General features: G+C 46.4%; 2 protein-coding genes and 1 pseudogene across 2 annotated transcripts; 1 reads left to right on the top strand and 2 right to left on the bottom strand.

The window, feature by feature from the left end:
* Positions 1-37,771: 37,771 nt before the first annotated feature.
* On the bottom strand, positions 37,772-39,173 carry LOC123448057 (non-specific lipid transfer protein-like 1). Its single transcript, XM_045124828.1, has 3 exons — positions 38,282-39,173; positions 38,108-38,173; positions 37,772-37,991 (listed from the first exon to the last, which is right to left on the bottom strand). Exons 1-3 carry the CDS (start codon positions 38,943-38,945, stop codon positions 37,978-37,980), a joined length of 744 nt encoding a protein of 247 aa, XP_044980763.1. The 5' UTR covers positions 38,946-39,173; the 3' UTR covers positions 37,772-37,977.
* A 3,814-nt stretch (positions 39,174-42,987) lies between these two features.
* On the top strand, positions 42,988-44,060 carry LOC123450337 (annotated as a pseudogene).
* A 1,515-nt stretch (positions 44,061-45,575) lies between these two features.
* On the bottom strand, positions 45,576-52,006 carry LOC123448056. Its single transcript, XM_045124827.1, has 13 exons — positions 51,785-52,006; positions 51,530-51,694; positions 51,008-51,103; positions 50,779-50,865; positions 50,626-50,694; positions 50,439-50,535; positions 50,245-50,347; positions 49,698-49,905; positions 49,447-49,560; positions 48,503-48,634; positions 47,779-47,859; positions 47,000-47,116; positions 45,576-46,247 (listed from the first exon to the last, which is right to left on the bottom strand). Exons 1-13 carry the CDS (start codon positions 51,989-51,991, stop codon positions 46,158-46,160), a joined length of 1,566 nt encoding a protein of 521 aa, XP_044980762.1. The 5' UTR covers positions 51,992-52,006; the 3' UTR covers positions 45,576-46,157.
* Between the last annotated feature and the right edge of the window lie 20,083 nt (positions 52,007-72,089).

Below are 72,089 nucleotides of genomic sequence, written 5' to 3'. Positions count from 1 at the left end.
GGCGTAGGCGTTCTGGATCTCATGTTGTCCGCGGTGCTGGCCACCGAGGTCGAGGACACACGTGCCTTGGCCGGTTGCGTCTCCGTCGTGGCCGTCTTCATCGCCGGGCTCGTGGCCTTCTGGGTGTCGCTTGCTCGCACGTACGCCGCGTTGGAGCCGTGTACGGTACCAGCAGCAGGGCAGCACCCTCCACCAAGCGAACAGTTAAACGAGATGGTTTAGTGTTTTGCATGGGGTTAATATCCACTTGACGTATTAGTATATATAGATGATCATGATACAATTACATACGTATGTATGTATCCCTATACGTAAAAGTATACAATATGTAAACTAGACCCTATTTTACATGCGCCCTCAATCTGAACTACATACAAGATTTAGATTGGTCTTGAAGCGGTCTAGCATCTGTCGTGCAGCGGGTTTAGTAAATACATCCGTTAGCTGATCATCTGTTGAAATGAACCTGACATCCAATGCACCTGCAGCTTACTCGTTCTCTCACAAAATGAAAATCAATCTCAATGTGTTTGGTCCAAACATGAAATATTGGATTCGCTGTCAGGTAAGTTGCCCCTAAATTATCGCACCACAAAATGGGCGTGCGCTGCCGTGCAACTCCAAGTTCTTTGAAAACCGAGTCTATCCAAATGGCTTCTGCCGCACCATTTGCCAACGCCTTATACTCTGCCTCGATGCTAGATCTCGAGACTGTAGACTGCTTCTTTGAACTCCAGGATATAAGATTGGGTCCAACAAATATAGCAAAGCCACATGTAGAATGCATGTCATCGACACAGCCTGCCGAGTCTGCATCGGTGAATATACTGACTCCAATAAATCGGGACTTACGAATCCGGAGCCCCGTGTCTAGCGTACCTTTCACATACCTCAGAATATACTTAACTGCGTCCCAATGAACCTATGTAGGGTGAGGCAAGAACTAACACACTTTGTTCACAGCGAAGGAGATATCGGGACGAGCGAGTGTTAAATATTGAAGTGCTCCAACCACACTGCGATACCTGAAAGAATCACCAGTACCCAGTAGTGCACCACTGTGACGTGAGAGGCTCTCGGACGTAGCAAGCAGAGTGGAAGTGGGCTTGCAGTTCTCCATGTTGACGCGATAGAGAAGATCAAGCGCATACTTTCTCTGCGTCAATGTCATGCCCCGAGAATGAAAGGACGCTTCCAATCCAAGGAAGTACTCCAGCCGGCTCATGTCTTTGATGGGAAAAGTAGCGGATAGTGACTGCACAAGGCGATCCACCACAAAGGGTGTAGAGCCAGCAATCACAATATCGTCAACATACAAGCATGTATATCTGAATGGCCCCATGTGAAAATATGAAGAAGGACATGTCTACTCTGGAGGCAACAGAACCAAGCTGGGAAAGGCGCTTACTCAACCGAGCGTACCAAGCACATGGTGATTGTTTGAGCCCATAGATTGACCTGTGAAGTTTGCAAACATGAGAAGGATAGGTGGCATCCTCAAACCCGGAAGGCTTCTGCATATAGACATCTTCGGTCAAATAACCATGGAGAAAAGCATTACTCACATCCATCTGCCGAAGACTCCACCCATGAGAGACCGCGAGTGAGAGAACCAAGCGAACCGTGGCAGGCTTTACCACTGGGCTAAAAGTATCTCCATAGTCAATCCCTTGCTGTTGAGTAAAACCACGAGCAACAAGACGAGCTTTGTGCTTGTCAACAGATCCATCCGGCCGATGCTTGGTCTTGAAGATCCACTTGCAGCCTACGACGTTAACACCGGGTGGCCGAGGCACCAACACCCATGTATTAGTGTGACGAAGGGCAGAAAATTCATCACACATGGCGGCACGCCAGGCAGGAGCACCGAGAGCCTCATGATGAGAGACCGGGGCGGCGAAGAACGCACGCCGACTGGAATCATACCGAACGGTACCATCGGTGTAAATCTTCTCCTTACGCGTATGGTCACGTTGCCGTGTGACCATGGCATGCGCGGGTACTGCATCGCCGGGAGGATATGGCGTCGGAGGTGAGGACCCGGCCAGAGGTGTCGCGGCTGAGTTCTCCTCGGCAACAGGCAACACGGGCTGGATCAAATCAGTGGGCTGGACTGGTGCAGGCGAACCGGGAGAACCAGACGATGGTGGCCGCACAGGAGACGCGACCGGCGACCCAGCGAGCACCGCGAACTTGCCAATGGGCGAAGCCGGCGGTCCAGCAGGAGATGTAGACAGGGCTGCCTGGGGAGGTGTGGCATGCACATCGATCACCTGAGGCGCAGGAGCAGCGCCAGCCACATGGGAAGGAAAAACAACACTACGTGCAGGAAGCGGGTTAGGTGATAAATAGGACATGCCATATTTGCGCATATGGACATCCGAAACCGGTTCATTAAGGGGAAAAGTTATGGCATGTTCAAGGGAAGCAATATCAACCGAAACTCCGGAGTTGGAATAAGGAAAAATGGTCGCGTTGAAGACAACATCACCAGATATGTATATCCTACCGGAGGTGCAATCAAGACACTTATATCCATTATGCATAGGGCTATAGCCAAGAAAAACACATATCTTGGAACAAAACTCAAGTTTGTGAGCATTGTACTTGCGAAGACTAGGCCAGCAAGCACACCCAAAAACCCGAAGATAGGAGTAGTTGAGCTGAACAAGAAACAAACGGAACAAAGGTGTATCCTTGTTGAGAACCAGAGTGGGCATACAGTTGATGAGGTAACATGCCATAAGAAATGCCTCATCCCAAAACCGAAGTGGGAGAGAGAAGTGCGCAAGCAAAGCAAGGCATGTCTCCACCAAATGACGGTGTTTGCACTCAGCAATACCGTTCTGCTGTGATGTATGTGGACACGACACATGGTGAGACACGCCCCTGCGTTGAAAGTAGCGGTGAAGTTTGTGGTATTCACCACCCCAATCGGACTGAACGGCCTTGATTTTACAATCCAAAAGGCGTTCGACATGAGCCTGATAGTTATAGAAGACTTGCTAAACATCAGACTTGTGTTTAAGCAAATAAATCCAAGTGTAATGTGTGTAGTCATCAACAAAGCTAACATAATACTTGTACCCGCCCGAAGAGGCAATAGCGGGACCCCACACATTTGAATGTATTAATTCAAGAGGTACGGTAGTGACATGATAAGACATAGAATAAGGTAGTTGATGACTCTTAGCACGCTGACAGGAATCACACACTAACGGTGAATTATTTAAACTAGAACACGAAAGATCATGATTCCGAACAATGGAAGTGACCACATTATTTGTAGGGTGACCAAGACGCTGATGCCATTGATATGACGAGGCTGTGACACTAGAGGATGCATGTCGAGACGATGATGACGATGCACGAGCAAATGGGATCGGATAGACTCCCCGATAACTTCTACCGTGAAGAAGTATGCGCCTGGTTGCCTTGTCCTTAACAAAGAAAAACGACGGTGAAACTCAATAAACACGTCATTATCACAGACAAGGCGATAAACGGAAAGAAAATGATGGGTGATGTCTGGAACACGAAGGTTGTTGCACAGTTTTAGAGATGAACCGGGTAAACGGGAATGACCAATGTGCGAAATAGACAAACCTGCACCATTAGCCACCTGAACCTGATCCTTGCCGTCATAGCGCTCGTGAACCTGGAGACGCTCAAGATCACTAGTTAGGTGATTGGTAGCCTCGGTATCGAGCACCCAAGGGAAGTTGACGGTGCCAGTGGAGGCCGGGTTAGCAGAGCGAGGGTGATGGTCGGAGTCGTAGTGCTTGCGACAATGACCGGCCTCATGGCCCCAGTTCCGACAGAGTTGGCACCTGGGGCACCAGCGGTTGTTGCGGCGACCACCACCGCAGTTGTTGTCAGCATTGCCTCCACCACCTTGTCGACCATTGCCGATGGAGCCAGGGTTGCGATAGTGGCCTCCGTTGGGGCCTCTGAGACCGCCTTGGCGGCCTTGCCCCGGCTGGCCGTTCCCATCAGCTGGTCGACCCCCACCGTGCAAGGGGTAGGGCTCCGAGTAGGGTGCACGTCCACCATCACCTTATGGACCCGAGCGAGTCACGGCGTTGGCCAAGGGAGACCACCCCTCAGCCTCACTTTGATGGGCCTGCAGCGCTTCGAACGACAAAACGAGCGAGTAGAAGCTGGAGTAGGGCACATGTGCAACACTCACACCCAGGGAAGCGACGATGGAGTTGTAGGCGGAGCCAAGTCCGATCAGGATGTGATCGATGAGCTCATCATCACGGATCGGTGAGCCAATGGCTGCCATGGTGTCGGCCAAGGACTTCATCTTGTGCATGTATTCAGCCACGGACAGCTCCACCTTCCTCAGCGTCTGGAGCCGACGTTGGATGTGATGGACGTTGGCGCGGCTGTGGGAGCCGAACATGGCACTGACGGACGTACACACCGCCTGCGCCATCTCGCAGCCGATAAGCTGGCACACGATATCCCCCTCCATGGAGGTGAGGACAAAACCCTTGACCTTTTGGCCTTGAGTCCACCACTGGTGATACGCTGGGTTGGCGGTGGTGGCTACGTTCTCGCCGGTGCCCACATCAAGGATCTTCTCCGGAGCCACTTCGGTGCCATCAAGGTAGCCATGGAGGTTGGCGCTAGCGAGGACGGCGCTGGTGATGCCCTTCCACAACATGAAGTTGGTGCGGCTGAGGCAGACGGAGATCCCCGGAACGAAGAACGCGGCAGGGACCGAGGCGGCCGCAGGTGAGGTGAGGGCACCGACGAAAGTGGAGAGCGACGGGGCGGCGGACGACGTCACAATGGCACGGAGAGTGCGACGTGCAGCGGCGGACAGGAGATATCGCGGCGGTGACGCGAGAGAAGGCTACGCGCGGTGGCGGCGGATGGATCGGGGCGGCGGCGCGAAGGGAACGCGCAGCGGCCAGCGTGGCTATCTGATACCAAGTTAAACGAGATGATTTAGGGTTTTGCGTGGGGGTTAACATCCACCTCACGTCTTAGTATATATAGATGATCATGATACAATTACATACATATCCTTATACGTGAAAATATACAATATGAAAACTAGACCCTATTTTACACGAGCAAAGGCAACCCCGGCGAGATGAGGGAAAGAAAGATCACAGGAAGAAGCCGAGTATGTTGCCTATCTAAAAGACTTGTGATAAATATATTTCCATATTTCTTTGATTTTGCTCTTTCTCTTCCTTTTTAACCCCCCCCCCCTCGAAACAGGCTTTCGCCCCGCTTTATATAAAGCATACGAACCAACATCCAACAATCCTGCCCAACACATAAGTAGACCAAAAAAAGGCTCGGGCAACAGCACAATCACGCCCAAGGAAAGAAGAAAGAAAACAGAAAATGGGAAAAGCCATCATAGGGCAGGCTAAGCAGCAGGGGGCGAAGGGAGAGCCGTCGGGCGGACATCAGCAGCGCGTCCAGGAAGCCCTGAAGTCGATCGCGGTCTCGGGGCCTAACGAGCGGATGCCAATGCTGCAACAAGGCAAGGAATTTGAAGAACGAGTCAGATGCAAGCCGCTGAAACACCCGCTCAATCACCATCTTATTGCGAGTCGTCCAAAGAGTCCAAGTTAGTGCTGCGAAAATCAGCCAGAACAGACGGCGCTTACGACCAGCCTGGTTGGCCCTAATTTGCAGAAATTCTGCGAGGTTGTGGGCCTCCCACTCCGGACCCAGAGTCTCATGCACAAAACCCCAAAGGGCTTGAGCCGCAACGCAGGAGAAAATAATATGGGTTCCAGTCTCCGGGACGTGACATAGGGGGCACAGGCCGTTACCCGGACCGTGGTGTTTCAGTACCTCAGTCCCTAAAGGCAGGCGGTCACGGAGAAGCTGCCAGACGAAAATCTTAATCTTCACGGGCAGCGGAGCCTCCCAGAGTGGGGATAACCACGGAAGGACCGACACCCTACACAGAGCCAAATATGCCGAGCTAACGGAGAATTCTCCCGAAGGAGAAAGGCTCCAAGCCACAGAGTCTCTATCCGACGAGGTAGGGAAAGGCACCGATACCTGCAAAGCTTCCCACTCGTGGACCTCGGCTGGACCGAGTGAGAGGCGGAACGCCACATGCCATCCATCCTCCCGAGTAGTCGCGGAGACAAGAGCGGCAGGGTCCCCGCAAATAGCAAAAAGTCTAGGAAAACGCAAGCGAAGCGGTTCCCCATCCAGCCATGGGTCTAACCAAAACTGGGTCCCAGCCCCATTACCCACCGAGAACTGAATACCCAGCCTAATCTCATCCTTGATGCCTTGAATAGATTTCCAGAACTGCGACCCAGTCGCGAGAGAACAGGCCAATAGGGGTCTACCCTAAAGGTATTTGGCCTCGATCAATTGTAGCCACAGACCCCCATCCCCCTGCAGAATCCGCCACACCAAGCGCAACATCAAAGCAACATTCATGCGGCGGGATGCGGTAATGCCCAAGCCCCCACGGTCCTTCGGCAAGCCGATATCGGCCCACTTCACCATGTGGTATTTGGACCTACTGTCGCCTACGTGCCAAAAGAACCTCGCGAGCTCCTTGTCGAAGGAGCTATACACACCCTCTGGCAAGATATACATCCCCATCATATACATGAGGAGACTCGCAAGGTTAGCGGAAATGAGGACGGTCTTGCTTCCTTTAGACGTAAACCTGCCGCACCAGGGCTCCGCACAGGACGCTACTCGTCCTACCAGCGGATCAAAACCACTCACCATGATCCTGGACTCAGTCAGTGGCATCCCCAAATAGGAGATGGGGAAGACAACCAGCTTACAGTTTAGTTGGTCCGCAATCCTGCGCTGCTCCTCATTGGAGTAGCCGAGGACCACGACCTCGCTCTTACCAAAGTTAATGTTAAGTCCAGACATTTCCTCGAAGCAGAGCAGTAGGAACTTAAGGTTAGCAATGTCCGAGTCAGAGCCAGCGACCATGATCATGGTGTCATCCGCATATTGCAGATGGGATACCCCACCTCCCGAAATGAGGTGCCCAACCACCCCCTGGATATGGCCGGCTAGCTTGGCCTTATCCAAGATGTCAGCTAGGGCATCAACGGCGAGGTTGAAAAGCAGGGGGAAATAGGGTCCCCTTGCTTTACCCCTCTAGAGGCCTGGAAGAAGGGGGCCACTTCACCGTTTATATTGATCGCCGTGTTACCAGATCTGACAAGCTGCATGATCCAGGAACACCACCTATCACCAAAGCCCCGACGTTCCATACCCAATCTCAAAAAGGACCAATCGAGGCGGTCATACGCCTTCTGGAAGTCCGGTTTAAGGAAGACCCCCTTGAGCCCCTTGGACGCCACCTCATGGACAATCTCGTGAAGAGCAAGGATCCCATCATGAATCCGCTTGCCCTTCAGGAATGCAGACTGGAGGGGTGAGCAATCCTTTCAGCCACAGGGGACAGGCGAGTAGCACAGACCTTAGCAAAGATTCGCGCCAGCACGTTAATCACTGTGATGGGGCGGAATTGCCGGATGTCCGAAGCGCCAACTACTTTGGGGATGAGGGCAACGACGCCAAAGTTAATCCTGCCCATGTCCAGGGTGCCGATATAGAATTCCTGGAACATGTGCATTATAACCGGGCGCATGGTCTCCCAGAATAGCTGGAAGAAAATAACCGGGAGGCCATCCGGCCCCGGGGCCGAGCACGCCTTCATAGAGGCGATCGCCTGCCGCACCTCCTCCGAGGAGAACGGGAGAGTAAGCTCCGCATTCTCCGCGTCGGATACCTGGTCAGCACGCGGCCAGAAGTCCTCACACAGGGAGGCGCCTCCATGCATCGCAGCTGAGAACAACTCCTTATAGTAGGAGTAAATATGGGATGAGATGTCCTCTTGGCTTTCCAGGAGCACATCCCCATCCCAGAGGAAAGGAATAACGCATTTCCTCCTACGGCCATTAACTATGGCCTGGAAGTAGGCGGTGTTTGCATCACCCTTCAGGAGCCAATTCTAACCCCCTCGACGCTGCCAGAACAGTTCCTCGCTCTTGAAGATGTCCATGAGCGAAGTATCGAGGGAGTTCCTCCGGAGCCAGTCGTCCGGGGACAGCCCCAGCCCATCGGCCAGGCCGTCTAATGCCTTAAGCTGACCAAGCAGGGCCCCTTTACGGGCCCGTAGGTCAGCGCCCAGGTTTGCACCCCAGCCCTTCATAGACTGGCGAGCCAACTTAGCACAATGGTGCCACACATCTACCGCACAGAAGACGCGTGGCGTGGAAGAGGCCGAAAGACACCAGCGGTCTCGAACCCGTTCGCAGAAACCACGTTGATCAAGCAATAAAGACTCAAAACGGAAGTGACGGACTCTCGGAGGGGACCCATCCCCCGTCGGGAAAATGAGGGGGGTATGGTCGGAGCCAATCCGCATGACCGCCTTAAGCCCACAAAGAGGGAACATCACTTCCCATTGGGCTGACACAAAGACCCGATCCAAGACACTTCGGATGGGGTCGACCTGCTTATTAGACCACGTGAACCTCGCCCCTACGCGGGCTATCTCACGAAGCGCCAGATCCGCGATGCAATCATTAAATAGACGCATACGGGGCGGTCCACATTTAGTGAGCTTTTATCAGAAGCCCTCCTAATGAGGTTAAAATCACCAGCCACCACCACCGGGGTGGTGCACCGCTCCACCTTATTCCTCAACTCGGTGAGGAAGGCTGCCGATCGGCTATGGTCCGCCGGACCATAGACGATAATCACCTCCCAGCTGAGGTGAACTCGTCTGTCAGTGACGGCCATGCTAATAAAAAAATTCCCCGCGGTCTATGTCCTCCACCGTGAATGCATCCTCCCTAACACCGAGAAGGATGCCCCCGGAGTGGCCCGTAGCACGGAGCCGATACGTCTCAAACGTATCTATAATTTTTGATGATTTCACGCTATTATCTTGCCTTCTTTGTATGTTTTATGTACCTTTTTATATCTTTTTGGGACTAACTTATTAATTCAGTGCCAAGTGCCAGTTCCTGTTTTTTCCGTGTTTTTGACTCTTTTCAGATCTGATTTTGGAACGGAGTCCAAACGGAAGAAAAACCCCGAAATGATTTTTTTCCCGAAGGGAAGAAGTCGAGGGGGCTTTTGGGCCAAGCCAGGTGGGCTCCAGGGAGCCCACAAGCCCCCACTCTGTCACCAGGGAGGAGGCGGCTGTGGGCAGACTTGTGGCCTCCCTGGCCGCCCCCTGACCTGCGTCTTTGGCCTATAAATTCCCAAATATTCCGCAAAAAATCAGGGGAGCCTCGAAAATACTTTTCCGCCGCCGCAAGCTTCCGTTTCCGCGAGATCTCATGTGGAGACCCTTCCCGGCGCCCTATCGGAGGGGACTTTGGAGTTGGAGGGCTTCTTCATCATCATCATCGCCCCAACAATGACTCGTGAGTAGTTCACTTCAGACCTACGGGTCCGTAGTCAGTAGCTAGATGGCTTCTTCTCTCTCTTGGATCTTCAATACAAAGTTCTCCATGATTTTCATGGAGATCTATCCGATGTAATCTTCTTTGGCGGTGTGTTTGTCAAGATCCGATGAATTGTGGACTTGTGATCAGATTATCTATGATATATATTTGAGTCTTTGCTGATTTCTTATATGCATGATTTGATATCCTTGTAAGTCTCTCCGAGTCTTGGGTTTTGTTTGGCCAACTAGATCTATGATTCTTGCAATGGGAGAAGTGCTTGGTTTTGGGTTCTGCCATGTGGTGACCTTTCCCAGTGACAGTAGGGGCAGCAAGGCACACATCAAGCAGTTTCCATCAAGGGTAAAAAGATGGGATTTTTATCATTGGTTTGAGATTATCCCTCTACATCATGTCATCTTGCTTAAGGCGTTACTCTGTTCTTCTGGACTTAATACACTAGATGCATGCTGGATAGCGGTCGACGTGTGGAGTAATAGTAGTAGATGCAAAAAGTATCGGTCTAATTGTTTCGGACGTGATGCCTATAGAAATAATCATTGCATAGATATCGTCACGACTCTGCACAGTTCTATCAATTGCTCGACAGTAATTTGTTCACCCACTGTCTACTTGCTTTCATGAGAGAAGCCACTAGTAAACACTACGGCCCCCGGGTCTATTTACATCCATCGTTTACAACTCCGCTTTTACTTTGCTCTGTTACTTTGTTGCTTTCAGTTCTCACTTGGCAAACAATCTATAAGGGATTGACAACCCCTTCATAGCGTTGGGTGCAAGCTTTTGTGTTTGTGCAGGATCTTGAGATACTCCTCCGCCGGATTGATACCTTGGTTCTCAAACTGAGGGAAATACTTAGCTCCGCTGTGCTACATCATCCTCTCCGCTTCGAGGGAACACCAACGCAGAAGGATTCCTGGTGTCGTCAACGTGCCCATTTCTGGCGCCACTAGAAGGTCTTTTGTGCAGTAGCATAACGGACATCAGAAGCATTTCTGGCGCCGTTGCCGGGGATACACAGCAAACATCAGGAGCCACTGCCACGCAAAATGGTGACGAGACAACCGCTGAAGTTCGAGCATGCTAGAGTCCCAACGAATCGTTTCCTGAAGACCCACAATGTCAATCTCTTCCTGGCGCAAATAATCAATGAGCTGCTGCCTCCGGCCAGTGAGGCCAAACCCCTAATGTTCTAGCATAGGAGCTTCATTTAATAAACTCGTCCAGAGTCCTAGGCCCCGCAAGCGGGGCCGAACTAGCCCGCCCGTCAATTGCAGGGCGGGGGAGATCCTTAGGCGGGCGTCCCCAGCGTCCCTTAATAGAGGGGGCTTCGGAGGTCGCCCGACTGGGGGAAGAAGCTCTAGGAGCCACCTCACGGACCTTGCATTGGGTCTCGGTGGGGTTGAGACGGGTGGGAGGGCGGCCCCTGGGCTCCCAAACAGGGGGGAGCCCATCTCTGGGCACCACGATCCCACCCACTACCGGAGGTGCACCACCATCCCTGGTCTCTCTATGACCAGGTACAGGATGCACCGAGGTGGAGGGTTCCGCCCGTGCAGCAAGAGAACGGGCTTCCGCCAACGCCCCCTCATACCTCTCCTTGGCGCACAAGGCAGAAAACTGCTCTAGAGGGGGCCTTTCTCCCCTCGGAAGACAATACCACTATCTGAAGCCACAACAGCCAAAAGGGGCACCAACTCGCGAGAGAGCACAGAAAAACGAGAACCAGAAGGAGGAGCAGGGAGGGGGGAGGACGTACCCGAGAACAAATCACGGGCCGCCAGCTCGGGTATCGTCGGGACGCGGCCATCCTGCAGAGTCCGCGACTAGCTGATCCGCACACTCAGCCGCGCTGCCACAATGGGGGAGGCGTCCCCCCGAGGCCTGGAGCGGGGCGCAGGGGGGACTCCGAGATCCAGCCGGGGTCGGCCACCGGGGGGCAGGTCCGGGGACCCCAGGACCGGGGAAGGAGGGGACCCCTGTGAGCGAGAGTAGCAGACCACCCCAGGCAATCGAGGGGAGGAGGCGGGGCACACCTCCATGCCCACACTCACCTCCTCCTCGACGACGGCCACCGGCCCGTCAGAAGCAGGGGGAGGTAGCCCAGTGTCAACCGCAGACACCGGCACTAGCGCCGCCCCTGGCTTATCGCCAACACGCTCTGAAGGGCCAACGGCCAAAGCGGCAGGGTTCCGCCCAGCATCGGGCGACTCAGGCTGAGCCCCTCCAGCAGTATCATCATCCTCAGAAGTCGAGCCCTCCTCCAAGGAGCCCCCCTTGTCGTCGAGCCCCCCATCGCCATGCTCCGGATCATCCGGGTCAAGACCCAGAGGATCCACCGAAGCTGGGGACTCAAGCTCAAAGGTGAGGCGCCTACCTTTCGAGCCAAAGTAGAAGACCAGGGACAGACCGTCGATCTCAACAGGAGCCGGGCAGAGGATCTCAATGCGTGCAGGGCAATCATCGTCGAAGGAAGCCAAGTCAGCGGTGATCATCCTACCCACCGGCTCGGAGATGGCTTTCAGAATGTGAGTGAGGTTGCCACCCCGAGGAGCCGCACTGCCTCCCCTAGGGAGGCCATAGACAAGGACCCACACCTTCTCTAGAGGCGGAACAGGGTCAGGAGCCGTCGCCGCCGCCTTGACGGAAATCATGATCTTGTTGATGGGACAGCGGATGGCATCGTGAGAACAGACCCGGAGGAGCTCAGCCGAGGGGAAGGGGAAAGAGAAGACGAGGGGGCCGTCTCCGTCACCTTCCATGCGAACTCGGAGTCCCGAAAGTCACCAATGTAGGCCGCCAACTACGCCCGGATGAGATCAGCAGAGATCACTGATACGTCCATTTTGCATCATCCTTTCATGTTGATATTTATTGCTTTATGGACTGTTATATTACTTTGTGGTACCATATTTATGCCTTTTCTCTCTTATTTTGCAAGGTTTATTTGAAGAGGGAGAATTCAGGCAGCTGGAATTCAGGACTGGAAAAGGAGCAAATCTTAGTCCACTATTCTGCATATCTCCAAATGCCCTGAAAAGTTACGTGGAATTTTTTGGGATTATATAAAAAATACTGGGCGAAAGAAGTACCGGAGGGGGGGCACCAGGGCGCCACAAGCCCTGCCACCGCCACCCCCCTAGTGGCGGAGGGCAAGCTTGTGGGCTCCCTGACGGCCCACTAGCCCCCCTCTTTTGCTATATGAAGGGTTTCGTTCCAGAAAAACTCATTCGGGAGCTTTTTCGTAGTTTCACCACCGCCGCGAGGCGGAACTTGAGCAGATCCAATCTAGAGCTCCGGCACGATGATCCTGCCGGGGAAACTTCCCTCCCGGAGGGGGAAACCATCGCCATCGTCATCACCAACAGTCCTCTCGTCGGAGGGGAGGCATCTTGATCAACATCTTCATCAACACCATCTCCTCTCCAATCCCTAGTTCATCTCTTGTAACCAATCTTCGTCTCGCGACTCCGATTGGTACTTGTAAGGTTGCTAGTAGTGTTGATTACTCTTTGTAGTTGATGCTAGTTGGATTACTTGGTGGAAGAGTTTATGTTCAGATCCTTGATGCTATTCATTACACCTCTGATCATGATTATGATTATGCTTTGTGAGTAGTTACTTTTGTTCCTGAGGACATGGCATAAGTCATGCTGATAATAGTCATGTGAATTTGATATTCGTTCGGTATTTTGATATGTTGTATGTTGTCTTTTCCTCTAGTGGTGTTATGTGAACGTCGACTACATAACACTTCACCATATTTAGGCCTAGAGGAAGGCATTGGGGAGTAGTAAGTAGATGATGGGTTGCTGGAGTGACAGAAGCTTAAACCCCAGTCTATGCGTTGCTTCGTAAGGGGCTGATTTGGTCCACTAGTTTAATGCTACGGTTAGACGTTGTCTTAATTCTTCTTTTGTAGTTGCGGATGCTTGCAAGAGAGGTTAATCATAAGTGGGATGCTTGTCCAAGTAAGGGCAGTACCCAAGCGCTGGTCCACCCACATATCAAACTATCAAAGTAACGAACGCGAATCATATGAACATGATGAAACTAGCATGACAGAAATTCCCGTGTGTCCTCAGGAGCGTTTTTCCTCCTATAAGACTTTGTTCAGGCTTGTCCCTTGCTACAAAAGGGATTGGGCCACTTGCTGCACCGTTGCTACTTCTTTATACTTGTTACTTTTTGCTTGCTACTTTTCACCTTGCTAAACCATCACTTGTTACCGCTACTTTCAGTGCTTGCAGTTATTACCTTGTTGAAAACCGTTTATCAGAGCCTTCTGCTCCTCGTTGGGTTCAACACTCTTACTTATCGAAAGGACGATAATTGATCCCCTATACTTGTGGGTCATCAAGACTCTTTTCTGGCGCCGTTGCCGGGGAGTGAAGCGCCTTTGGTAAGTGGAAATTGGTAAGGAAACATTTATATACTATGCTCAAATTTATTGTCACTTGTCACTATGGAAACTGTTCCTTTGAGGAGTTTGTTCGGGGTATTTTCACCACGAACGGAAGCACGAGGAGTTGTTCCTCAACCTGAGGTACCTACTGAAAGTATCTTTTATGAAATTCCTTCGGGTATGCTTGAGAAACTGCTGGCTAATCCTTTTACAGGAGATGGATCTTCACATCCAGACTTGCATCTAATCTACGTAGATGAAGTTTGTGGTTTATTTAAGCTTGCAGGTTTGCCCGAGGATGAGGTAAAGAAGACAGTATTTCCTTTATCTCTGAAGGATAAGGCGTTGACATGGTATAGGCTATGTGATGATACTGGATCATGGGACTACAATCGGTTGAAATTGGAATTTCATCAAAAGTTCTATCCTATGCATTTAGTACATCGTGATCGGAACTTTATTTATAACTTTTGGCCTCGTGACAGGGAAAGCATAGCTCAAGCTTGGGGGAGGCTTAAATCAATGCTATATTCATTCCCCAATCATGATCTCTCGAGAGAAATCATCACTCAAAACTTTTATGCTCGGCTTTCTCATGAAGATCGTACCATGCTTGACACTTCTTGTACCGGTTCTTTTATGAAGAAGGATATTGATCACAAGTGGAATTTATTGGAGAGAATCAAACGTAACTCTGAAGATTGGGAGCTGGAGGAAGGTAAGGAGTCAGGTATGAATTTCCAGTTTGATTGCGTTAAATCTTTTGTTGAGACAAACACTTTTAGAGATTTTAGCGCTAAGTATGGACTTGACTCTGAGATAGTAGCTTCTCTATGTGAATCTTTTGTTGCTCATGTTGATCTTCCCAAAGAGAAGTGGTTTAAGTATCATCCTCCTGTAGAAAGAAACATAGTCAAAACCAATCTAGTTGAGGAGAATGTCATTGCTTTTAGTGAACCTGTTGTTCCTTGTGCTTACACTGAAAAACCACCATACCCTGCTAGGATAAACGATTATTCTAAAGCTCCAACTATGATACGTAGGGGTTACATTAGACCACTTGCACCCCGTGAGGAGATAAGAGTTGAACCTAGTGTTGCTATTATCAAAGATCTCTTAGCCGAAGACATAGATGGGCATGTTATCAAATTCTATGAGGACTCCGCTAGAATTGCTAAACCTCACGCGAAAGACAAATACAGACCTGTAGTTGGCCTGCCCGTTGTTTCTGTCAAGATAGGAGATCACTATTACCATGGTTTATGTGATATGGGAGCTAGTGTTAGTGCAATACCCCGTTCTCTATATGATGAAATCAAAGACGAGATTGCACCTGCTGAGTTAGAACCCATTGATGTCGCTATTACGCTAGCTAATAGAGACACTATCTGCCCTCTGGGAATTGTGAGAGATGTAGAAGTCTTGTGTGGTAAGACGAAGTATCCTACTGATTTCCTCGTCCTTGGTACTGCACAAGATAACTTTTGTCCCATCATATTTGGTAGACCCTTTCTCAAAACTGTCAATGCTCACATTGTTTGCATTAAGTAGACCGTCACTGTTAGTTTCGAGGGTGTGTCTCGTGAATTTAACTTCTCCAAGTTTGGAAGACAACCCCATGAAAAAGAGTCGTCTGGTAGGGATGAAATCATTGCTCTTGCCTCTATTGCCGTACCTCCTACGGATCCTTTAGAGCAATATCTTATTGAGCATGAAAATGATATGCATATGGAGGAGAGAGATGAGATAGATAAAATTCTCTTAGAACAATATCCTATCCTCAAGAATAATCTGCATGTTGAACTACTTGGGGATCCTCCCCACCAAAGGGTGATCCTGTGTTCGAGCTTAAACAGTTGCCTGATACTCTTAAGTATGTCTATCTTGATGAGAAGGAGATATATCATGTTATTATTAGTGCTCTCCTCTCAGAGCATGAAGAGAAAAAGTTACTAAAAACTCTGAGGAAGCACCGTGCTGCTATTGGATATACTCTTGATGATCTTAAGGGTATCAGTCCCACTCTATGTCAGCACAAGATTAAAACTGATCCTGACTTCAAACCAGTTGTTGATCATCAAAGGAGATTGAATCCTAAGATGAAAGAGGTCGTTAGAAAAGAAATATTAAAGCTTCTGGAAGCAGGAATCATTTATCATGTTGCCCATAGCGATTGGGTATGTCCAGTACATTGCGTACCTAAGAAGGGAGGTATCACCGTCGTTCCTAATGATAAGGATGAACTGATCCCACAAAGGATTATCACTGGCTGTAGGATGGTGATAGACTTCCGGAAACAGAACAAGGCAACCAGGAAAGATCATTATCCTTTGTCGTTTATCGACCAAATGCTAGAAAGGCTATCCAAACACACACACTTCTGCTTTCTAGACGGTTATTCAGGTTTCTCGCAAATACCTGTTGCACAATCTGATCAAGAGAAAACCACTTTCACCTGCCCCTTCGGTACCTTTGCCTATAGACGTATGCCTTTTGGCTTATGCAATGCACCTGCCACCTTCCAAAGATGTAGGATGGCTATATTCTCTGACTTCTCTGAAAAGATTGTCGAGGTTTTCATGGATGACTTCTCCGTTTATGGTTCTTCCTTTGATGATTGCCTCAGCAACCTTGATCGAGTCTTACAGAGATGCGAAAATACCAACCTCGTCTTGAATTGGGAGAAGTGACACTTTATGGTTAATGAAGGTATCGTCTTAGGACATAAAATCTCTGAAAGAGGCATTGAAGTTGATAAGGCTAAGGTTGATGCAATTTAGAAAATGCCTTGCCCCACAGAAATCAGAGGTATATGAAGTATCCTAGGTCATGCTGGTTTCTATAGAAGGTTCATTAAAGACTTCTCTAAGATTTCTAAGCCTCTTACCAACCTCTTGCAGAAGGATGTTCCTTTTGTTTTTGATGAGGATTGTGAGGAAGCTTTCGAAATACTTAAGAAGGCTTTGATAACCGCACCTATTGTTCAACCACCTGACTGGAACTTACCCTTTGAAATCATGTGCGATGCTAGTGATTATGATGTTGGTGTTGTTCTAGGACAAAGAGTTGACAAGAAGTTGAATGTTATTCACTACGCTAGTAAAACTCTAGTGTCACAGCCCTAGCTTTCATTTGTTTGCCAAGCATTCATGCATGCATTATAAAAACTTTGATGTTTAAATAGGAAGTGATCAAAACATCAAATGTTTTGATGAATTGACAAGAAGGCAATAAAAATTAATATCTTAAAAGGAACCAGGAAAATGTTCCAAATACTTGGCAAAATAGTGACATAAAGTAAATTTGTCAAACCAAAATTCTAGGTCACACGAACTTTTTGAAAAGGATTTTTGAGTTGACTAAATAGCTATTTGGAATGGAATTATTTTGATTCCTTCTATTTTAAAGTTTCAAAAATGTTGAAACCTTTATGTGGCATTGGATATTATTGTCTTTGTCACATAATAACCTTTTTGGGTTTTATATTTGGTCAAATAATTTATTTTAAATCCTAAAAGTAAATGCGAGAAAGAAATAAAAGAGAAATGAAAAAAAAAACAGAAAGAACTTACCTGTCGCCACCTCCTGGCCCAGCCCACCAGGGGGGTCTCCCGTGTCATCTTCCTCCCCATGCCAGAAGGCAGAGGAGAAGGAAGACACGGCGCCCCTCGCCACCTCCTGCTCGCGTGGAGCCCCCTCCTGCCTCCACCGCGCCAGCGCACGAGGTCGTCCCTCCCTTATCCTCTCCTCCCCTTGGACCATTCTCTCCCTCTCTCCCTGTTTCCTCTCTTCTCTCACCGCCGTTGCCGAGCATTGCTCAAGTTCGTCGCCGTCGACCCCGGCCACCCCTGGCCTCCCTGAAGAGCTCTACACCTCCGGCTCGACGAGCTGCATCTCTCCATCAACTCCTCCGAGCACTCGAGCCCCCGTAGCGTCGCCATCGTCGTCGTTTCTTCCTCCGGCCACCAGATCTCGCCGCCGTTGATTCGTTGGCCAGAGAGCGCCTCCAACCTCGCCGATGCCAGGAATGGAACCCCCGTGAGCCACTGACTCTTTCCCCTCTCCTCCCATGCTCTATCGTGCCCCGTAGTCGTTTCCCCACCGTGGCCGAACTCCGGCGACCGCTTCGCTCATCGCCGGCACCTCTCCCGGCCACCCTAGCCCCAGCCGTTGCCCCCGCTAGATCGGGTGCTTCGCCAGCTCTCTGTAGTCGTCAACCGTAGCGAGCCCTCCACCGCGGCTCAGTCGCCGGCGACCACTCTCTGGTAGCCGTCGACGTGGCCGACCATTAGCGTGTAATTAACCTCCCCCCAATCACTCCCAGAGGGCCCCACGCCTGGTCAAACCCCAATTAGGGGCTGGTCAGCGCGGGGTTAGCCCCTGGGTCACTGACCAGTGGACCCCACTGGTCAGGTTTGACCTGGACCCGGCTGGTTGACCTGCTGACGCAGGGATGACATCAGCCTGACGCAGTAATAGTTTTCTGATTTAATTTAATTCCAAAAAATTGCTAAAACTTGTAAAAATCATAGAAATTAAAATATAACTCTCATGAAAATAATTTATATATGAAGAAGTATGAGAAAAATGCAAGGAATCCATTGGTGGCATTTATACACATGTTTGGACATTTTAACCTTGCTGAATATGACAAATTCACAATAGGCTTATAAAGGATATAATTGGATTTTGAAAATGATTTATATAGATCAAATAAACTTCTTTCAACCTGTGATCACTTGCATTAGATGAAATCAGCATCATGATAACTTGCCATGCTCATGCATCATTGTGAAGCATTTGCCGTGATTAATTTCTTTTGTTTGATCTGTCAATAGACCTTGCGAGATGTAGTTATCACCGGCATCGAAGAATAGCTGAGTTCTTCCGATCAACAGGCAAGCAAAACCCCTTTGAACATTCCGACAAAATCCTATTCTCTCGCTCCTGCTCTCATTCCTATGCATTAGGACAAAATGATTCAATTGATAGTTGTATTACGATAGCTGCACCTATTCCTTTGCATGACCTGATTTTGATCACAATAAATAACTAAACCAATGCAACCTAGCATATCTGGTAGATGCTTGTGTCATATGTGCTCTGCCCTGTTATGCCTGCTATGCTTAGGTTGAGTTTGGTCCGAGCATCGGAATGATGTATTGGAATGATCATGTCCTATTGATGAGAGTTAAAGATGTGAAACTGTTTTGGTAAAGGTAGCGATGAGAGGCCATGTAGGAGTACATGGTGGGTTGTCTCATTGTCGCCGCATTTAGGACCTGGGATCTTGTGTTGGTGTTCCAAGACTAGCTACTATCGCACATTGGGTTCCGGTAACTCGACCCCTCTCGGCCGATTCACTACTCTGTTCTCAGTCCAGAAATCGCAGTAGTTCGAAACGTTCATAGGTTGTGGCACGGCCTGCTAAGTGGATGAACGGCCCAGTCGGGACCGGCTTGGGGACCTGCTCACATCGTTTGAGGCCATGTTAGAAACCTCGGCCGGACTTCCATTATGGGTTCCAACTCAGATAGGCGACTGTCTTGGGCGTGAGTCTTAGTAGGTTAACGTCCGTGGCCAACCCCTCGCTGGGCTTCCGCTTGAAGGTTGCGGAGGTGCTAGTTTTATGTGCACTTGGCGATAAGTGGCGGAAGCATGTGTGACGAAGTACACCCCTGCAGGGTAACTGTCTATTCGAATAGCCGCGTCCTCGGATATGGACTGCTTCGATACTTACATGGTTCATAGATAACTTTAATGGTTACTCTAAAATGGTTCAGATAAGTGTGAGTGCTATGGATGGCCTTCTCGTAGGATGACGAGAGAGGATCCATGGTGGTGTATTGATGTGATGGTTATGTGGACTCGTGTGCACTCTCTCATAAGGAGACGAGAGAGATATTAAAACTATGTTGTAGAATAGGTTAGCCAAAGGTCAAAGCTGGCTTCTCTGCAATAAACCCCACAATTCCGTTCATTGATACTTGATGCATATGTAGTTAGCACTGATGTAAGACTTGCTGAGTACCTTCGTACTCACTGTTGCTTATTTACAATTTTGCAGAATAGACGCCGCTCTCTCTACGTTATCTCTTGACGTTAACATCGATGGTTTAGCTTGGGAACCCAGACAGTGATCTGGCTCCTATGGTAGGGTCGTCGTAGCTTTTAGGCTCTTCCAGCCGCTTTTAGTAGATGTCTGTACCCAGACATGTAACTTCCGCTTGATGCTTGTATGCTCTGAATGTTGGGTGATGTGACCCCTTCTGTTTGTAACATTAAACTATGCTGGCTCTTCGGAGTCTATTAAATTAATGATGTGTTGTAGAGTTATGTTGTGATGCCATGTTGTATCTACACATATCATGCATATTGTGTGTATGCTTGCAATGCATTGATATGTGTGGGATTCGACACCTTGTTGTGTGCCTTGAGTAGTACTCCATACCGGGAAATGCCTCTTTGTGCTTCCACTGAGCCTTGGTAGCTTGCTACTGCTCCAGACACATTGATTGACCGGCATGTATCCTTCTTGGTTGTTGTGTCTGTCCCCTCGGGGAAATGTCACGCGGTGTAATGGAGTCCCTGTAGCTTGCTAGGACTCGTCTACACTCGCTGATGACCGACACCTGCCTTGTTGGGTTAATTATGCCTGTCCCTGTATGGATGTGCCACTTGGGTTCATAACTAGCCATGTCGACCCAGGTTCTTTCACATATGATTGCTGGCAACATAGTCATATACGTGAGCCAAAAGACGCAAACGGTCTCGGCCAAGGTAAGGTGGCAACCGGGGTGATTACCGTGCGTTTAGCCACAAAGTGATATGATGTGTACATGTTGGAGTTGTATGGCTTAGGATCGGGGTCCCGACAGCGTTGGTATCAGAGCTTGACTGCGTGTAGGATTACCAAGCCAAAATGGTCGATGTTGAGTCTAGAAAATCTATAGTTATATAAGGAATTGATTGTGGAAGCGAACATAAGGCTCTTTTTACTCTTTTCCTTGAGTCACTCTATTCTGAGTCACCTTTTCTTTTCTACGGGGATTAAGGACTAGGTTTTCTTATCTGTCCACTAGGAGGACGAGTTACTGAACCATGGACTTATAGGATGGTTTCTGTGTGTCATTCCTGTTTTCATCAGAATTGTGAGAAGAGATGCCTTTGTTCTTGCTGCACCTCGAATCCATAGTATTGAGTATTTATGTTGCCCAGATCTCTTGAAGGATGCCTCATATTTCATGCCTATACAGCTGTTATGTTGTCTGATTTTCTCTAGGATGGTGGTGTTTAGTGTTCTTTGTCTCTGAACCCTGGATTGTTTCAACAGGATGTCGTGAGTAACCCGGTGTTCTCCTGGCCATGATCAGAACCATGGAGATGGTAGGGATCGAGAAGATTCTCTTAATCCGCCTTTGTTGACAGAGGTTATGCTAGAAATTGAGAGGAATAAGCATGCCACCAACCGTCTGTTGGAGCACATTGAGCGGAATACAGCATATCAGTGCTATGAGCTAGTATCCATCAGAGACTTCATCAAATTGAATCCACCCACTTTCCATCATTCCATTGAGCCACTAGATGCAGATGATTGGCTCTGAAGTATCAATAACAAGTTGCGTTATGCAAACGTGGCTGAAGGAGACAAGGTTACCTATGCCACATATCACCTCGAAGGTTCTGCTAGTCTATGGTGGGAGAACTTTGAGGCTATGCGTCCTTCGGGCCAAGTTACTTCACGGAAGGAGTTCTGTGAAGCTTTTCGTGAACATCATATTCCGCAGGCATTGATAGATCGTAAGCAAGAAGAGTTTTGCAATTTGACTCAAGACAAGTTGGATGTAAATGCTTATAGTCGTGAATTTGGACGCCTTGCGCGTTATGCACCAGAAAAAGTATCCACGGATGCCAAGAAGCAAGCTAGGTTCAGAAAAGGTCTTAACCCAAAGCTTCGTCATGATCTCAGTTTGCATGAGTTCATCAGTTTTGAGGTCCTTGTGAACAAAGACATCCAAGCAGAAACAAGCAGAATGACCTACGAGGAATCTCGCAAGCACAACCGTGATGTTGGATCATCTTCAACTTCTATATCCCAGAAGCGTAGGATATGGATCCTGAATGCTGTTATCACTCCGAGATATGTACCAAGGCCAACCTATGTGGCGCCTCGTTTGCCGATGCCAAGTGTTCCCCAGGATAATCTCATCAATCAAGCGTTCAACCCGGACCCCCGTCCTATTTTTGGATGATGCTTCAAGTGTAGCAAGCCAGGACACTATTCAAGGGATTGTCCTTTGCGTGGTTTTGTTCCACCTCCTTCAGGAATGGGTTTTGTTCGTTGCAAGCCACCAACCAAGAAGTTCAAGGAAAAGTCAGTTGCTCTAACTCGTGGATGTGTGCGCCATGTATCTGCACAAGAAGCTCAAGATGATGATGATGTCGTGCTTAAGACGCTCCTTGTTAATTCTCATCTAGCTTTAGTTATTTTTGACTCTGGAGCATCTCACTCCTTCATCTCCGAACGTTATGCCTCCTTGCATAACATTGCTTTCGTAGATATGCCCACCCCATTAGTAATTCAGGCTCCAGGTTCCAAATGGCAAACTAATGCAGTAAGTCGTGGGAACCAAATCCTTATTGATGGTCTAGTATTCCTGCTTCCTTGATACCTCTCAAGACTTCAGACATCAATATCATTTTGGGGATGGACTGGTTGACAGCTCATCATGCCAAAATTGATTGTTTCTCTAGATCTGTTCAGCTCACCCATACTTCTGGCCGGTTAGTAAATGTCTCATCTAGTATTTCAAAACGCCAGATATATGCCCTCAATGCCAATCCTCTTCCAGACCTTGAAAACATCCCAGTAGTCCGTGATTTTTCAGATGTTTTTCCAGAGGAACTGCCAGGTGTTCCACCTGACACAGAAATAGAGTTTGTCATAGAACTTGTCCCAGGAACTGATCCAATTTCTAGAAGACCCTATAAGATGTCTCCTCAAGAATTAGCTGAGCTTAAAACCCAACTTGATGAATCCTTGAAGAAAGGTTTCATCCGTCCTAGCTCTTCCCCTTGGGCTTGCCCTGTCCTCTTCGTCAAAAAGAAGGATGGTACAGAACGGATGGTTGTAGATTACCGACCAATTAATCTGGTCACGATAAAGAACAAATATCCGCTCCCCAGGATCAACGGTCTGTATGATCAGCTCGCTGGATGTGCAGTCTTTTCAAAGATGGATTTGACATTAGGTTATCATCAAATCAAAATTAGGAACGGGGACATTCCTAAGACGGCCTTTGTCACTCGTTATGGCCAATACGAGTACACCGTCATGTCCTTCGGTCTAACCAATGCCCCAGCCACTTTCTCCCGCTTAATGAATTCGATCTTCATGGAGTACTTGGATAAATTCGTCGTGGTTTACCTCGATGATATTTTGATTTACTCGAAGAACGAGGAAGAACATGTTGAGCATCTAAGGCTGGTATTGATGAAACTTCGAGAGCACCGCCTTTATGCCAAAATCTCCAAGTGTGAATTCTGGTTACCAGAAGTGACCTATCTAGATCACGTAATCTCGGCAAAAGGTATTGCTATCAATCCCGAGAGAGTTCAGGCTGTTCTTGATTGGACTCCACCTGAATCGGTGAAGCAAGTTAGGAGTTTCCTTGGCTTAGCAACCTATTGCCGCCGCTTCATCGAGAATTTCTCCAAAATTGCCAAACCTCTAACTGAACTTCTCAAGAAAGATAAGAAGTTCGAATGGACCCCACGGTGCCAGGAAAGTTTTCAGGAGTTGAAAATATGACTGACTACTGCCCCGGTACATGTGCCCCCAGATTTCTCAAAGGACTTTATTATCTACTGTGATGCCTCGCGACAAGGACTTGGATGCATTCTTATGCAAGATCGCCATGTGATTGCATACGCATCTCGACAATTGCGTCCACATGAGGAGAATTATCCAACTCATGATCTGGAACTTGCCGCTGTAGTTTATGCACTATTAACCTGGCAACATTACCTTCTGGGTAATCGTTGCGAAATATACACTGGTCACCAGAGTCTCAAGTATATATTCACCCAACCGGATTTGAATCTCACGCAAAGACGGTGGGTTGAGTTGATTACGGATTACGATTTAGGAATATCTTACACCCCACGCAAAGCCAATGTCATGGCTGATGCACTAAGTCGTAAATCCTATTGTAACAACCTCAGGTTGCTACAAAATCAACCACTTCTCCACGAGGAATTTTGTAAGCTTAATCTTCACCTTGTTCCTCAAGGATTCCTTTCTACCTTGGTGTCGAAACCGACTCTTGAGGATCAGATCATAGCAGCCCAGAAACATGATACGGGAATTTCCCAGATCAAGAGCAACATCGCCAAAGGAGTTGTTGGTCGTTTTTTGGTAAATGATAAAGGTGTTGTATTCTTTGATAATCGTTTGGTGGTTCCTAAGAAGCAACAACTTCGTTATTTGATTCTTAAGGAAGCTCATGAATCGCCTCTCACGATTCATCCCGGTAGAACTAAAATGTATCAGGACCTACCCCAGAGGTTCTGGTGGACCCGGATGAAGAGAGAAATTGCTCAATTCATTGCTAACTCTGACGTTTGTCTTCGCGTTAAGGCAGAGCATCAAAGGCCTGATGGCACCCTTCAACCCCTGGATATTCCCGAGTGGAAGTGGGACAAGGTTAGTATGGATTTTATCACTGGTTTTCCAAAGACGAAGAAAGGGAATGATGCCATCTTTGTCGTCATTGATCGCCTTTCGAAAGTTGCTCACTTCCTTCCAGTCCAAGAAAGTATAACTGCTAGTCAGCTATCAGACCTATATATTTCTCGAATAGTTTCTCTTCATGGTGTTCCTCTAGAAATCAATTCAGATCGTGGAAGTCTTTTCACCTCTCGATTTTGGGAAAGTTTCCAAAATGCTATGGGAACTCATCTTTCGTTTAGCACTGCTTATCACCCTCAGTCAAGTGGTCAAGTAGAAAGAGTCAATCAAATTCTTGAAGATATGCTCAGAGCCTGTGTTATCTCATTCGGAATGAATTGGGAGAAGTGTCTTCCATTCGCCGAATTTGCTTATAACAACAGTTTCCAGTCTAGTCTGGGCAAAGCTCCTTTCGAAGTTCTATATGGACGAAGATGTCGAACACCATTAAACTAGTCAGAAACCGGTGAAAGACAGTTCTTTGGACCGGATATGATCCAGGATGCAGAAGAGCAAGTTCGCATTATTCGTGAGAATTTAAAAACTGCCCAATCTCATCAAAAGAGTCAATATGACCGCCGTCATAAGGAAGTAAGTTATGAAGTTGACGAGAAGGCTTACCTTCGGGTTTCACCTCTCAAAGGTACCCATCGTTTCGGTATCAAAGGCAAATTGGCTCCTCGTTACATTGGTCCTTTCTGTATTCTCGCTAAACAAGGAGAGGTTGCCTACCAGTTAGAGTTGCCCCCTCAGCTTTCCAAAGTTCATGATGTGTTCCACGTTTCTCAACTCATGCGTTGCTTCAAGGACCCTGTCCGCGAAGTAGACCATGAAACGCTTGATCTCCAAGATGATCTGTCATATCCAGAATATCATGTTTGTATTCTTGACGAAACCGAGCGCAGCACCCGACATCGCAACATCAAGTTTCTCAAGGTTCAGTGGTCTCATCATTCCGAGAGTGAAGCAACCTGGGAGCGCGAAGATCGCCTTCGGCTTGAATACCCCGAACTCTTCCCGACTACGCCTAAATCTCGGGACGAGAATCTTGTTTAGTGGGGGTGATTTGTCACAGCCCTAGCTTCCATTTGTTTGCCAAGCATTCATGCATGCATTATAAAAACTTTGATGTTTAAATAGGAAGTGATCAAAACCCCAAATGTTTTGATCAATTGACAAGAAGGCAATAAAAATTAATACCTTAAAAGGAACCAGGAAAATGTTCCAAATACTTGGAAAAATAGTGACATAAAGTAAATTTGTCAAACCAAAATTCTAGGTCACACGAACTTTTTGAAAAGGATTTTTGAGTTGACTAAATAGCTATTTGGAATGGAATTATTTTGATTCCTTCTATTTTAAAGTTTCAAAAATCTTGAAACCTTTATGCGGCATTGGATATTATTGTCTTTGTCACATAATAACATTTTTGGGTTTTATATTTGGTCAAATAATTTATTTTAAATCCTAAAAGTAAATGCCAGAAAGAAATAAAAGAGAAATGAAAAAAGACAGAAAGAACCTTACCTGTCGCCACCTCCTGGCCCAGCCCACCAGGGGGTCTCCCCTGTCGTCTTCCTCGTGCCAGAAGGCAGAGGAGAAGGAAGGCACGGTGCCCCTCGCCACCTCCTGCTCGCGTGCAGCCCCCTCCTGCCTCCACCGCGCCAGCGCACGAGGTTGTCCCTCCCTTATCCTCTCCTCCCCCTGGACCATTCTCTCCCTCTCTCCCTGTTTCCTCTCTTCTCTCGCCGCCGTTGTCGAGCGCTGCTCAAGTTCGTCGCCGTCGACCCCGGCCACCCCTCGCCTCCCTGAAGAGCTCTACACCTCCGCCTCGACGAGCTGCATCTCTCCATCAACTCCTCCGAGCACCCGAGCCCCCATAGCGTCGCCATCGTCGTCGTTTCTTCCTCCGGCCACCGGATCTCGCCGTCGTCGATTCGTCGGCCAGAGAGCCCCTCCAACCTTGCCGATGCAAGGAATGGAACCCCCGTGAGCCGCTGACTCTTTCCCCTCTCCTCCCATGCTCTATCGTGCCCCGTAACCGTTTCCCCACCGTGGCCGAACTCCGGTGACCGCTCCGCTCATCGTCGGCACCTCTCCCGGCCACCCTAGCCCCAGTCGTTGCCCCCGCTAGATCGGGTGCTTTGCCAGCTCTCTGTAGCCATCAACCGCGCTCGATTTGGACCTCGGTAGCGCAAAATAGCACAACTCCGGCGAGCCCTCCACCGCGGCTCATTCGCCGGCGACCACTCTCTGGTAGCCGTCGACGTGGCCGACCATTAGCGTGTAATTAACCTCCCCCCAGTCACTCCCAGAGGGCCCCACGCCTGGTCAAACCCCAATTAGGGGCTAGTCAGCGCGGGCTTAGCCCCTAGGTCACTGACCAGTGGACCCCAGTGGTCAGGTTTGACCTGGACCCGGCTGGTTGACCTGCTGACGCAGGGATGACATCAGCCTGACGCAGTAATAGTTTTCTGATTTAATTTAATTCCAGAAAATTGCTAATACTTGTAAAAAATCATAGAAATTAAAATATAACTCTGATGAAAATAATTTATATATGAAAAAGTATCAGAAAAATGCAAGGAATCCATTGGTGGCATTTATACACATGTTTGGACATTTTAACCTTGTTGAATATGACAAATTTATAATAGGCTTATAAAGGATATAATTGGATTTTGAAAATGATTTATATAGATCAAATAAACTTCTTTCAACCTGTGATCACTTGCATTAGATGAAATCAGCATCATGATAACTTGCCATGCTCATGCATCATTGTGAAGCATTTGCCATGATTAATTTCTTTTGTTTGATCTGTTAATAGACCTTGCGAGGTGTAGTTATCACCGGCATCGAAGAATAGCCGAGTTCTTCCAATCAACAGGCAAGCAAAACCCCTTTGAACATTCCGACAAAATCCTATTCTCTTACTCCTGCTCTCATTCCTATGCATTAGGACAAAATGATTCAATTGATAGTTGTATTACGATAGCTGCACCTATTCCTTTGCATGACCTGATTTTGATCACAACAAATAACTAAACCAATGCAACCTAGCATACCTGGTAGATGCTTGAGTCATATGTGCTTTGCCCTGTTATGCCTGCTATGCTTAGGTTGAATTTGGTCCGAGCATCGGAATGATGTATTGGAATGATCATGTCCTATTGATGAGAGTTAAAGATGTGAAACAGTTTTGGTAAAGGTAGCGATGAGAGGCCATGTAGGAGTACATGGTGGGTTGTCTCATTGTCGCCGCATTTAGGACCTGAGATCTTGTGTTGGTGTTCCAAGACTAGCTACTACCGGACATTGGGTTTTGGTAACTCGACCCCTCTCGGCCTATTAACTACTCTGTTCTCAGTCCAGAAGTCGCAGTAGTTCGAAACGTTCATAGATTGTGGCACGGCCTGCTAAGTGGATGAACGGCCCAGTCGGGACCGGCTTCGGGCCCTGCTCACATCGTTTGAGGCCATGTTGGAAACCTCGGCCGTACTTCCATTATGGGTTCCAACTCAGATAGGCGACTGTCTGGGGCGTGAGTCTTAGTAGGTTAACGTATGTGGCCAACTCCCTCGCTGGGCTTCCGCTTGAAGGTTGCCGAGGTGCTAGTTTTATGTGCACTTGGCGATAAGTGGCGGAAGCATGTGTGACGAAGTACACCCCTGCAGGGTAACTATCTATTCGAATAGCCGCGTCCTCGGATATGGACTGCTTCGATACTTACATGGTTCATAGATAACTTTAATGGTTACTCTAAAATGGTTCAGATAAGTGTGAGTGCTATGGATGGCCTTCTCGTAGGATGACGAGAGAGGATCCATGGTGGTGTATTGATGTGATGGTTATGTGGACTCGTGTGCGCTCTCTCGTAAGGAGACGAGAGAGATATTAAAACTATGTAGTAGAATAGGTTAGCCAAAGGTCAAATCTGGCTTCTCTGCAATAAACCCCACAATTCCGTTCATTGATACTTGATGCATATGTAGTTAGCACTGATGTAAGACTTGCTGAGTACCTTCGTACTCACTGTTGCTTATTTACAATTTTGCAGAATAGACGCCGCTCTCTCTACGTTATCTCTTGACGTTAACATTGATGGTTTAGCTTGGGAACCCAGACAGTGATCTGGCTCCTATGGTAGGGTCGTCGTAGCTTTTAGGCTCTTCCAGCCGCTTTTAGTAGATGTCTGTACCCAGAAATGTAACTTCCGCTTGATGCTTGTATGCTCTGAATGTTGGGTCATGTGACCCCTTCTGTTTGTAACATTAAACTATGTTGGCTCTTCGGAGTCTATTAAATAAATGATGTGTTGTAGAGTTATGTTGTGATGCCATGTTGTATCTACACATATCATGCATATTGTGTGTATGCTTGCAATGCATTGGTATGTGTGGGATTCGACACCTAGTTGTGTGCCTTGAGTAGTACTCCATACCGGGAAATGCCTCTTTGTGCTTCCACTGAGCCTTGGTAGCTTGCTACTGCTCCGAACACATTGATTGACCGGCATGTATCCTTCTTGGTTGATGTGTCTGTCCCCTCAAGGAAATGTCACGCGGTGTAATGGAGTCCCTGTAGCTTGCTACGACTCGTCTACACTCGCTGATGACCGACACCTGCCTTGCTGGGTTATGTATGCCTGTCCCTGTACGGATGTGCCACTTGGGTTCATAACTAGCCATGTCGACCCAGGTTCTTTGACATATGATTGCTGGCAACATAGTCATATACGTGAGCCAAAAGACGCAAACGGTCCCGACCAAGGTAAGGCGGCAACCGGGGTGATTACCGTGCGTGAAGCCACAAAGTGATATGATGTGTACATGCTGGAGTTGTATGGCTTAGGATCGGGGTCCCGACATCTAGACAGTGCCCAAAGAAACTATGCCACTACGGAAAAGGAGTTTTTAGCAGTCGTGTTTGCATTTGAAAAGTTCAGATCTTACATAGTTGACTCCAAAGTCACTATTCACTCTGATCATGCTTCTCTTAAGTACCTTATGGAGAAGAAGGACGCTAAGCCTAGGCTGATCAGATGGGTCATCCTGCTACAGGAATTTGATTTGCACGTTGTTGACCGAAAGGGTGCTGATAATCCTGTAGCAGATAACTTGTCCAGGCTAGAGAATGTCCTTGATGACCCACGACCTATTGATGACAGCTTTCCTGATAAGCAATTGAATGTCATCCGCACTTCACATAGTGCATCGTGGTATGCCAATTATGCAAATTATATCGTAGCCAAATACATACCACCCAGTTTCACCTATCAGCAAAAGAAGAAATTCTTCTTTGATTTGAGACACTACTTTTGGGATGATCCTCACCTTTATAAGGAAGGAGTAGATGGTGTTATTAGACGTTGTGTGCCTGAACATGAATAGGGACAGATCTTGCGGAAGTGTCATTCCGAAGCCTACGGAGGACACCACGCTGGAGATAGAACTGCCCATAAGGTATTGCAATCAGGTTTCTATTGGCCCACTCTCTTCAAGGATGCCTGTAAGTTTGTCTTGTCTTGTGACGAATGCCAAAGAATAGGGAATATCAGTAAGCGTCAGGAAATGCCTATGAACTATTCACTTGTCATTGAACCATTTGATGTCTGGGGCTTTGATTATATGGGACCCTTCCCGAGTTCCAATGGGTACACTCACATCTTAGTTGCTGTGGATTATGTCACTAAGTGGGTAGAAGCTATCCCCACTAAAAATGTTGATCACCACACCTCTATTAAGATGCTTAAAGAAGTCATTTTCCCAAGATTTGGAGTCCCTAGATATCTGATGACTGATGGTGGTTCACACTTCATTCATGGTGTTTTCCGCAAGATGCTTGCCAAGTATGATGTCAACCATAGAGTTGCATCTCCTTATCATCCTCAGTCTAGTGGTCAAGTGGAGCTGAGTAATAGGGAGATCAAATTGATTCTACAAAAGACCGTCAATAGATCTCGAAAGAATTGGTCTAGCAAACTTGACGATGCACTATGGGCTTATAGGACTGCTTATAAGAATCCCATGGTCATGTTGCCGTATAAAATGGTTTACGGTAAGGCCTGTCATCTACCTCTTGAGCTGGAACACAAAGCTTATTGGGCAATCAAAGAGCTCAATTTTGATTTCAAACTTGCCGGTGAGAAGCGGTTGTTTGATATTAGCTCGTTAGATGAATGGAGGGCCCAGGCATACGAGAATGCCAAGCTGTTCAAGGAAAAGGTTAAGAGATGGCACGATAAATGAATACAGAAACGAGAGTTCAATGTTGGTGATTATGTCCTGCTATACAATTCTCGTTTGAGATTCTTTGCAGGCAAGCTTCTGTCTAAATGGGGAAGGTCCTTATGTTATCGAGGAAGTATATCGTTCCGGTGCCATCAAAATCAATAACACGGAAGGAAATTTTCCTAGAGTGGTAAATGGGCACAGAATCAAGCATTACATCTCTGGTACTCCCATAAATGTTGAGACTAGTATCATCAATGTCATAACTCCAGAGGAGTACATAAGGGATGTTTATCAGCCTGTTTCAGACCCTAGAAACAAAGAGGTACCTGTTTCAGTAAGAAATTGGACTCCGATGCTTTTCCAATAGGAAATTTCCTCCGTTTTGGAATTTTTGGAAAATTAGAAAAATAAAAAGCAGTCCGGAGAACGCACGAGGCGGCCACAAGCTTGGCCACCGCCACCCCCGTGGTGGCGGAGAGAGGGCTTGTGGGCACCTCGTGTGCCTCCCGAACTCCGTTTTCTTGCGGAGCACTCCTAGTCTAGAAAAAAATCAATATATATTCGCCTGAAGGTTTTGATCTCCGTATCGCGCAGTTTTCCTGTGTTTTCGTTTCGAGCCTGTTTCTGCCGCAGATCTAGGTCAAGATGTCTTCTCAGGATTCAAAGGGGGAGAGCTATGTGGCTGACTACCTTGCTAACCCCAAGGTCTATGGGTACTTGGAACCATATGGCTGGACCACAGACGAGGAAGAGGACTATGAGCCCAAGGGGAAGGAACAAACGAGTTCTGATGAAGAGGAGGCTCCTCTACCTCAACCTGGACGCACTCATGTGGAGTTCAAGAAGTCAAGCCTCCCTGACCATAGGAAGAAGCCTAAGACCTTGTTTATCCCTTCCCGTTTCTTGCAGGAGAGTAAGCAGGAACTTTGCCATAGAGTGTTGAAACTTTAGGAGGAAAATGACGATCCAAGGGAGCAAAACTTTTTGCTTAAGTGGAAATTAGACAAGCTCAAGACTGTTTCAACAACTCCACCACCATCAGCACCAAAGGAAGACAACTAAGCATTGGTATGGGCAATCCCCTTGGCTCCTGCCAAGCTTGGGGGAGTTGCCCTGGTATCGTATCACCTTTATATCTTTTTGCTTTTACCTTTGTTTTAGTTCTTTCCTTTTCAGTTTTTATTTCTTCTCTTAGAGGAATAAGTCTTTAGTGTTTAGTTTGAGTCTTTTGCTTTTCTCTCTCCCCCGATGTGTTCGAGCTTGCGAGCTATATAATAAAGAGTATCTTAGTCAAGGGCTTTGCTTTGTGCCATTATCAAAAGTATGAAAAGAACGATAGCACGAAAGATCATGAGACGATCTTATGGAAAGTGATAACTTCACATATGACACGTATGATGATTGAAACTTGTTGAGAATAAATCAACATAGACCTGAGTCATTGTTGCAATTAATAAGAAGTAATAAGGAAAGAGAGGTTCACATATAAATATATCATCTTAGACATTTTTTTACAATTGTGAGCACTCACCAAACTATTACATGCTTAGGAGTAGATGTTGGACAAGGAAGACAACATAATGAATTGTGTTTGCTTGGTTCCAAACAATGTTATATGATTAGAGAACCCTTAGCATGTGACGATTGCTGCCACCTCATATTAGCCAAAACTCCCGCACCAAGTAGAGATACTACTTGTGCATCCATAAACCTCCAACCCAGTTTTGCCATAAGAGTCCACGATACCTACCTATGGATTGAATAAGATCCTTCAAGTAAGTTGTCATCGGTGCAAGCAATAAAAATTGCTCTTTAATATGTATGATCTATTAGTGTGTGGAAAATAAGCTTTGTTCGAACGTGTGATGAAGAAGACATAAAAGTGACAGACTGCATAATAAAGTTCTTTATCACGGAGGCAATATAAAGTGACGTTCCTCCGCACTAAGAGGACACGCATTCAAACCTCAAAAGCACATGACAACCTCTGCTTCCCTCTGCGAAGGGCCTATCTTGTACCTTTACTTTTTGCCCTTGTAAGAGTCATGGTGATCTTCACCAATTCCTTATTTTTGCCTTTCTCTGGGCTACCGACACATGCTTGGGAAAGATCTATATTCATATATCAACTTGGAGTTGAGTACTTATGCTTTATTATTGTTGACTTTACCCTTGAGGTAAATCGTTGGGAGGCAAAACTATAAGCCCCTATCTTCCTCTGTGTCCAGCTGAAACTTTGACACCATGAGTACCTCGTGAGTTGTAACAATTGTGGAAAACAAAAGAGATGATTGAGTATGTGGATTTGCCTTACAAGCTCTTACTTGACTCATTCTGATGTTGTGATAAATTGCAATTGCTTCAATGACTTTGGACTGGTGTTGGTTACTTCTCGGTAAGGTTTTCGCTTCATGCTTTGCTTTGTGAAGGAATTGTTACTTTCCCATAAGAATATTTATGATGTATTGTTGTTCTATGTGTGATCATGATGCTCTCATGTCCGTGTTATGTTTTATCGACACCTTCGTCCCTAAACATGTGGACATGTTTATGGAACTTGGTTTTCGCTTGAGGACAAGCGAGGTCTAAGCTTGGGGGAGTTGATACGTCCATTTTGAATCATGCTTTCATGTTGATATTTATTGCTTTATGGACTGTTATATTACTTTGTGGTACCATATTTATGCCTTTTCTCTCTTATTTTGCAAGGTTTATTTGAAGAGGGAGAATTCAAGCAGCTTGAATTCTGGACTGGAAAAGGAGCAAATCTTAGTCCACTATTCTGCATATCTCCAAATGCCCTGAAAAGTTACGTGGAATTTTTTGGGATTATATAAACAATAATGGGCGAAAGAAGTACCGGAGGGGGGCCACCAGGGCGCCACAAGCCCTGCCACCGCCACCCCCTGGTGGCGGAGGGCAAGCTTGTGGGCTCCCTGACGGCCCACTAGCCCCCCTTTTTTGCTATATGAAGGGTTTCGTTCCAGAAAAAATCATTTGGGAGCTTTTTCGTGGTTTCGCCGCCGCCACGAGGCAGAACTTGAGCAGATCCAATCTAGAGCTCCGGCAGGACGATCCTGCCGGGGAAACTTCCCTCCCGTAGGGGGAAATCGTCGCCATCGTCATCACCAACACTCCTCTCGTCGGAGGGGAGGCATCTTCATCAGCACCATCTCCTCTCCAATCCCTAGTTCATCTCTTGTAACCAATCTTCGTCTCGCGACTCCGATTGGTACTTGTATGGTTGCTAGTAGTGTTGATTACTCTTTGTAGTTGATGCTAGTTGGATTACTTGGTGGAAGAGTTTATGTTCAGATCCTTGATGTTATTCATTACACCTCTGATCATGATTATGATTATGCTTTGTGAGTAGTTACTTTTGTTCCTGAGGACATGGCATAAGTCATGCTGATAATAGTCATGTGAATTTGATATTCGTTCGGTATTTTGATATGTTGTATGTTGTCTTTTCCTCTAGTGGTGTTATGTGAACGTCGACTACATAACACTTCACCATATTTGGGCCTAGAGGAAGGCATTGGGGAGTAGTAAGTAGATGATGGGTTGCTGGAGTGACAGAAGCTTAAACCCCAGTCTATGCGTTGCTTCGTAAGGGGCTGGTTTGGATCCACTAGTTTAATGCTATGGTTAGACGTTGTCTTAATTCTTCTTTTGTAGTTTCGGATGCTTGCGAGAGAGGTTAATCATAAGTGGGATGCTTGTCCAAGTAAGGGCAGTACCCAAGCGCTGGTCCACCCACATATCAAACTATCAAAGTAACAAACGTGAATCATATGAACATGATGAAACTAGCATGACAGAAATTCCCGTGTGTCCTCGGGAGTGTTTTTCCTCCTATAAGACTTTGTTCAGGCTTGTCCCTTGCTACAAAAGGGATTGGGCCACTTGCTGCACCGTTGCTACTACTTGTTACTTGTTACTTTTTGCTTGCTACGTTTCACCTCGCTACACCATCACTTGTTACCGCTACTTGCAGTTATTACCTTGCTGAAAACCGTTTATCAGAGGCTTCTGCTCCTCGTTGGGTTCGACACTCTTACTTATCGAACGGACTACGATTGATCCCCTATACTTGTGGGTCATCAATCACCAACCAAGCTGGAGTGGCCTGCTCAGGGGCCAGGGTGACAGTCGCCAGATGCGGCTGAGCTACCTCCTCCTCAATCTCGGCGTCAACGAAGTAGAAGCTCCCCCTCTCAGTACCGTACCCAAGGTAGGCGAGGGTCGTGGGGCACCGAGGAGGGGCCTCGCACTCCGAGCGTTAATGCCCTACGCACCCACAGTTGATGCACATCGTGTCCTCACGAGAGCTTTGGCGACTACCCCGAATCGGGGGGGTCCGGGGCCTCGAGCTCAGGCGCCCCCAACGGGGCTGAGCATCCCTCCCCCGCCGGAGGAGCACCAGCCGTCTTCTTCTTCTTTGACTTCTTCTTCTTCTTCGCCAGGGACAGGGCGGTCGGGGGAGCAGCAGGGGGTAGCATCGGGGACGTGCGCCTAGATGGCCCGTCATCCCGGCGCCAATCCGCACCCTCCGCCCGGGAGGAACGCCAGTCAGAGCGGCAGTCGTCCTCATCGTGCAGCATGGGGGGGCCGCCCCGCCACTCCTCCCAGTGGTGGTCCTGGCGGTCTCGCTGCCAGGTCGGCGCCGAGGACTAAATGCAGGGGACGAGCCGACGGGTCGCGAGGGGCAGGCACGTCGCGGGACTGGGGAGCCGGCGGAGGACGTGCCACCAGTTCCGCATGTAGAGCAGCCTCCCGGTCTACGTCAAGAGGGCCCAAGCGCGCAGCATCCGGCGGCGGATATCCCCCGGCGAGCCTGGCAGGGGCAATCGAGGGTCCCGCGCAGGATCCCGAGGAGGTGGAGGGCGGCGCAGGGAGGTGCCCGCATAGTACTCAGGCGGCCTTCCCGACCGGTCTGAGCCACCCCGCCCAGAGCGCGACGGGCCGACGCCAGCACCCTCGGCCAGGGCAGGGTCACGGGCGGCCGGAGTGGGCCGGGAACGCTGGTCAGCTGGAGAAGCCCTCTTAGGCCTTGGTTGACCGTCACCTGCGAGGCGCGCCATGAGAATCGTCTTGTAGGATCTAACCGGAGGTCTTGGAGGAAAGTTGGCGGACACAGTAGCCGGTCCGGAACCGCTGGGCGAGTCGGCCGTAGGGCCAGAGGGAAGGACCTCGGCCGGCCTGGGCGAGGAGACCGACAGGCAGGATCCCGCAGGTCGCGTTCCTGCTAGCCGACAGGGGGGCGGCTGGGAAGAGGAAACAGACGGGGCCGACAGCTGGAGCACCGCAGCAGGCGGGGCGCGCCTCGGACCGAAGCCGCGAGGGGCGGGACCGGGGACGGGATGGCGTGGGCGTGGCGGCGAGGATCACGGGAGTCGCGGGAGTCGCGAGGGGGGCGAGGTGGAGGGAGGCGGCGCACGGGGGAAGTGGGGCGAAACCCTAGCCACCCCCCTCCCCGCTCCTGGCCTGGGAAGACCGACCAGGCCCTGGGCCACGCTCCACCCCTGCCCCAGAGTCCAGTTGGGCTAAGGCCCAGTGCCTATTTACACGGGCCAGGACTCGTGATGCTCGCTGGGCCGCGGCCGTCGCCTCGGCAGCCGAAAAAGGCCTAGCAGCCAGCGTCGGCCCAAGAGGGGGGCAATCGGCCCGCGCGACCACCCGGCAGCCCACCCGGCTAGGGCACGGGGAGGGGGCGTCGTCGTGGGGGCACCCGCCGCCAGCCCTAGCGCCGCCGCCGCCGCCGGAAGGGGCAGCAGTGGGCCAGAGCCAGGCCGGGCGAAGCCCGCACGAGGCCCGGTGGCCACCGCAGGGGATAACCCGAGCGGCGCGCCAGGCCGGGTAGACGCCGAGGTGGTGCGGACCAACGGGGGAAGAAGCCGCCGGCGCAGGGCCTTCCCTGACCGCCGCGAGGAAGTCCTCGAGGAGCTGCGGAGCCAAGGAGACGGGCAGCTCAACCCGGCCCTCGCCTTCGGACCGAACCGACACAGCCTCATCGTCACTCTCGTCCACCCAATCAGCCCAGGACCGCCCAGCGCGAGGGAATCAGAGAGACGCCCCCCCCCCCCCCCGGTTGCCGGGGAGGCCGTCGCCGGCGGAGGGGAGAGAGGCGGCGGGGATAGGCCGGCCGCCATCACGCCACCCGCCGCGCGCGCAAGGACCAGTCACGTCATCGATGGGGGGAGGGGATCCATCCGCCGTTTTAAGGCAATCAACCATATGAGTTTCAACAGTAACCGTGTATGTGCAAAGCATCTAACCCTCCCCCTCCCTCCCTATTCAGTTTGTAAGTCAAATTTTGGGAAATTTGACCAGATTTACGTTGAAAGTTATCAGCATCTATAAATTCAAATATAAAAATATATTCTATGATGAGTGCAAGGATCATGATTTATCTCTATTAGCCACGTTCGAGCAGGCAAACAGCCACCCGGGATAAACAAGATGCACGAATCTCAGCATCTCAAATCGTGTGTAGGACAATTTAGAAGATGGATGGGAATTAGGAAATCTGATTTTCCATTTGTTTTTTAGGTGGGCCGCACCAAAGTGTGAGGAGGGTGAGTTTTTCTTTTTCTCCTTTTCAAGTGTGGGACCCCCATGTAAGTGATAGAGAGAGGGGAGAGAGTTTTCATTTTGTTGTTACTCGGGTGGATCTCACAAGTGACATATGGAGACGGAGGCAAAATTGTTCATAAGACGTCCGTGGATGGTCAAAGCTCTTTGACTGGACGAAACGTCATGAAAGAACATTCATCGTCACACTAATATCGAAGACCCAAGTTACTGAACACCAAGCAGGGCTAGCTAGATGGGCATTGTAGGATCATCAAACGAAAAAAAAAACATGTCAATAGTAGTGTGAAACAATACTCCTTTCAATGCAATCTGCTCTTTGATATCTGTTTACATTCTCAATAAGAAAAGAAAAGAAAAAAGACACGGTAGCTACTACATTGATCGGTAATACTACACCACAATTGACGCATTATGCGTTGACCAGTCCGGTGTTTGCAAAGTTGGTACTAGTAACCAGCTAGTTTCTTTTTGTTTTTAAGTCTTGACTAAAGTTGATGGGATAGATACGTCCCGAGATTAATTGCGCGTGATGAGCAGTAACCAAATTCGATCGTTGGCTCCAGCTCAAGGCGACAAGGCTGCACAGTAGATGGAAGACGTCAGAATTCAGCTGAAAGCAATCGAGCTTAACCAAATAACCATGCATGGATTGGACAGTATGGAGTAGTAGTGAGTGACTGAGTGAGTGGTTGACCTGAAGAAGACGAGGTCTTCCAGGAGTCAGGAATCCGGTTCACCACCGGCGGCGTCGGCTGCCCAGCTGCATACATTCCATTCCAAGATCATCATCAGTCAATCCATCCATCATGAGCGAGAGAGAGCAAGGGAGATAGAGGGAGATTAATTAATGGCGTTGGGCGCGGCGTACTGAAGCAGATGAAGAGGACTTGGGGCGGGAGGACGACGCCGCAGGCGATGGGGAGGTACATCATGCGGACGGGGTCGATGGGCTTGGGGAGCATGCGGTTCACGTCGCCGAGGATCACCGGGCACAGGCACCTCAGCGACCGGTCGTCCGCCGCCGCCGAGCTGTTGAGGAACATGCCCAGCCCGCCGCAGCACTCGCTCTGCGGCGTCGGCGTCTCCGGGTCGCTCCCCGTCAGGAACGACGCGCACGTCATCAGCCCCGCCAGCGGCGTCACGCAGTCCGTCGGCGCCGACGGCGGCGAGGGCGGCGACCCTCCGAACCCGCCGGCGCCGCCCACCGGCATGCCGGGGAAGCCGGGCGCGGCGATGCACGGCGCCTGCGAGCTGGGCGCGGGCGGCGCCTGCGCCTGGGACGGCGGCGGCGTCATCGGCCTGCCGCTGGGCGACGGCGGCGTCATCCTGCCCGCGGACGGCGGCGACAGCCTGGAGCGAGGGAAACCCCGGAAGCCGCTGGGGCTACGCTGCCTGGTTCCCGGGTACCAGAGCACGCTGGTGTCGGCGCGGCGCCTCGTCGCAGCTGCCGCCTCCGCCGGCTGCAGCACCGCCGCCGCCAACGTGACCACGACGAGCAAGACGACGGTGGTGCTGCGCGTCGACGCCGCCATTGCTACCAAACGTGGCTGTTTGCTTCTTACTAGCAAGTTGGAGTATGAAGAAGCGCAAGAGCAAATGGGGAGCTCACAGGGACGATCGATGTTGCTGGATTCTTCTTCCTCCCGCCATTTTATATCTCTGTGGAGTGCCTCAAATCATGCACGCGCACAAAGATCGTGCGTTGGTTGTGACATTAATCCTACGTGCTTAAACATACGGTCTTTCGGTTTTCTTGTAAAGAAATGCAAAGCCGTCTTTAGATGTACGTGTTCGAGAAACTGAGAAATACAGAGAGAGAGAGAGAGAGTCAGAGAGAGTAGGTGGCGCATTATCATTTTGTACACGTATGCCGTGAGAATATTATATGAACAGTTCTTGGTGCAAATATGTCCTTATAAAACATCTTAAGCGGACCCTCTTCTTGTCCCCAAACTTTCGGATGGATGACCTGAATAATGATGGATCGTAAAAATGTGACCCAACCGCACGTCTCAAATTGATCCTATACGTCTAGGCTGTCAATAGGCATTCCTCAGCTCCAATAATTCTACACCTACGTGTAACTACGTTCATGTTACGTAATCCTTTCCCTAATTCTCCACCGCCCCCTGATTTAACTATGGGTCCCGCCCCCCTTGATTTTCTATTAACCACTTACCAGATGCCACGATTGATTACATAGGGTGTTTACTTAGAAAAATTATGTAAGTGTTTCTGGAGAAGATATTAGGAGACTCGGACGTGTCGCCACGTTAAATCCGACAAACTAGATCCATCCCAAATCTTTTCCTAACTTTTTTAATAATAAAACAACTACTGCTTCTGCCGTACGTCACTAAAATTGCCCTTAAAATTGACATAAATTACCCACCAATGTTTTGGTTTTTCTTCTCTAAATTAATTCCATATTTCAAAAGAACAAAAAAGAAGTTGCCGGTTTCAAAAAAGTAGGAAAATGATAAACTGTTTGTGTATTTAAAAAATATTCGAAAAGTCATAAAATGTTCATGTGTCTGTATTTTTTTTACTTTCTTATTCCTGTTTTGGTTTTTTCACAGGTCAGGGCACTCTGTTTAGTTTTTTTTTAACTTTTTTATTCCTGTTTTGGTTTTTTTTCTCTAAATTAATCACCCTTTTTCTCTTCCTTTTTTCCTCTCTTACGGCCATGTGTCTGTATTTTTTTACTTTCTTATTTCTATTTTGGTTTTTTCACAGATAAGGGCACCGTGTTTAGTATTTCTTTTACTTTTTTATTCCTGTTTTGGTTTTTCTTCTTTAAATTAATTTCAGATTTCAAAAGAACAAAAAAAAAGTTGCCGGTTTAGAAAAAGTAGGAAAATGATAAACTGTTTGTGTATTTAAAAAATATTTGGAAAGTCATAAAATGTTCATGTGTCTGTATTTTTTTACTTTCTTATTCCTGTTTTGGTTTTTTCACAGGTCAGGGCACTCTGTTTATTATCATTTACTTTTTTATTCCTGTTTTGGTTTTTTCTTCTCTAAATTAATCACCCCTTTTTCTCTTCCTTTTTTCCTCTCTCGTCCATGTGTCTGTATTTTTTTTACTTTCTTATTCCTGTTTTGGTTTTTTCACAGGTCAAGGCATCATGTTTAGTATTTTTTTTACTTTTTTATTTCTGTTTTGGTTTTTCTTCTCTAAATTAATTCCAGATTTAAAAGAACAAAAAAATTGCCGGTTTCAAAAAGTAGGAAAATGATAAACTGTTTGTGTATTTAAAAAATATTTGGAAAGTCATAAAATGTTCATGAGTTCTAAAAGTGCTCACATATTATTAAACAAATCACAATTTCAAATACATTGTCATGAAATAAAAAATGTTCATGATTTTTTAAAATGATCCGATATTCAAAGCATATTCAGGAATTTGAAAAACATGTCTATCAATTTTTAGAAAATGTTCGCAAAAAGTAGAACACATCTGTAAATAATGAACAAAACTAAATGTCGCTTACATGAAGGTTTTATTAGGAAATCTCTAAAGGTCGTTTTATGATTTTATTTAGTCCCTTGCGTCGGGTATAAAAAGGTGTCCGTGTTTTGCAGTTTGCTCAGCCACAAAATAGTTTGTTGTGACGCCTTAACAAATCAAGTCGCAATGAGCATTTTATTTTTAGTTTTTGAAATAACATTTCAAAAATCCTTATGTCATATTTGCATAGGATTCATACTTCTTTATATCTATCATATCTGCATAACCTGATAGTTTTTCTTCCGTTGCAACGCACGGGCATTTTTGCTAGTTCCTCTAAATTGATCTAGTTCATCAAATTGACAGTCCTCCTTTCACATCCATACTCCATTTTTCAAGTGCAAAAGAAGAAGGAGGAGGAGGAGGAGAGGTACGGGCTCTTTTTGAATGTGCAGAAAGAGAAGATGGATTAAGACTGAAAGAGAGTGAGCAACAAGTTGCAGCTTGAATATAACACCGCAACGGTCGCCTCCCTTTTCTTCTCCTCTGAAAAGGGTGACCAAACAGACGAGTTTTCCGGAGTTGGCTCCGACGACGCCTCTCCCCCGAGGGCCTTGTGCTCGTCGACGGGGGAGCAGTCGTCGTAGCTAGGGTGTGGCCTTATCTCCTTTCTGCTTCGGTAGAGACGGCGACGACGTTCAATAAAGTGGCTCCTGATCTCTTATCGACGAGGTCGTCGGTGGATCTAGGAGCCTTGGTCTTCGCGGCCTGGATCCATGTCCTGGATTCGGGTTGGCGATTAGGTCTTCTGGGCAGCGGTTCCGAGGCAGCGGCGGCGCCGAAGCCGGAGTATTTAGTGCCCTTCTCTCCACTGCTTCCTTGGTGGCGCTCGCTCCGGCTCTGTCAGGGTGGGCGAGGGGATTTGTACAGGAGTTTCCAACAGGTGCTCCGTGACTTCATGACGGCATCGTCGGCTGTCCGAGGTGGTTGGCTACCTAGGAGCAGAGTTTGTGGGAAGATGGTCGCAGATTTGATGTCTCCCCCCGACAAAGTTCGTGGGGATGGCCGGATCTGATGCCGGAGATGCACGTGGATGAGCCCCGGTTGACGTTCCGCAGCGACAGGAACTTCGCGAGTGGCGAAGTGCTTCATCAACTCACAAAGCCAAGTAATGGCAATGGTGCGTCTGCGGTTTTGGGTGTGCAGGAAGAGCGTCGTCTTTCCTTCCGACGAGCGCTGAGCGCTGCTGGATGGAGGTTGTGGCCTTGGTTGCGGAGGAGCACAGGGACCTCGCAGGGTTTGATTGTAATTTTTGCTTTGTTGGTGTCCTTTTTGCTTTTGTTTCTGGACACCTGTCTTCTCTCGACGTTTCCTGGGGTGTCTGCGTTTGTCGAGTTTCCTATGTTATTTTCTCAAAGATCTGGTGCATCATAGGTTCTTTGCTTGAGTAATTAAAGTTCCCCTCTGTTCAACTCTTTTCAGATAATTTTTTATGTACTTATACACACTGATGCCATCATAGTTTTATTAACTGTATTATTGTTTCATAGATGGGTTCAAGTATATTATGCTTACAATATTACACGCATTACTATCTGTACCACATGTGGAGGAGAAGATTGTTTGCTGCCATTATTGTGTGTTTAGCCATGTACTGGTACAAGATTAATATTCAAAAAAGGAAGAGAAAATATGTAACTTATGCTCCCATGCTCGAACGAGATGTTGAAAGGGTGTCACGACTAAACCGTATGTACTATGGAACTAGGCTCACTGCATAAGTGAGCTGCGCATGCGGAAAGTTGTTTTTCACAAGTTGTGTGTCAACCTGAGACGTCGTGGTCTGTTGGTGGACACTTTCCATGTATTAGTGGAGGAGCAAATTGCCATGTTCATCCATGTTGTGGGACATAACTGGAAAAACAGATCAGTTGGTTTTGAGTTTTATCGATCAGGCGAGACAGTTAGTAGGTACTTCAATGCTCTTTTAGATGCCCTGTGTGTCCTTGCCCGTGATGTCATATGCATCAGATCCATTGAAACACATTCGAAGATAACAAGTAGCTCCAGATTAAAATGATTAAAATGACTCTCTCCATTAGAATGACTCTCTCCACTTTTTGATTAAAATGACTCTCTCCATTAGAAACAGCGATGGCTAAGGGAAAGGTGAAGGTTGATGGTGATGAGAAACAGAGGACTATTTCTTGGGCTGATGATCAGACCAAGTTTATGTTAGATTGGTGCATTGAATACATGAAGGAACAACATGCAGGATTTAGGTTCCGGAAGCATCATCTTATGAAGTGTGATGATGCTTTAAATAGAAAATTTGCTATGGGGGTGACACTTTCTCAAGTTGATCGTCACTTCAGGCACTAAAAAGAAAATTGGAAGTACATTGCCGCAGCAATCAGCAAGAGTGGCAATGTTTTTGATGATATTAGATGTGTGGTAACCATTTCCGAGTCAGAAAAGTCTTGCCTCAATGTATGTATAATATAGTTTCTTTTTGAAACTTACTATGATTATTGCATTTAGGAACTTAATTTCTTTGTTCTCTTGATGCAGGATAGAGCAAGACGCTTGCTTTCCAAGCCTATCAAGTTTTACTATGAGATGCAGGAGTTATTCACAGGCACTAGTGCTGATGGTTCTTTGGCCATGGACCAGCATACATGCACAATTGATTCTGATGACTTGGACAGTGATGAAGGGTTGTATGACCTTAACAGCTATCCACAATATGAGGGGCCACTTGAGGAGGATTCTGATACTTTGCCAACAACATATGTTCCTAAAAGGCCTCCAATTCCTGTAGGTGGTGATAATTCCTCATCTAGCACTAGTCGTGTTGGTACGAAGCGCCCAAGAGGTAGCAGGTCACCTACTAAGAAGCCATCAAAAACCAAGAGTCGTTTCGTGGAGTCCACTGAGGAAATCAACTCCACATTGAGGTCACTCCAGCAATCACTTATTGCCGCTGCTCCTCCCCAAATGCCCCAAGTTGTTGACCCTTATGCTAGTTTATGGCAGAGGTTGGAGGTACTCCCAATTACCACTGATCAGAGAATTACTGTTGGTGTGCACTTATCTTCCAAGGACAATGAAGGTTTGCGAAGTTGGTTATGCAGTGCAAGCGACAAAACTTTTGAAACTTGGGTCTGGAAGTTCTTTGACAAAGATGACATTTAGAAGATAGCAACATGTGAAGTTTGCAAGTTTCTCACTTGTGATGTTTAGAAGATGGCAACTTGTGAACTTTAGAAGATGACAACTTTTGATAATTAGGACATGATAACGTGTGATGTGTCTGCTCACTACTTTTGGGAGTTGAACTTGTGCTATGACCATTGCTTTTGGGAAGTGGATCTTTTGATGTGTAGTGTAACACTTTAATGTAAGTTGGCTGAAACTTGTGATATGGCTAGAACTATTACTTTGTGACATTGTTCTTGAAAACATCATTTCGCCACTTTATGAATGATGCTTGAAACTTGCATGCATCTATCTTATTTTGTATCTTTATACTGATTGGTGTTGCTTATTTTTACGCTGATGGGATTAATAGAAATTCTCGAATCTATTTTTTATTGTTATTATTGTTGTGACTAAATATTCTTACATTTATTAGAGCAATGCTATATATATGTGATTTTTGCCATATGTGGCAGGAAACCAAACACAGACCACAGTTTTTTGCCAACATATGTGGAAGCAATCCAAACGGACACCACACAAAATTTGCCACACCTAACCTAAGGCATGGCTATCAACCAAACAATTTGATTTTTCCACATATTGGGGCAAGCCACAGGTGTGGCTGGCACCTCACCTTAGACGTGGCATTTTAAGTCTCCAATCAAACAGCCCCTAAATGATATGAGCAGGTATTTTTTTTTTAAAAAGGCAAGTTGCAGCTTGAGAGTGAGAAGATAGACTTGAAGAAGTATGAGACGCATGTCAAATGGGAGCTCAAGAAGACAAAAAAATTCGGATCAACTGAGCTCGAGAAAGATAGGTTGCAGCTGACTCGGGGTACGAAGGATTCAAGGGGACTGAGATCCGGTGAGTGACTTGCTGTGAGCGAGTCACCAATGAACAGTATGGCGACTTGCTCTACACTTTGGATCGTCTAATCCAGGATCAATGGACGAATGGGCATGCGGAGGAAGATAGCTAACTGTATATGTCTACAGTACCCTCATCTACAGTGTCGGCCACCGAGTAACAGTGTGCAGTGCATTGCTACAGTACTCCAACTGAGCTGTTCGTTTCGGATCAAACGGATGGAGGGCCAACTCGCTGTTGCCAAGTCATCTGATCTCTGTCCGATTCAAGGATCATTCTGGCTGACACTGTTCTTTTGGATTCAGAAGGTAAGAACTAAGAAGTGACTTGAGATAAAGGAGATCAACACGCACAAAGAGGCGTGGCCGCCACCGCCCCGCTGGATGAATAATTCTTGATATCTATGAATTGTTGTATTTCATTTTGCCATTGATTGAATTGTTGAATTGTGGTTTATTTTGTTCTGTTGCATTGGTGATAAATTTATGATACATGACGGATTTGAGGATATGGATATCAAGGGTGTGGTTGTCCTGCAGGACAAATGAGGGGCCACCCAGATGGGGGTAAGATTTGCCCTTGTTGATGCTCTTAAGACATGCAAATTTCATGAAAAAATCACGGGGAAGCTAATTCAAATAACACAAAAAAAATTAGAAATATTTCACTGTATGATCAGTAGTCCAGGTTCATCAGATAGTTGTCGGTAAAACTAGTTACACATCTCTGCAAATGATATGCTGTCTGGGAGTGGTATTGAACAGAGCAGCACATAATTTTATGCGGCATAGCAGAACAATGCCCAGCCTATCCAGCCATACTTTTCCCCCATAAACAATGAATTAACATGCTTACAGTTTGCATGATTCCGCCATGAAAGGATGGACTAAAAGCAGATACAAAATTCATGTATTGTTATACTGTATATATGCTGCTAGCCTGCTACTGTACTATTTATGTCTTCCTCTATGTTCACCCTTCTGGTGGTTACTTCCAGTGTTATATTCGAATGTCCGCTTGCTACATTGTAGCTCCTCCGATATGTGCAGACAAAATCAATACCGTGCTTCTGCATTCTCGAATCGCTTCACTGTATTGAGTCGATATCGTAGAAAAATAAAGGCCTGGCACAAACGGCCTTACTCAGCCACGTGTCTTGATAGATGTCAAGAAGCACCGAGATACCTATTTTTTAGGTTCCAGATACATGTTTGGTAGGAACTAGGACGGGTCAGAAGCTGCCTGAAGCTTGGCAAGATTTGTCTGGAGCCGTCCCAAATGAAATGCGATGAGAAGCCAGAAAAAGCAGAGCTGGTAACAGAAGGAATAAGCACGAGTCATTAGACATACCTTCCAGGACAAAAAAATATGTGCGAAAACATGTTTCACAGTTAACACCTACTCCGTAGACATTTATCTGGAAATTTGTAGGGACCGCATGGAACGCAAGCGCTGGGTGTTCACTGAAACAGTTGATTCCGGAAAGGTGTGTAATTACACACACAAAATGAAGGTGTAACTTAACTACGAAAAAATGCAACTGGTATGATGGCACTAGTGGGGTAAGGTGTGCAGTGAGAGGTCATGGGCTCGAATCCCACCCAGCTCATTGATTATTCCTAAAAGCACATCTCCCGCACGCATCTGCGTGCAGATCCAGCAGCCACAAAATCGACCGAGTTATCGACAAAGCAGGCGATCATGTATGGGTCGGCAGTGGTTGCCAAAGTTAACCCGGTTTTCACTTACAAGTAGAGATAGGTAAAAGGTTTCAAGCAAGACTAGCAAAGAACTCCCAAGACTCATACACACTTTTGAGCAGCCAAATATCAAGCCATGGACATTTTTCCATTCAAAGCATCTTCACACGAGAACTCAAGTTATCCTAATTAGTTTCTAGCAAAGTGTTAGTGCAACATCTGCATCAAGAATTACCTCCCGAGTCACAATGAAACAGACTACAATGCCAAGGAGCTATCTTTGATATATTAAAAAAAAATTGAACATACAATATGATATGGTAAGCAGAAATGAGCAAGTAAATGATCAGACATGATTCATACCGGCAATGCATAGAGGTTGACAATGGATGTTTTCTTCTCAAAGCTGCTGAAAAGTAACGTGTAAATTCCAGCAGCTGTTGCATCACCAAGCCTTTGGACAATAACATCTATACAGACCTACAAGAAAACTTTTATTTAGCCAAATTATTACACAAAATCAAAACGGAAAATGGGCATCACAACAAGATAATATCCACATGATTTGCCAATATCAGGCAAGATGCTTTTAAAAAATATGACACTCACAATAAGGTGAGTACTCAGCAGTAGCAAAAGCCCCCTCGGTAGCAAATACTGTCTCCAAAATTATACTTTTTAGGTTATTGATATGTCCTTCTATTTGAGAGAGAGGTAGTTCCTCTGATGCGCCGCAGTTAATTGGAAAACTGAAAAATGTTGAATGCTTAAACTGTTCACTTGACGCAACACTTGACACCTCCTAGGAGGATTGTAACTTTAAACTCTCTCTTTTCAATGAAATGAAACGCAAAGGTCCTTTGCGTTTTCCCGAAAAAAACGCCGAGTATCATGTTTCTAAAGAAGATAACTTGATCCCTTCTGTGGTGATCCAAGTTACTAAAATCATTCTGGACCCAGGTGAGCTAGTGGATCCCGCATCCAAATAAAATCAGGTGGAAAGCAGTCAAAATGAGAGAGAAAAGGGTTTTATCCCATTTTATATGCTATTATCCTTTGATCATCTATGGAGACCAAGTCATGCACCATCAAGTTTCCTAGTGGTTAGCATGCTCAAAATACATACGGAACTCATATTTTACCTTGGCTTTGTATTTCTCATCCTGTGAGACAACTGTGAATAATAACTCCCTTCCAGGTCTAGTCAATACATAGGTAGTTACCTGCAATGAAGGAAAAAAGATTGGGAAACAAGAAATTAGAATAATTATTTGTTTATCACAGAGTATACCTGAATATAGAAATAATAACATGTAGTAAATACAACAATTTTAAGGTACTCACAGACTTCACCTAGTACCAAACAACTTCATTATGCCCTAAATCAGTGTTTCTTTTGCCTAAATCAGTGTTGGTAGGTGAAGAAAATCGGTTGTGGCTATAACCTTTTTACCAAACAAGCATTTTGCAAACCACTGACAATATAATGATTTTTGATATATTAGTTACACACAGAAGCAATGCCTTGATTAATTTTGAGTATAAGAGATGCTATCATGCATTGGTTCCAGATGCAACTGGATGAAGCCGCACTAATATTTGAACTGAAACAAAAACGAATCCTGCAAATGATGATTTCTCAGCTTATTAACTATAGGACAAATATACTACAACGCATAAGCTCTTTCATACGAAATCATTTGAGGGTAATAAACCAAAACTAAAGATATAGTGTGTCTGCGCAGATTCAGTGGTAATGACTACCCAGCTTTTGTATATGCATTACATGTATCTTTTTTATATCAACATTTAATGGTAGAAAAAATGTACAGAAAGTTCAGTAAGAGTGCCTTGGTCTATTGATACCTTTCGAATTGTTTCAGTGACAGCAACAGCAACCCAAGTTGGCCATACAGCAAGGGCAACCAAATTTGAGGCAGCAATGAATGGAGATGCGCAAATAGCAACTGTTATACCAGCTACTGTAAGGATATGACCCTGAAATAAATACTTGTTTGAATCATACCCAGAAATTGATAGAACAAGAAGAATGTTATAATTACCATAATGCCTTGTTCAGATTAGAGGTAAAATACCTATGATCTAAACAGGTCGTACGAATGAAAAGAAAAACACTAATTTATGTTGGCCATTGCAGAGTCTTCTAACTACTATTTGGATAAGACATATCATGATTTGTTGATTTATATTGTTTTATTCACCGCCAAATATTGTTGTGGAATAGTTAGACGCCTAGAGTCACAGCATGCATCAGTTGGACTACACTGCATGAAGTATATCCCTTGACACAAATAAAGAAATGCAGAACTCATGGGTTTCTAATTGGAATTATCTCAATGTGCATGGGAGTAAGTTCCGAAGGGGAAACGTATCGAGATTCCATCGCATGATTGAAGGTTATTTTCTTGAAAGTAATAACCGGGCTTCCACAAGAAAATATATCACACACTGTACATAGAAAAAAAAAAGCAAAAAATGGAGGTACAGGTTTACTTCAGTAATCCTATACTGCAATTTACATTGTGGACGTGCTAATCTTGAAGTGGAAGTTATGATGGAGTTACTATTGCAATTATGATTGCATTAAGGAAACAAACATCATAGGTATTAAGAGAGGGCGATATAAGTTTGATTCTATTTATAATAATATGTTACACTTCGACAATGCGTAATGCCATAAAAGGTAATTCTTTGGTGACAGCTTATCTGGTTGATATTCACTTATTCACACTGGAAAGGGGGTAATGAAGTAGAGTAAAACAAGGATAAGTTCGACATGGAAAAGATACCGTCAAAGTGAGCTGTCCGGCAAGAATAAAAACTGCTATAAAGCTGTTTATCAGTGCAAATGTTTTCCTTCTGGCAGTTGGGCTTGATATTGTGGTAGCAACTATAGTTACTTTCTGGAAATCAAGGAGAAAAAGTTGGGTGAGTAAATGGAGGATCCTTAGTATTCTAACAATTTATTTAAGGAAGCAACATGCTCACAGCAATGCACAACTTATCATCCCTATCATACACGAATGGAGAACAATCATACCTGGAAGTAAAAGAAGGATGAGATAACTGCACTCAGCCATAGAAACAGAGATATGTATACCAGGTAGGGTGAGCGCATGATCAGCCAGAAACCTTCAAACATCACAAAAATCCCAGGCTTTGTCTTTTGAGATTGGGAAGGTGTTCTAGGTGAAGTGACCAGTGAAGACATTTCATCACCAAGCTCGGTAATTTGACTTGGTTCTGCTCTGCAGTTTGTAATAGATTGGGATGTCTTAAATTCTCACTTGTGAACACAAGGAAGCACCAACAAGTCAAATAAAATCATCAGTAACACCTTAAAAAATAGTATGAAAACCCAGCACTGTAACTCCAATTTTTTATCATAAACTGTTGAAACAAATTAATCAATCCAAGTTGGTCACAAAGAGGACTATTCAGATTTCAGAGATTGTATTTGCGGCTCAAAGTTCGCTAAGGTTAATCAAGAAAGAAATTGCGTACATAAAACATGCTGGTTACTCATGTCAAAATTAACAAGAAAATAAGTCAAGAACTTGTAACTCATGCCCAGAAAGATTACATACCCTGTTGACGGCAATTCTGTTGAACCATGATTAGCATCAATGCAAATTCCTTTAGATGAGAGTGCAGCAAGTTCCATCAAGAGGGAGGAAAATAGGAGCAGAACTGAGGAAATTTTAGTAAATATGACATCGCATCCATGAAAAATGAGATAGGAGCTTATTATGTTAGTTAGAGGAACGTCCTAGATACGTACAGGGTCCCATCCATGCCATGCTTGCAGCAAACAAAGAACCAAAAAGTTGCCCCAGCGTAGCACCAGCCCCAATAAAACCAAACAATCTTGAACCTGACTGAATGAAAAGAGAAATAAGGATTTGAAAAGAACATACAAAATGTCTAAGGGGTTACTGATATTTTCTGGTGCAGTTGTCAAATGATACCTCACTGTCCATGACATCAATTACCCTTGCCCAAGTAGATGATATTGTAATGAGATTAAGCAAAGCAACCTTCAGATGGAGAGAGCAATTCAAATGGACGATAACTTAAATCTAAAAAACATGAACAGGATCACGTAATAGGAAATGGCTTACCCAAAGAAAGAAGCTTATTCTCACACCTATGTAGAACCAGGTGTGGTTTCCCCACCCAGCAGGCTTATTTGAACTATCTTCACTTGACTTGATCATAATATGAACAAAAGTAAACAACATAAGTTTAGCCCTGCCTAATTCGATTAGGAAATTTAGGAAACGAGCAAAGTGGCTGAAGTGCAAGATGGCAGATGGATTCAAAATACACCATGTTATCAGTGTGAGTTACCTGGGCGGTAGCTGGGGAGCCCGGCTTCGAGGCAAACCAAAGCATGAAAAATACAAGAAGGGATATGCTGAAGAATCTGTGTATCAAAACCAAAGCCTGAAATTGCAGGTACAGGTGACAGAATTAGCTTGTGTCAGTGAAGGGAAAATAACAGCCATCGCCAATTAGCTGAATAAAAACAGGGGTTCGTCAAAGGAAAATAACAGAAGCTTATATTTAAAATTGACTTGCAGCCCTAGACATAAGCCACATGAAATGGCAGATCAATGCAAAAACATACAATCTTTTCTGCTAGATAGTAAATAGGTTCTCGCGGATGTGTGCGTGTGTTTTTAAACCAAGTCCAAATAGGCGTTTGGTTTGCAATTCTTATCCTGGGTGTGATGTTTAGGGAAGTACAGTCCTCTGTTCTGTTGGATCCTTGCATTATTTGCAAATGATTTTGTCTACTTGTGGCAGAAAGAAAAAAAAATCGTTTAAACACGAGCAAACTGCAACGACCCAAGTGAGAAAGAAACAGACCCTGGACTTGGGGACGGATGGGAGCGAGAAGGCGAGGGAGGCGACGGGGGCGGCGAGGACGGTAAGCACGAGCGAGCCGGCGAAGAGGCCCGGGAGGGCGCCGAGGCCCAGCGAGATGGCCCCCTCGTCCCGCAGCGGCAGCACCACAAAGTAGGCGCTCAGGATCTGCATCACCCATGTCCATGGAGTGAGGATCTTCCGTTCTCCGCTGGTGGCTGAATTTGGAAGGCGGCTTCGACGAGAGAGATGACTTACGAAGAAGAAGGTGGAGGCGGCACTCGTCAGCGGGGGCATCTCGCGGGGGCGGACGTCCACCATGAACGCCACCGCCGCCTCGGCGCGCGTGCGGAGCCGGTGGGTCGGAGCCGTCCCCGTCGTCTCCGCCATTCTCCCCTCCGGCCGGTGACCGGGCGGGTTAGAGTTGACTTGCCTCTGCCTCCCTTCCCTCCTTGTCAGCCCCATCGTCTCTTCACCGGACGCAGCTTCAGTTCACAGAGAGCCTTGCCCCACAATATCTACCATTCATTCACATCCTGTGGACAGTATTCACTCAAGGCACAAAAGAAAAAAGCACAGCCTTGGTAGTTTCATCGGAAAGACCAGAGCAGGGGCGAGGTGTTTTCGCGGGGGCTGCACCGAGTTCTCCCGCGCGGCCACGACGGGCGAGGGTTTGGCGGGAGCGCGACCTCAGAGAGCCTGAGAGAGAGGTTAGACGCGTCGCTGTGCAAGAGAGGCTGAAAATCTGTTCCGTCCAGAGCAGAGGAGGTCGTCGCGCCGCATTGGAGAGAAAGCAGGGCGGCTTCTCGCCGCCGCGGAGGCGACGGGGAGGAGGGCCTCGCCGCGCCGGAGCTGATGAGAAGATACAGCGCGGCCGCGGATTTCGTTCACCTGATCTGTCCCTTGAGAAGATACAGTCGTTGTTCGCGGGAGGTAATTCTGCTTTTAACTGAATTTTACTGTAGCCAAGCTCAAAACGTGAGCACCTAATTATTCAGAAGTTGAGATGATGCTTTCACTAGTAGTGCTTTGAAATTTTGACGGAATTACATGGTTCCACAACTTTTTGCATCTAGAATATTTAGTTGATGTTGTGTAATTTAGTCAGCTGATTATATGTGTTGGCAATGGCAGATAAATTGGGTGGTGTGCAATGGCGCAATCTGATAAGGGGATGCCTCAAATTGGCATGATATTCAAAAGTCGAGAGGAGGCTTGGTTGTTTTGGGTAGCATATGGTGGTCGTGTAGGCTTTGATGTGAGGAAAAGGTACACCAATGTGAGCAAATTTGATGATAAGGTAACTTCCTGCAGATATGTTTGTGTCAATGAAGGTCATCGGAAAAAGACGCAAAGAGAATCCATTCAGAAGTGCTTTAGAGCTGAGACAAGAACTGATTGCAAAGCTTGAATGACTCTTACATTGGATCGAGGGTGTGGAAATTTGAAAGTCACAGATGTAGTTCTTGAACATAATCACTTGCTTCACTTGCCACAAACCCGCGACCTCATGGTGTCCTAAAGGAAAATTTCAGAATTTCAAGCATATGAAATTGAAGCTGCGGATGATTCTGGAATTAGGTCTAAAGCTGCATATGAGCTTGCTACTCGTCAGGTTGGTGGACCACTTAATCTCAGCTACACTTGTCGCGATCATAGAAATCTTTTGCAAAGCAAGAGGCAAAGAGAGTTGGCTTTTGGTCAGGCAGGCAGCATGTTAAAGTACTTCGGTGGAAAATGCTGAAAATCCATCATTTCAATATGCTTTGCAACTAGATTGTGAGGAGAACATATCAAACATTTTCTGGATTGTAATGTTGCTTTGCTTCAGATATTAGTATAATATTTCGAACTGTACCAGTAGTACATTGTATTTTATTTTTATTTCTTTTACATTGTATTTGATTGACATTTTCCTTGGATACCTAACATTTTTGCTTCGGTACAACCCTTAAACATTTTTCTTCAATACAACCCCTAAACACATCAACAAATGCATATTCTTTAAAATAGGTGCACGCCAGACTTTGTCCGTGCCTAGTTTTGTCCTAAAGTGTTTTCGGTCAGAGTCGGAGTTGCGGCGTCTCGCCGCAAGTGGTTGAGATGTTGGCATAGATATTCATGCAGCTTCACGTGTCTGATATTATGTGTGTTGAATCGACGATCGTCTGCGACGGAGTTTGAGTCGTTTGCTCGGAGTGTAGGGATGACGATAACGCCTCTAGGGAAGGAGTGATGACGATGACGCGTGCGTGCTGTCTCGCCGAGACCCTCTTTGTAGTGGTGTGCGTGACTTCTTTTGTGTGCTGCTCAACGGTTGTAACGGTTTTCGTCCAATTTTCCATAATTAACTAGACAATCTGGTTTTTGCTCGGTTTTCCTTAATTAACTCAAGCAATTATTTTCTTCAACTCTCATTTCGAAAAAATAACGAGCATATAGATTTACTTTTAATAGTAGAGATTTCATCCCAACAGGCCTTTCCAAGGCCTTTTTTCGTCGCCGACATGAAAAAAGGCCACTCGCGTCCCTAGACGCCGGGGGAAATGTTTTTGGCGCGAACTCGGTGTGAACCCACTGAGTCAGCGACTAGGCCCGGTCGTCGTCCTCATTGCCTCGTTTTCCCGCGGGGAATAACTGCGAAGGCTGCCGCCGGTCAGCCTTCCATTGATTCCTCAGAGGCGCCACAGTGAAGGCACGCTGACACGCATCCCGCCCCCTCCCACCATGCATGCGCATGGCTACCACCCGCTCGCCGCCCCTCATGACTATATAAGACGTCCCTCCCTCGACGGTGGTCGTACACCTCTCAACACAACCCTTCTTCCTCTCTCATTGCCGACCCCCCCACCCCCCCCCCCGTTCGTCGTCGACGCCCCACTCTCCATCGACGACCATGGCCGAGCGCTACCCCGACGACGGAGCAGCGACAAACGGGTTTTGGCCGCCGCCATCTGCACGAGTCTGAGGCCCGCCTCCTCTACGAGGCGTACTACCCGACGCCACCGAATATGCGGGTGTCGGGCTCATGGAGGCTGAGCGCCGACGGAGTCCCGGTGCCACCGCCGCGCTCTGGAGTTGACCGTGTTGGAGAACATTGCATGGGAAACAAAAAAATTCCTACGCACACGCAATACCTATTCATGGTGATGATCATCTACGAGAGGGGAGAGTGAATCTACATAACCTTGTAGATCGCTAAGCGGAAGCGTATATAACGTGGTTGATGTAGTGGAACATCTTCACGATCCAAATCACAGCCCGTCCCGCGATCTCATCATGGTCCATCCCGCTATCCCATCACAATCCATCCCGATGTAGTGTCGAACGGATGACACCTCCGCGTTCAGCACACGTACAGCTCGATGACGATCACCGCCTTCTTGATCCAGCAAGAGGGGCGGAGAGGTAGATGAGTTCTCCAACACTACGGTGTGGTGGTGGTGAACTAATCCAGCAGGGCTTCGCCAAGCTATACCGGACTAGTCTAGACGAGGGAGACGATCTATGGAGGAGAGGGCATCACGTGGTTTTTCTGGTGTTGGCTGCCCTCAAAACCTCCACTATATATAGGAGGAAGAGGGAGGTGGGCTGCCTTCCCCTCTCCTCCAAGGAGGAGAGGTTCGGCCGAATCCAAGGGGGATGAGTCCTCCTCCAATCAGGTTTGGTGGAGGAGGACTCCTCTTCCTTGTGAGATTCCTCTTCCTTCTTTCTTCTCTTTTACTTTTCTTTTACACTTGGCCGAAATAGGCTTATTGGGCTAGCCGCACCATCCCACTAAGGGCGGGTGCACCACATTTAGGCCTATTAGGTCCTCTCCCGGGTGGGTGGCCCCTCCCGGTAAAACCCCAAAACCCATTTGTCACTCCTTGTACTTTATCGGTAATGCCCGAAAACTTTCCGCAAACCAAATGCATCTTTCCTATATATCAATCTTTACCTCCGAACCATTCGGAGCTCCTCATGACATCCGGGATCTCATCCAGGACTCCGAACAACTTTCGGTTACCAAACACACATAACTCAATAATACCGAAACGTCACTGAACCTTAAGTGTGCAGACCCTGCGGGCTCGCGAACTATGCAGACATGACTTGATACACTCTCTAGTCAATAACCAATAGCGGGACCTGGATGCCCATATTGGCTCCTACAAATACTACAGAGATCTTTATCGGTTGAACCTCTATGTCAAGGATTCAGTTAATCCCGTATGTTGTTCCCTTTGTCCTTCGGTATGTTACTTGCCCGAGATTCGATCGTCGGTATCTCTATACCTAGTTCAATCTCGTTACCGGCAAGCCTCTTTACTCGTTCTGTAATACAAGATCCCGTGGCTAACTTCTTAGTCACATTGCTTGCGAGGCTTGTTGTGATGTTGTATTACCGAGTGGGCCCCGAGATACCTATCTGTCACACGGAGTGACAAATCCCAATCTTGATCCATGCCAACCCAACAAACACATTCGGAGATACCTGTAGAGCACCTTTATAGTCACCCGGTTACATTGTGACGTTTGATACACACAAGGCATTCCTCCGGTGCCCGGGAGTTGCATGATCTCATGGTCATAGAAACAGATACTTGACATGCAGAAAACAGTAGCAATAAACTCACATGATCATATGCTACGTTCATAGTTTGGGTCTTGTCCATCACATCATTCTCCTAATGATGTGATCCCGTTATCAAATGACAACTCAAGTCTATGGTCAGGAAACCTTGACCATCTATGATCAGCTAGTTAGTCCTTAGAGGCTCACTAGGGACAGTGTGTTGTCTATGTACCCACACATGTATTTGAGTTTCCAATCAATATAATTCTAGCATGGATAATAAACGATTATCATGAACAAGGAAATATAATAATAACTAATTTATTATTACCTCTAGGGCATATTTCCAACAGACCGACGTGCGGAGATCGCGTGCATCCGATCGTCGTTGCCGGAGAGCTCGCGGAACCAACCGAGGTACGCCCCGACAGCAACATGCTGTGGACGGCGTACTTCGAACGTCGCAACGCCGAACAACTCGCCGCCACCAACGGCGCCGAACCCTGCGGCCCCTTCAACTCCAAGGGGCGACACCTATGGTGGGGCGTCCCCAGCCGCACGCTGAATGCTGTCCTCGAGCACATCGAGGACGGCAACTCGCCGCGGTTGGAGTACCCAGCGCCACCCTCCTCCCGCCGTCGCGGTAGTTCGTGGATGCCTAGGCGCATGGAGATGGCGTCCTCCTCCTTGTCTGGCTTCCGCTCCCGCTCCTCCAGGTCGGCGGTGCTCTTCCCCGTCAAGCCGAAATCATGGGTGATGCCGCTCGGGCTACGCACGCGCAACGGCGCCCTCGTCATCAATGAGGCCTCCTCCCCTGCCTCGTCAAATCAAAGACCGAGCCGGTGCTCCTCCCCGTGAAGAAGGAGCACGAGGCCATGGCTACCGACGAGGAGATCGCGCTCAAATGGGCACGGGACGACTACGTCCGGGAGGAGATGGAGCGTTGATAACCCATAAGTATAGGGGATCGCAACAGTTTTCGAGGGTAGAGTATTCAACCCAAATTTGTTGATTCGACACAAGGGGAAGCAAAAGAATATTCTCAAGCATTAGTAGTTGAGTTGTCAATTCAACCACACCTGAAAGACTTAGTATCTGCAGCAATGTTTCAGTAGCAAAGTAGTGTGATAGTAACGGTAGCAACGGTAATAGTAGCAGTAGGGACAGCAGTAGCGGTAACAGTAGCAGCAGTGACAGCAGTAGCGGCAAGGTAACATAGCAAGGACCAGTAGGAAAAACTCGTAGGCATTGGATGGGTGATGGATAATTATGTCGGATGACATTCATCATGTAACAGTTATAACATGGGTGATTTGTAACTAGCTCCAGTTCGTCAATGTAATGTAGGCATGCATTCCGTATATAGTCATACGTGCTTATGGAAAAGAACTTGCATGACATCTATTGTCCATCCCTCCCATGGCAGCGGGGTCCTAATGGAAACTAAGGGATATTAAGGTCTCCTTTTAATAGAGAACTGGAACAAAGCATTAACACATAGTGAATACATGAACTCCTCATACTATGGTCATCTCCGGGAGTGGTACCGGCTATTGTCACTCTGGGGTTGCCGGGTCATAACACATAGTAAGTGACTACAACTTGCAAGATAGGATCAAGAACACACATATATTGATGAAAACATAATAGGTTCAGATCTGAAATCATGGCACTCGGGCCCTAGTGACAAGCATTAAGCATAGCAAAGTAGTAGCAACATCAATCTCAGAACATAGTGGATACTAGGGATCAAACACCATCAAAACTAACTTGATTACATGGTAGATCTCATCCAACCCATCACCGTCCAGCAAGCCTACGATGATATTACTCACGAACGATGAAGAGCATCATGGAATTGGCGATGAAGGATGGTTGGTGATGACGAAGGCGTCGATTCCCCCTCTCCGGAGCCCAGAACGGACTCCAGATCTGCCCTCCAGAGGAAGAACAGATGGTGGCGGCGGCTCCGTATTGTAAAACGCGATGAACTCTTCTCTCTGATTTTTTTCGGGCGAGAGAGAATATATAGAGCTGGAATTGGAGGCGGCGGAGCCATGAGGGGCTCACAAGCCTGCCAGCACGGCCAGGGGGGTCGCGCCTCCTGGGCTTGTGGGCTCCTGGCTCCGTCCCTCCAGGTAATTCTTGCACCAGTATTTTTTATATATTCCACAAAAAAATCCTCGTAAATTTCCAGGTCATTCCGAGAACTTTTATTTCTACGCAAAAACAACACCATGGCAATTCTGGTAAAAACAGCGTTAGTCCGGGTTAGTTCCATTCAAATCATGCAAATTAGAGTCCAAAACAAGGGCAAAAGTGTTTGGAAAAGTAGATACGATGGAGACGTATCAACTCCCCCAAGCTTAAAGCCTTGCTTGTCCTCAAGCAATTCAGTTGACAAACTGAAAGAGACAAAAGAAAAACTTTTACGAACTCTGTTTGATCTTGTTGTTGTAATTATGTCTAACTCATATTCAGATTTTCAGCAAGATCATAAGCTAACCACATAAGCAATGACATTTAGGTCTCAAGATGTACACATATCAACGGCATAATAAACTAGCAAGCAATAATAATAAGTTTCAAACGTCAACACTTCAATCAAAACAATCATGAAGCAATATGAACAGGTGGTATCTCGCTAGCTCTTTCTGAGACCGCAAAACATAAATGCAGAGCACCTTCAAAGACCAAGGGCTGACTGAACATTGTAATTCATGGCAAAGAAGATCTAGTCACAGTCATACTCAATATCAATTAATAGCAAAGCATAAAAATGACGGAGGTGCTCTCTAATTGGTGCCTTTATAAGGAGAGGATGACTCAACAGAAACATAAATAGATAGGCCCTTCGCAGAGGGAAGCATTGATTTGCAGAGGTGCCAGAGCTCAAGCTTTTAAAACAGAGATAAATTTTTTTGGGTGGCATGCTTTCATTGTCAACACGATGACCAAGAGTTTTCACCATCTTCCATGCTACACATACTTTAGGCGGTTCCCAAACAGAAAAGTAAAGTTTTGACTCCCCCACCACCGATCAATCACACTCCACGACTAGCCGAATCCTCGGGTGCCATCCATACCAACAACAATCCAGGGGGAGTTTTGTTTGCAATTATCTTTTCGATTTGAGCATGGAACTGGGCATTCCAATTACCGGCCCCTTTCTCGTGAGTGATAGTGAATAAACACGTATCGAGGATAACACACCTAGCATGGAAGATAACGATCGCCCCTTGTCACCACATGAGCGGTTTGGGCATACAAAACAGATTATTACTTAAATATTTAGAGAGTGGCACATGCAAATTTACTTGGAACGGCAGGTAGATACCGCATATAGGTAGGTATGGTGGACTCATATGGAACAACTTTGGGTTTATGGAAGTGGATGCACAAGCAGTATTCCCGCTTAGTACAAGTGAAGGTTAGCAAAAGACTGGGAAGCGACCAACTAGAGAGCGACAACAGTCATCACTATGCATTGAATTAACCAACATGGAATGCAAGCATGAGTAGGACATAAATCACCATAAACATGAATATCATAGAGGCTATGTTGATTTTGTTTCAACTATATGCATAAACATGTGCCAAGTCAAGCCACTTGAATCATTCAAAGGAGGATACCATCCTATCATACTACATTATAATCATCTCAAAATTCATGTTGGCATCCAAGACAAACCATTATAAGCTCCTAGCTAATTAAGCATGGCATAAAAAACTATGATCTCTAAGTTGTCATTGCAAACATGTTTCTCTCATAACAAAGCTGAATTAGGAACGATGAGCTAGTCATATTTACAAAAACAAAATAGATCAAGTTCATACCAGCTTTTCCAGGCTCAGTCACTTCATCATATATCGTCATTATTGCCTTTCACTTGCACGACCGAATGATGTGAATCATAATGAGAGTGTTCGTGCATTGGACTAAGCTGGAATCTGCAAGCAAACTCAAAGGAGAAGACAAAGTAATACGGCTCTTTGACGGATAAACAGATATGCATGTGAGAGCCACTAAATATTTTAATCATGGTCGTCTACCTTGACCCAAAGAAAAAGAAAACTATTTACACGGGAAAGCTCTCAACAAGCAAAAGAAGAACGAGAAATCTTTTTGGGTTTTCTCTTTTTTTTAAACACCACTAAGCAAGCTGGAAAGCAAACTTACAACTATTTTTTTTGTTTTTCTCAGTCTAAACAAACACATGAGAAGAAAGCGAGAAAAAGAAATAAACTAGCATGGATGATACAGTGGCAAGGTGTGAACACCAACTATCAAAGTAAAAGTGTAAGCATGAATATAAAGTCGGTGAGAGACACATACTCCCCAAGCTTAGGCTTTTGGCCTAAGTTGGTCTACTCCCACGGCTGGTCCGGGCGATATCCAAAATCATAATGGGGTTTGTACGGGAACGCGGCAGCTACGGCCTGAATAGCTGCCTCACGAGGCGAGCAGCCTTTGCCTCCCTCTCATACTCCTCTGCCTCTCCTTTGGTTATGTAATATCTCCATTTTACCTAAAAGTCAAAGAAGGCAGGAGTAGGAAGGGTAATATGGAAAACACGCTGTCGGTTACCGGTATAGGAGGGATTCATTATCCCTCTCAAGGAACTGATAATGTGTCGTAGCGGCACGATCAAGGAAAGCTGTATGGAGTGGGGGATCTCCTTCGCGGATGGGTACTCCAAGAAAATTTGCTATGCGAGTGGCATAGATCCCACCAAAGAAATCCCCTTCATTAGCATTATTATTTAGCCTCCTCGCGATTATAGCTCCCATGTTGAAACTTCTATCACCCGTTACCGTGCTCTTAAGAATACTAAGGTGAGGTGCGCAGAGGTGACAATGCTCAATCTTGCCGTTAATGCATCTACCTATGAAGTGGGCAAAGTAATGCTAGGCAGGAAAATGAATGCACCCCATGGTAGCCTACGTAATGTCTCTAGTTTCTCCAACAGTTATACTAGAGATAAAATCTCTAACCAAAGACTTAGGAGGATCATCGAGACTACCCCAATTAGGTATCTTGCAAATTCTATTAAAATCCTCTAAATCCATGGTATAGGATTTGTCATACAGATCAAACAGTATGGATGCGTCACAGCCAACTGAAAATTTGAATCTACGAACAAAAGAGGCAGTGAGTGTAGTATACCGTTCGCGTTTGTTGGAGATGAATTCTTCGAGCCCGGCATTGTGAACAAATGTATCAAACTCGTCCTTGAAACCTGCATCAACCATGAATTCATCGGAAGGCCATTCACATGGTTGTACCGGTGCGTCCCTTGGCTGATAAGGATCGGGCTCCCGAATCGAGAGACGGGGACCCCTTTTGCTTGAGGAACCACCATGATAGTTTCTCCTGAACATCTTCCTTTTCTGAAATTTTTAGTGCCTGATATGTCTCCGTCGTATCTATAATTTTTTATTGTTTCATGCCAATATTCTACAACTTTCATATACTTTTGGCAACTTTTTATACTATTTTTGGGACTAACATATTGATCCAGTGCCCACTGCCCGTTCCTATTTGTTGCATGTTTTTTGTTTCACAGAATATCCATACCAAACGAAGTCCAAACGTAATAAAAACTTATGGGGATTTTTTTGGAATATTTATGATTTTTGGGAAGAAGAATCAACGCGAGGCGATGCACGGAGTGCCCACAAGCCCTGTCGCCGCGGCCAGGGGGTGGGCCCGCGGCAGGCAGGCTTGTGGCAATCCTTAAGGCAGTTGGAGCCCTTCTTTCGCCGCAAGAAAGATAATATCCAGAAGAAAATCGTGTTAAAATTTCATCCCAATCGGACTTACGGATCTCCGGGAATTTAAGAAACGGTGAAACGAGAATCTGGGAGCGCAGAAATAGAAGGACATAGAGAGAGAGATCCAATCTCAGAGGGGCTCTCGCCCCTCCGCCACAATGGAGACCATGGACCAGAGGGGAAACCCTTATCCCATCTAGGGAGGAGGTCAAGGAACAAGAAGAAGGAGGGGGGCTCTCTCCCCCTCTCTCCCGACGGCGCCGGAACACCGCCCGGAACATCATCATGTGACGGCGATCTACACCAACACCTCCATCATCTTCACCAACATCTCCATCATCTTCCCCCATCTATATTCAGCGGTTCACTCTCCCGCAACCCGCTGTACCCTCTACTTGAACATGGTGCTTTATGCTACATATTATTATCCAATGATGTGTTGCTATCCTGTGATGTCTGAGTAGATTATCGTTGTCCTATCGGTGATTGATGAATTGCTATGATTGGTTTAATTTGCTTGTGTTTATGTTGTTGTCCTTTGGTGCCCATCATATGATCGCGCGCGTGGATCACACCATAGGGTTAGTTGTATGTTAATAGGATTATGTATTGGCAGGCTAGAGTGACAGAAGCTTCAATCCTAGCGTAGAAATTGATGCATATGGGATTGAAGGGGGACCAATATATCTTATTGCTATGGTTGGGTTTTACCTTAATGAACGTTAGTAGTTGCGGACGCTTGCTAATAGTTCCAATCATAAGTACATAGAATTCCAAGTAAGGGATGACATGCTAGCAGAGGCCTCTCCCACATAATACTTGATATCGATCTAGTAACGTAGTCAATTGCTTGTTGGAGAACTTCGCATGGGAAACAAAAAATTTCCTACGCGCACGAAGACCTATCATGGTGATGTCCATCTACGAGAGGGGATGAGTGATCTACGTACCCTTGTAGATTGTACAGCAGAAGCGTTAGAGAACGCGGTTGATGTAGTGGAACGTCCTCACGTCCCTCGATCCGCCCCGCGAACAATCCCGCGATCAGTCCCACGATCTAGTAACGAACGGACGGCACCTCCGCGTTCAGCACACGTACAGCTCGACGATGATCTCGGCCTTATTGATCCAGCAAGAGAGACGGAGAGGTAGAAGAGTTCTCCGGCAGCGTGACGGCGCTCCGGAGGTTGGTGATGATCTTGTCTCAGCAGGGCTCCGCCCGAGCTCCGTAGAAACGCGATCTAGAGGAAAAACTATGGAGGTATGTGGTCGGGCAGCCGTGAGAAAGTCGTCTCAAATCAGCCCTAATTGCTCCATATATATAGGAGGAGGGAGGGGGGGCCTTGCCTTGGGGTCCAAGGACCCCCAAGGAGTCGGCCGAGCCAAGGGGGGGAGGACTCCCCCCCCCAAACCGAGTTGGACTTGGTTTGGTGGGAGGAGTCCCCCTCCCTTCCCACTTCCTCCCTCTTTTTTTTCTTTTCCTTTGATTCTTTATTCTTGGCGCATAGGCCCCCTTGGGGCTGTCCCACCAGCCCACTAAGGGCTGGTGTGTCTCCTCAAAGCCTATGGGCTTCCCCGGGGTGGGTTGCCCCCCCGGTGAACTCCCGGAACCCATTCGTCATTCCCGGTACATTCCCGGTAACTCCGAAAACCTTCCGGTAATCAAATGAGGTCATCCTATATATCAATCTTCGTTTCCGGACCATTCCGGAAACCCTCGTGATGTCCGTGATCTCATCCGGGACTCTGAACAACATTCGGTAACCAACCATATAACTCAAATACGCATAAAACAACGTCGAACCTTAAGTGTGCAGACCCTGCGGGTTCGAGAACTATGTAGACATGACCCGAGAGACTCCTCGGTCAATATCCAATAGCGGGACCTGGATGCCCATATTGGATCCTACATATTCTACGAAGATCTTATCGTTTGAACCTCAGTGCCAAGGATTCGTATAATCCCGTATGTCATTCCCTTTGTCCTTCGGTATGTTACTTGCCCGAGATTCGATCGTCAGTATCCGCATACCTATTTCAATCTCGTTTACCGGCAAGTCTCTTTACTCGTTCCGTAATACAAGATCCCGCAACTTACACTAAGTTACTTTGCTTGCAAGGCTTGTGTGTGATGTTGTATTACCGAGTGGGCCCCGAGATACCTCTCCGTCATACGGAGTGACAAATCCCAGTCTTGATCCATACTAACTCAACTAACACCTTCGGAGATACCTGTAGAGCATCTTTATAGTCACCCAGTTACGTTGCGACGTTTGATACACACAAAGCATTCCTCCGGTGTCAGTGAGTTATATGATCTCATGGTCATAGGAATAAATACTTGACATGCAGAAAACAGTAGCAACAAAATGACACGATCAACATGCTACGTCTATTAGTTTGGGTCTAGTCCATCACATGATTCTCCTAATGATGTGACCCCATTATCAAGTGACAACACTTGCCTATGGCCAGGAAACCTTGACCATCTTTGATCAACGAGCTAGTCAACTAGAGGCTTACTAGGGACAGTGTTTTGTCTATGTATCCACACAAGTATTGTGTTTCCAATCAATACAATTATAGCATGGATAATAAACGATTATCATGAACTAAGAAATATAATAATAACTAATTTATTATTGCCTCTAGGGCATATTTCCAACAGTCTCCCACTTGCACTAGAATCAATAATCTAGTTCACATCACCATGTGATTCCAACGAATCCAACACCCATATAGTTATGGGGTCTGATCACGTCTTGCTCGTGAGAGAGGTTTTAGTCAACGGTTCTGAAACTTTCAGATCCGTGCGTTCTTTACAAATCTTTATGTCATCTTATAGATGCTGCTACTACGTGCTAATCAGAAATGCTCCAAATATCTACTCTACTATACGAATCCGTTTCACTACTCATAGCTATCCGGATTAGTGTCAAAGATTGCATCGACGTAACCCTTTACGACGAACTCTTTAACCACCTCCATAATCGAGAAAAATTCCTTAGTCCATTAGTTACTAAGGATAAATTTTGACCGCTGCCAGGGATTCAATCATGGATCACTCTCTGTACCTCTCAACAGATTTTGAGTCAAGGCACACATCAGGTGCGGTACACAGCATGGCATACTTTAGATTCTACGGCTAAGGCATAGAAGACGACCTTCGTCTATTCTCTTTATTCTGCCGTGGTCGGGTTTCGAGTCTTACTCAAATTCACACCTCACAACGCAACCAAGAACTCCTTCTTTGCTGATCTATTTTGAACTCTTTCAAAAACTTGTCAAGGCATGCATCTTGTTGAAACTTCTATTAAGCGCTTTTGATCTATCTCCATAGATCTTTGATGCTCAACGTTTCAAGTAGCGTAATCCAGGTACTCCTTTGAAAACTCCTTTCAAACAACCTTGTATGCTTTACAGAAATTCTACATTACTTCTGATCCACAATATGTCAACCACATATACCTATCAGAAATTCTATAGTGCTCCCACTCACTTCTTTGGAAATACAAGTTTCTCATAAACCTTGTACAAACCCAAAATCTTTGATCATCTCATCAAAGTGTATATTCCAACTCCGAGATGCTTGCACCAGTCCATTGGAGGATCACTAGAGCTTGCATACTTGCTAGTATCTTTAGGATCGACAAAACCTTCTGGTTATATCACATACAATGTTTGCTCAAAGAAACCGTTGAGAAAACAATGTTTTGACATCCTATGTGCAATATTTCATAAATAATGCATCAACAACTAACATAATTCTAACAGACCTTTAGCATCGCTACGAGTGAGAAAGACTCATCATAGTCAACAGTTTGATCTTGTCGGAAACATCTTTGCGACAAGTCGAGCTTTTCATAATAGTGACTTATCACCATCATCGTCTGTCTTTCTTTTAAAGACCCATCTTTACTCAATAGTCCTCTGACCATCAAGTAGTTCTTCCAAAGTCTACACTTTGTTTTCCTACATGGATCCTCTCTCGGATTTATTGGCTTCCAGCCATCTGTCGGAATCTGGGCCCACCATCGCTTTCTCCATAACTCGTAGGTTCACTGTTGCTCAACAACATGACCTCCAAGACAGGGTTACCATACCACTCTGTAGTAGTACGCGACCTTGTCAACCTACGAGGCTTGTAGTAACTTGATCTGATGCTCGATGATCACCATCATCAGCTTCCACTTCAATTGGTGTAGGCGCCACAGGAACACTTCCTGCGCCCTGCTACACACTGGTTGAAGTGATGGTTCAATAACCTCATCAAGTTCTACCACTCTCCCACTCAATTCTTTCGAGAGAAACCTTTCCTCGAGAAAAGATCCATTTCTAGAAACAAACACTTTGCTTTTGGATCTGAGATAGGAGATGTACCCAACTGTTTTGGATATCCTATGAAGATGCATTTATCCGCTTTGGGTTCGAGCTTATCAGACTGAAACTTTTTCACATAAGTGTCGAAGCCCCAAACTTTCAAGAAACGACAGTTTAGATTTCTCTAAACCTCAGTCTATACTGTGTCATCTCAACGGAAATACGCGGTGCCCTATTTAAAGTGAGTGCGGTTGTCTCTAATGCATAACCCATAAACTATAGTGGTAATTCGATAAGAGACATCATAGTATGCACCATACCAAATAGTGCGTGGCTATGACGTTCAGACACATCATCACACTATGATGTTCCAGGTGGCATGAACTGCGAAACAATTTCTACATTGTCTTAACTGCGTACCAAAACTCGTAACTCAGACATTCATTTCCATGATCATATCGTAGACAGTTTATCCTCCTGTTACGACGAACTTCACTCTGAAATGGAATTGAACTATTCAATATTTCAGACTTGTGATTCATTAAGTAAATACTTTTGTATCTACTCAAATCGTCAGTGAAGTGAGAACATAATGATATCCACTGCGTGCCTTATCACCCATTGGACTGCATACATCAAAATGTATCACTTCCAATAAGTTACTATCTTGTTTCATCTCAATGAAAACAAGGCCTTGCTCATGTGGTATGATTTGCATGTCACTAGTGATTCAAAAACAAGTGAGTATAAAGATCCATCAGCATGGAGTCTCTTCATGCAATTTATACCAACATGACTCAAGCGGCAGTGCCACAAGTAAGTGGTACTATCATCATCAACTCGTATCTTTTGGCACCAATATCATGAACATGTGTAACACTACGATCGAGATTCAATAAACCATTGAAGGTGATTATTCAAGAAAATAGAGTAACCATTATTCTCTTTAAATGAATAATCGTATTGCAATAAACACGATCCAATCATGTTCATGCTTAACGCAAGCACCAAATAACGATTATTTAGGTTTAACACCAATCCCGATGGTAGAGGGAGCGTGCGACGTTCGATCATATCAACCTTGGAAACACTTCCAACACGTATCGTCACCTCGCCTTTAGCTAGTCTCCGTTTACGCCGTAGCTTACATTTCGTGTTACTAATCACTTAGCAACTGAACCGGTATCCAATACCCTCATGCTACTAGGAGTACTAGTAAAGTACACATCAACATCGTGTATAGCAAGTACACTTCTTTCGACTTTTGCCAGCCTTCTTATCTACCAAGTATCTAGAGTTGCTCCGCCTCAGTGACTGTTCCCCTCATTACAGAAGCACTTAGTCTCGGGTTTGGGTTTAATCTTGGGTCTCTTCATTAGTGCAACAACTGTTTTGCCGTTTCACGAAGTATCCCTTCTAGCCCTTGCCTTTCTTGAAACTTAGTGGTTTTACAAACCATCAACTATTGATGCTCCTTCTTGATTTCTACTTTCGCAGTGTCAAACATCGCGAATCGCTCAAGGATCATTGTATCTATCCTTGATATGTTATAGTTCATCACGAAGCTCTCACAGCTTGGTGGCAGTGACTTTTGAGAACCATCACTATCTCATCTGGAAGATTAACTCCCACTTGATTCAAGTGATTGTCGTACTCAGACAATCTGAGCACATGCTCAACGATTGAGCTTTTCTCCTTTACTTTGTGGACAAAGAATCTTGTTGGAGGTCTCGTACCTCTTAACAAGGGCACAAGCATGAAATCGCAATTTCATCTCTTTAGAACATCACTTATGTTCTCTGACGTTTTAAAACGTTTTCGGCGCCTTGCTTCTAAGCCATCAAGTATTTTGTACTGAACCATCGTGTAGTCATCAGAAACGTGTATGTCGGATGTTCACAGCATCCACAGACGACGCTCGAGGTGCAGCACACCGAGTGGTGCATTAAGGACATAAGCCTTCTGTGCAGCAACGAGGACAATCCTCGGTTTTACAGACTTAGTCTGCAAAGTTTGCTACTATCAACTTTCAACTAAATTTTCTCTAGGAACATATAAAAACAGTAGAGCTATAGCGCAAGCTACATCGTAATTCGCAAAGACCATTAGACTATGTTCATGACAATTAATTCAATTAATCATATTACTTAAGAACTCCCACTCAAAAAGTACATCTCTCTAGTCATTTGAGTGGTACATGATCCAAATCCACTATCTCAAGTCCGATCATCACGTGAGTCGAGAATAGTTTCAGTGGTAAGCATCTCTATGCTAATCATATCAACTATACGATTCATGCTCGACCTTTCGGTCTCATGTGTTCCGAGGCCATGTCTGCACATGCTAGGCTCGTCAAGCTTAACCCGAGTGTTCCGCGTGCGCAACTGTTTTGCACCCGTTGTATGTGAACGTTGAGTCTATCACACCCGATCATCACGTGGTGTCTCGAAACGACGAACTGTAGCAACGGTGCACAGTCGGGGAGAACACAATTTCGTCTTGAAATTTTAGTGAGAGATCACCTCATAATGCTACCGTCGTTGTAAGCAAAATAAGGTGCATAAAAGGATTAACATCACATGCAATTCATAAGTGACATGATATGGCCATCATCACGTGCTTCTTGATCTCCATCACCAAAGCACCGGCACGATATTCTTGTCACCGGCGCCACACCATGATCATCCATCAACGTGTTGCCATCGGGGTTGTCGTGCTACTCATGCTATTACTACCAAAGCTACATCCTAGCAAAATAGTAAACGCATCTGCAAGCACAAACGTTAGTATAAAGACAACCCTATGGCTCCTGCCGGTTGCCGTACCATCGACGTGCAAGTCGATATTTCTATTACAACATGATCATCTCATACATCCAATATATCACATCACATAAGCGAATAAGTCTGCGAGTCACCCTCCTACGGTGCCCCGTTATGGTATGATGGTTAACTTAAACCTCGCTACTTTGAAACCTCGTCATCATCTGTTATAAGCGTGGATTTGTTGCCTACCAATTGAACCTCTGTTATATGTCCCATTTCCTCATCCGTGTTATGTGTGTTGTGTCTCAGCTCAGGGGACGTTCCTATGTCTCATTTTATGAGTCGATCATGAGTTGCCCGATCTTCGAAAAGATTGAGTCTTGTAGAGTCCTTCTGTTCTTGTCGTCGCGTTAGATGAAGACCTCAAAGACAAAGATGCCAAGATCAACCTGATGCAATGAATCAACACCTTCAAGAAGAGCAATTGGATCGTGAAGATTCCCATAGTCTAGTGCCCCTTTTCCTCTTCCCGATTACGCGTGAATCTCGGGACGAGATTCTTGTTTAGTGGTGGTGAGTTGTCACATCCCTGAAATCTCTAGTAGAGCCTAGCAAGTTTGAGATCATGTTTTCTTTCTTTGCATTCTAAGTAAATGAATTGAACTCAAGGAGGAAGTGAAATCAAAGCAAAACTCCAACAACTCTATAGTCAAAAACAATTCAAACTTGTGACAAATCAAAGAACCCAAAATGGCCTTCATAAAAGTCCATCATTTTTGATAAATTTTGGAAAAAACAATTCAGGGGTGGATTTATTTTTAAAAATACTTGTGGCATTTTATTATAAACTCAAAAGCCACTAAAATCAATTAATTAATTGATTTCAAACAATTCCTAGTTTTATAAAATGTTGAAAACTTTATATGGGGTTGGAAATATTCCAAACAAAACCCTAAAAACAATTTCAATATTTTTACTTAAGCCTGAAGCCAAATATAAAATAGAACAAATGCCAGTAATATAAAACAAAACAGAATAAGAAATAAAACAGAAAGGAAAAGAGAGAGATAGAGAGCAAACCTGTCTATCTGTCGCCCACCCCCCTGGCCCAACACTTGGAGCCCATCTGGCCCAAGTGCCAGTCGTCCTCTTCCTCTCGCCAGGAGGAGAGGCGTGGCATGCGCTCCACCTCCTGCTTCGCGCTGGAGGCACCTCCTCCATCCCTATCCGCGTACGAAGACGATGTGGATGAGCCCCTGGATCTATAACCCCCGTCACCTAGCGCCATTTCCTCCTCCTGCTTCCCTCTCCTCTTCCTCCCGCCATGGCCGAGCTCTGCTTGAGCTCACCGGCGCCTTTCCGGCTGCAGCGAAGCCTCCCCGAGCAGTCCATTCTCTCCGCCACGACGAGTAGCTCCTCCATGCCAAAGGAATCAAGTCGCAACCTCGTGAAGCGTCGCCGTCGTCGTCGTTCTCCTCTCCGGTCGCCGAGATCCGCCGCCGTCAATCCGCTGCCATCGGGCCTCTCCGACCTCCCCGATGCCAAAAGTGGAACCGCAGTGAGCTCCAGATCGTTTTCCCTCTTCCTCCCCTTGCTTTTTCGCGCCCTAGCCTGATCCCAATCGAAGCCGAGCTCCGGCAGCCGCCTTGGCTCGTCGCCGGCGATGCTCCGGTCCACTCTAGCCCAAGCCGTTGCCCCCGCTAGATCGGGCGCTTCGCCAGCTCTTCGTAGCCGCAAACCGTGCCTGATTTGGTGCCATGTAGCCTCGGTTAGGGCATCTCCGGTGGGCCTCCGCCGTGCTCGTGGTCGCCGCCGGCCAGGCTCCGGCAGCCCGTGATGTGGCCAGCCTAATTAACTCACTAACACCCCCCTAGCCACCGACGGTGGGCCCCAGGAGTGGGTCAAACCCACCGGTCAGTTTGACCAGCCGAGGCACATTTGACCATGATGACGCAGTGCTGACGCAGTAAATACTAATTCTGTTTTAATATAATTCCAGAAAATGCCTAAAACTTCTAAAAATCATATAAAATAATTTGTAAGTCCAATGAAAATAATTTATATATGAAAAATGATTAGAAAAATCCAAAGAATCTGATTATGGCATTTTCATGCATGTTTGAAAAAGTTAACATCAGCAAATAGGCCAAATGGTGAATAGGATAAATTTAATAATTAGTTTGGAGTTGGAATATGATAACTATTTGAATTCCACTTCAATTGATCTAACCAAACATTGATCAAGGAAAATCAATACCTCAAAATACCATCCTCATGCATGTTAAAAAAATTATGCATGAGCATCAGGTCGAATCAATTATAAGTGTATCCGGGAAAATACCTTGCTTGAAGTGATATTTGAATCATGATTCAAATCAACTTCAACTTAAGAGATGATAGAAACTTTAGCCCTACCACCTTTCATTTTCATGTCATGAGCATGCATCATGGTGTTGCATTTCCGTGAAGTAAATATTGTTCTTTCTTGTTTGCCGGTGTTGTTCCCTCTCGGTAGACGATGTTTCCGATGAATTGATCGTTGACATTGATGAAGACTCAATGCTATCTTCAGACGTGTCAGGCAAGCAAACCCCCTTGAGCATATTGATATAAACCCACTCTCTCGCTCCTGCTCTCTTTTACCGCATTAGGACAAACACGATTCAACTGTACATGTTATCGGTAGTTGAACCCATTCCTCTGCATGACCTGATTTTGTCACAGTAAATAGTTGAAACCACTTAGCATGAGTAGCAACTGCTTGAGCCTTGTTGTGCTTACTCATCCATGCTTGCTTACAATGCCTGCTATGCTTAGAGTCGTATCGTGTCTGATCCATCTGGATGATGAATCAGAATGGTTGTGATCATGTCCTATAGTGTGAAAGTAAAAGTGTGAATCCGATTTGGTAAAGGTAGCGATGAGGGGCCATGTAGGAGTACATGGTGGGTTGTCTCATTGGGACCGTCCTTCAGAACCGAGTTCTGTGTATGTTATCCAAGACAAGATACTACCACACATTGGGATACTTAATTGACCCGCTCGGCTTATTAATTGCCTAGATCCCTATCCAGGAGTTGCAATTAGTTTCTGGTGCTTGTAGGAAAAGTGTTGGTGGCCGTGTTTAGCTTTGCCCGACGGGGTA

The sequence above is a fragment of the Hordeum vulgare genome, chromosome 4H, assembly GCF_904849725.1.
Source record: "Hordeum vulgare subsp. vulgare chromosome 4H, MorexV3_pseudomolecules_assembly, whole genome shotgun sequence".
Lineage (NCBI taxonomy): Eukaryota > Viridiplantae > Streptophyta > Magnoliopsida > Poales > Poaceae > Hordeum > Hordeum vulgare.
Note: the sequence above shows the minus strand (reverse complement) of the source record. Positions and strands in the feature narration are given on the sequence as shown.

What these genes read in the sequence shown, in the direction of transcription:
- LOC123448057 (XM_045124828.1), bottom strand. Translation starts at nt 38,945, where the DNA reads ATGGCGGCGTCGACGCGCAGCACCACCGTCGTCTTGCTCGTCGTGGTC. An exon ending in AGTCCTCTTCATCTGCTTCA is followed by an intron (nt 38,174 to 38,281) that starts GTACGCCGCGCC and finishes GAATGTATGCAG; the next exon opens with CTGGGCAGCCGACGCCGCCG.
- LOC123448056 (XM_045124827.1), bottom strand. Translation starts at nt 51,991, where the DNA reads ATGGGGCTGACAAGGAGGGAAGGGAGGCAGAGGCAAGTCAACTCTAAC. An exon ending in GAATAAGCTTCTTTCTTTGG is followed by an intron (nt 50,695 to 50,778) that starts GTAAGCCATTTC and finishes CTCCATCTGAAG; the next exon opens with GTTGCTTTGCTTAATCTCAT. An exon ending in TCACTGAAACAATTCGAAAG is followed by an intron (nt 47,860 to 48,502) that starts GTATCAATAGAC and finishes CCTTCATTGCAG; the next exon opens with GTAACTACCTATGTATTGAC.